This window comes from Lactuca saligna, chromosome 7 (genome assembly GCF_052625555.1).
Source record: "Lactuca saligna cultivar CGN05327 chromosome 7, ASM5262555v1, whole genome shotgun sequence".
NCBI classification, from domain to species: domain Eukaryota; kingdom Viridiplantae; phylum Streptophyta; class Magnoliopsida; order Asterales; family Asteraceae; genus Lactuca; species Lactuca saligna.
Genome location: NC_136423.1, coordinates 181,181,251 through 181,240,550, shown reverse-complemented (window position 1 = coordinate 181,240,550; position 59,300 = coordinate 181,181,251). Strand labels below are relative to the sequence as shown.

General features: G+C 32.6%; 3 protein-coding genes, 1 long non-coding RNA gene and 6 other non-coding genes across 10 annotated transcripts; 1 reads left to right on the top strand and 9 right to left on the bottom strand.

The window, feature by feature from the left end:
* The first annotated feature begins 14,186 nt into the window (after positions 1-14,186).
* PSBR (photosystem II subunit R) lies at positions 14,187-15,390 on the top strand. The gene is made up of 5 exons (XM_078965597.1): positions 14,187-14,400; positions 14,488-14,546; positions 14,683-14,738; positions 14,952-15,004; positions 15,182-15,390. The coding sequence occupies exons 1-5, from the start codon at positions 14,244-14,246 to the stop codon at positions 15,274-15,276; spliced, it is 420 nt and encodes a 139-aa protein (XP_078821723.1). The 5' UTR covers positions 14,187-14,243; the 3' UTR covers positions 15,277-15,390.
* Positions 15,391-17,178: 1,788 nt separating this feature from the next.
* Positions 17,179-20,479, bottom strand: RECA1 (recA DNA recombination family protein). Its single transcript, XM_078965690.1, has 13 exons — positions 20,148-20,479; positions 19,366-19,457; positions 19,137-19,212; positions 18,996-19,058; positions 18,787-18,916; positions 18,615-18,700; positions 18,402-18,527; positions 18,208-18,312; positions 18,080-18,136; positions 17,944-18,006; positions 17,797-17,873; positions 17,621-17,693; positions 17,179-17,367 (listed from the first exon to the last, which is right to left on the bottom strand). The coding sequence occupies exons 1-13, from the start codon at positions 20,376-20,378 to the stop codon at positions 17,260-17,262; spliced, it is 1,287 nt and encodes a 428-aa protein (XP_078821816.1). The 5' UTR covers positions 20,379-20,479; the 3' UTR covers positions 17,179-17,259.
* A 3,890-nt stretch (positions 20,480-24,369) lies between these two features.
* LOC145006538 (uncharacterized) lies at positions 24,370-26,416 on the bottom strand. Its single transcript, XR_013662937.1, has 2 exons — positions 26,110-26,416; positions 24,370-25,548 (listed from the first exon to the last, which is right to left on the bottom strand). It is a non-coding gene; the product is annotated as an uncharacterized LOC145006538 (long non-coding RNA).
* LOC145007822 (small nucleolar RNA Z195/SNORD33/SNORD32 family) lies at positions 25,769-25,853 on the bottom strand. Its single transcript, XR_013663185.1, has one exon. It is a non-coding gene; the product is annotated as a small nucleolar RNA Z195/SNORD33/SNORD32 family (small nucleolar RNA).
* LOC145007839 (small nucleolar RNA U31b) lies at positions 25,952-26,041 on the bottom strand. Its single transcript, XR_013663200.1, has one exon. It is a non-coding gene; the product is annotated as a small nucleolar RNA U31b (small nucleolar RNA).
* A 4,993-nt stretch (positions 26,417-31,409) lies between the features above and the next one.
* LOC145007825 (small nucleolar RNA Z196/R39/R59 family) lies at positions 31,410-31,495 on the bottom strand. The gene has a single exon (XR_013663188.1). It is a non-coding gene; the product is annotated as a small nucleolar RNA Z196/R39/R59 family (small nucleolar RNA).
* Positions 31,496-31,579: 84 nt separating this feature from the next.
* On the bottom strand, positions 31,580-31,664 carry LOC145007819 (small nucleolar RNA Z195/SNORD33/SNORD32 family). The gene has a single exon (XR_013663183.1). It is a non-coding gene; the product is annotated as a small nucleolar RNA Z195/SNORD33/SNORD32 family (small nucleolar RNA).
* A 97-nt stretch (positions 31,665-31,761) lies between these two features.
* LOC145007840 (small nucleolar RNA U31b) lies at positions 31,762-31,851 on the bottom strand. Its single transcript, XR_013663201.1, has one exon. It is a non-coding gene; the product is annotated as a small nucleolar RNA U31b (small nucleolar RNA).
* A 116-nt stretch (positions 31,852-31,967) lies between these two features.
* LOC145007843 (small nucleolar RNA U31b) lies at positions 31,968-32,057 on the bottom strand. Its single transcript, XR_013663204.1, has one exon. It is a non-coding gene; the product is annotated as a small nucleolar RNA U31b (small nucleolar RNA).
* A 20,490-nt stretch (positions 32,058-52,547) lies between these two features.
* On the bottom strand, positions 52,548-56,650 carry LOC145007519 (uncharacterized). The gene is made up of 4 exons (XM_078966437.1): positions 56,254-56,650; positions 55,809-56,163; positions 54,672-55,546; positions 52,548-54,199 (listed from the first exon to the last, which is right to left on the bottom strand). Exons 1-4 carry the CDS (start codon positions 56,648-56,650, stop codon positions 52,548-52,550), a joined length of 3,279 nt encoding a protein of 1,092 aa, XP_078822563.1.
* Positions 56,651-59,300: the final 2,650 nt, after the last annotated feature.

The window sequence follows — 59,300 nt, the reverse complement described above, 5'->3', positions numbered from 1 at the left end:
ACGCAATAAAAATACAAGTATGGTTTGAGTGTATTAAGTATATTGTTGTTTATACGTGTGAGTGCGTTGCTACTTTCTCATAACGTATAATTATGAAGTATTTTATACGAGATACGTGTTATGTGTATATTTTGTTGTTATGTGTGTGAATGTATATTCACTTTCTTCTATCTTACAGATCTGATTATTTCTATATGAAATACGTGTTATGTGTGTGTGCCTCATCTGTTATATGGAAAATGTATTGATCAAGCATGCTATACAGGTTTTGAAAATATGTATAAAAATGTATGTTTTTATCTACTAATATGTTGGGTAGAACATGGGTAGATAGTTGGTGTGTAATAAACAGATGAGAGGCCTCGTTGTTATTTTGATCCAGTCATCTAGCGGAATTTAGATGACGACCACGGACTTTTCTAGACAGTCTAGTGGAACGCTAGCAGGCTCATAACCTGTAGGTGTTAATGAACTTGGGTGTTCATTCGCTGTGTTCCATCCCCCTCATTGTTGCCTTATTTGACTTATATTGCTGAGGAACCCCCGCAGCATGTGTTGTCACCCCGATGAAAATATTCTTAGATTAGGTCCCTTGTGTTAGTTATTTTAGGGACATAAAGTGAGAATAACGGGAATGGGTAACTGGGTTATTGTTGGTTGATAATAATTAATTTAATTATTTATTGTGGGTTGAAAACCCTATATGCTCACCAGGCTCCCAAGCCTGACCCACTCAGTTTTATTTGTATTACAGGAAGTGGCGCAAGGGTGTAAGATGGATGAACCATCAAGTTGTTTTGTTTACAAGTCTGTATATGTATATATTTGTTGAATGACTTGTAATGTTATCATTTATGCTTATTGGTCTATATCGGAACATGACACCCCAAGTTTTTGATTATATAATGAAAAATACATTTCTTTTATGAAATGCTTTGGTAAACATTGTTTTATCATGTTTTGTTTTGGGGAACAAATTCCACAACTTTCAAATCAAAAGGATTTACTCTGAATTTATTTTAAAAGCATAAATGAAAATCGGTCTTTTCTGGCCGAGATTTTGGGGGTGTCACAGCACGCCCTTGAGCCTTCGGAGGCTCTGCCCTAACTGGCCTCCCATCAGTAAGCCTCAATGGAGCCGGCGCTGGAGCCTGCGCCGGCCTCGCTGCAAGCTGCGGACAGTTGGTCTTCACGTGACCAACTTGATGACAATGGTAGCAGATCCTCATATCCTGAACTGGGGCCGTCTGACGACAAACCCTCACAAAATTCCCCTCCTGGCCGCATTTGCGGCATCCGCTACCCAACCTACAAGCACCCGAATGCCCCTTTCCGCACTTGCCACAAGTGTGGCCCTGTTCTCCCCCTGGCCTGGAATCAACGGTCTTAGTCCGCTTTGGCGCCGACTGCGACTGTACCGGGGCCCGGCCCTGCTCTCTCAACTGTAACTTAATCTCTAGCTCCTACCGCCTAGCGGCCTCCTGTAGCTCCAGAAGTGTATCACAACGTTGGGTCGCCACAAACTGACGAATATCCGTTTTGAGCATGCTCAGATAACGGGTTATCAGAGCCTGCTCAGAAGCAAACTCCGGGCAAAACATCGCCCTCTCAGTAAACATACGAGTGATCTCCGTCACCGTCTCCCGATCCTGCTTCAGCTCCAAGAAATCCTAACCTAACCGTTCCCGCTCGACTCGAGGAATGTAGCGAGCGCGAAACAAATCCCGAAACTGCTCCCATGACACAGCAACCCTCTGCTCGTCTGAATACGGCCCAGTCACCAATCTCCACCAGTCCTTTTCCCCAGACCTTAGCAAGTTTAGGGCACATCTGACCCTCTAGTCATTAGGACATGCACATGTGAAGAAACACCCTCCATGTCAGACAGCCACCTCATGGCTTTGATGGGGTCCTGAGCCCCATCGAAAGTAAGAGGCTTCGTTTTGTCAAAGTCCCGATAGTGAAAAGCCCGACCGGCTCCAAACCCTACCATGGATACAGCTGTTGAAGCTATTGCGGCATCCGCCTCATTGATGGTTGCGTAACGATCATCGAAATACTCCACCATACCGATCCTAATAGACCCGAACATTTCCGGCAATTCGGCCCGGAACAACGCAACAACCTCATCGTGCAAGATATCTTGGATCCTCTCATCCATCTCATCTGGCCTCATCTGGCTGATAGTCTCGGGCGCTGTCGGTGCCCCCTATCCGCCCTCTCCCTTTCCCTCTCCTGATCTCGAACCGGTTCTAGTTACAAAGCGTCTGGTCATCACCATTCTGAAACATAACACAGGGTATCAGATAATTCATACAAATAACTGGGAACCAACTCCCGACAAAACCGTATGGGTTGTGACTTCCTTGCTACGCGTATTGGTCCTGTGCTTTCAGTAGTACGGGCCCATACTACCTTCCACACCTACCCATATTTGTCCAAAGTATCATCACAACACCCAAACAATACACATAATCATAGCGAGCACTCAAGCCTCACTCTCAAAGGAAGGCTAAATGCCTCGAAGTCAGCGGACTCATCCCAAACAACCTATCCACCCATGAAACTTCCACCAACCCTGCAGCATTTGCGTGTGCTAGCCATACATAATGTTGGACCCTATAGACTTTCGAATATCCAATCCTACCCTAAGCTCCCAATCAGACAAGAACAGAACATAAGACCAAATCAAACATTCTCAGGCTATAAGATCTTAATTACGTATGACCGTGATACACACACAAGTAACTACAATAATTATGTCAATTTAATGTAAGGAAAACCCTAGGCTAGCAGGCATCATGAAGTCATGCAATTTTATCATGCAATTCCTGAAGATCCCTAGCCTAGTACTAGCATGCTATTTTAACTTTATCACATAATCAAATACTGGATGGTATTTTGGGGTCTATCCGCAAGCTCCAGCTGATCGTACACCATGCCTCCTCCATTACTTATTTTGAAAACCATTTTAGAAATCATTTTGAAAACCTTTCCTTGATTTGAGACTGGATTCACACGAATGTTCCTCCAATTCACTCAAACCAAAGCTCTGATACCAACTTGATACATTCCAAAAATTCAAACCAATTTAAAATTTTTAAAACATTTCAAACCATTAAAAATCATTACAACTTTGTTCTCAAAATGTATAATATCAGAGTTTTCCCAGAGACATAGGTAAAGCAGGAGGAGCTGTACGATCACGCCTTTGCCTTCCTGCAGTCATCAAAAGTACCTGAAACAAAATCAACAACTGTATGCCCGAAGCTTAGTGAGTTTCCCTAAAATACCAACGCCATACAGATATAACCATATGGTATAAACATATAAGAAAACAACAAACAACATGCATAATGAGCCATTAGTCTGACTGGACCGACTCCCGGTCCTCAGCCTATCTGGACCACTCTTCGAGCCATCGGCACATCTGGACCCCTCCCCCCCCCTCGGGGTCTTCAGCCTATCCGGACCGCTTGCTGGGCCTTCGGCCTAACTAGATTTGCCCGGCCCAGGCCTGCACTCTACCCGGTCCGCCCGGGGTGTCTTGGCACTATAGCACACAACATGACCTTCCTCAACCATTCCCCCAACGCTAACTTCACTACCTATAGATACCATAAAATCCTCTTTCATAAATCTCCAAATTATCAGAATACCCTTAGACGTCAACTGGTCAACTCATGGTCAAAATCAAAGTCCACAGTCAAAGTCAACAGTCCATGTTGACTCGACTCATCGAGTGCAGTTCACCTACTCGTCGAGTCCTTCCTGAACTCGAGAAGTCGTGAAATGATTGAAATCCTTGATTGGATTCTCGAGTTCTCTTTTAACTCGTCGAGTTCATACGTGTCCAAGAATTGGGAGAAACCCCAACCGACTCGCCGAGTCTTCTAACGACTCATCGAGTTCAAGGCAAACTTCAACAAACTCGTCGAGTCGTTCATCCAACTCGTCGAGTTCATGGCCATCCTCATCGGGCTCGCCGAGTTGTTCATTCAACTCGCCGAGTCCTCGCAGACCTTCATTCATGCAGACGCTTTTTAAGCCATGGCAAGGCTCCAGATTATAGATCCAAGCGTCTATGGCATGATTATCACGTAAAGTTGCAAACTTTACGCACATGCAAGGTTCTAAAGGCCCTAAATGACCAATCTATGCCTCCAATGGAGCTTTACACCTTGGGAAAGTCTCATTCTTGCACAAGCTGGAAACTTTATGTACTAAGAAGCCAAAGGAGCTCAGTTCTGAAGTTACAACTTCAGATCTGAGATTGCAAAGAAGAATAGCTTCCAATCATACTATGAAAACCCTAGAATTTGACCATTGAGGGGATATAGAATGAATTAGGTTAAGGTAATGGTTTATACCTTCCAGAAGATGCTAAATACAATAGATTTCAGGTCCTTCAAGCTCCTTTCTTCTGAATGCTTGATCTCCAAGCTCTTTTCTCCAAGAAAATCCTCCTCCAAGCTTAAAAATGCACAAAATGAGTACACACACACGATTAAGGCTTTAGAGGGACAAGAAGCAGTGAAGGGGAGGCTGGGGAAGGCCAATGATCCTTTAAATAGGGTGAAATACCCCGAAATTTAGGGTTTCATCTGCCAACTCCTACTCGACGAGTCCCTTTATGGACTCAGCGAGTAGACCACTAAATGCACGATCCCACCTCGCTACTACTCGACGAGTAGAGCAACCAACTCGTCGAGTAGGGCAACCAACTCGTCGAGTGGATCTTTCAACCAAATAAGATTTCATTTAATTCCATACCTGAGAATCGGGGCGTTACAATTATATAAAAGTAATATATTTATAATATATTAAAAATACATTCAAAATTATCCAACGGAGTCTAAACGATAGTTGTAGAGCGTATTCTCACCTTCACGTCGATATAAAGAATGTCAAAAACGGAGTTCGTATGCGAAAGTTATGAATTTATGAAGTTCGAGGCGCGAAACCCCAAAACTGTCAGCCACCACGACGTGGTAAAAGTGCCATGATGTGGCAGGAGCTATGGAGTCTGTTAGACCCACTTGCAATGACGCATGGAGTGACGACCCAACCACCATGACGTGGTAAACCGTACCACGACGTGGCAAAGGCAAATTTTTCCCTATAAATAGATTTAAAGGGCCAACCGAGTTTGGTTACTCAAATTCTCTCCTCTCACGCATGTTACCTCGATTTGCGTGCAAAGAAGTACCCTCAAAGCCCCGGTATCATCCTGAGACCCGAAGAAAGTCCCGAAGCTCGAAGATCCCATGAAGAAAAGAGTTTTGAGCCAAAGCTTTGCCCGTAAGAAGCCCGGTGAGTGAAGTGAACCCAGCTTCACCGAAGAATACTACTCTTAGAGCCGTAGTGTTGTCCGATCATCTTCTGATCAAGTGAGTGTGTAGTTACTTTCTTCTAACGCACAATTATGAAGTATTTTATGCAAAATATGTGTTATGTGTATACTTTTTTGTTGATCTAGTTATTAAGCGGAGTATGGATAACGACCACAGACTCATTCTAGACAGTCTTGTGGAACGCTAGCAGGTTCATAAACTGTAGGTGTTGTGAATGATGTGTTCACCGGTGTACTCTATCCCCCTCATGGTTGCCTTTAGGACATCTACTGTTGAGGAAACCCCTTTGCAGTAATGTTTGTCCCGATGAAAATCCTAGATTAGGTCCCTTGAGATAGATGTTGTGTTAGGGACCTAAAGTGAGGATAACGAGAATGGGTAATCGGGTTATTGTTGGTTGGTGAAATTAAATATAATTATTTATTACGGGTTGAAAACCCTATATACTCACCATGCTCCCAAGCCTGACCCACTCAGTTTATTTGTATTACAGGTAGTGGCACGAGGGCATAAGATGGATGACTTGTCAAGTTATTTTTGGATTATAGACCTGTTGTTTTATATAATTATTGTAAGGTCTGTAATGTAATGTTTATGCTTTTGGTCTGTTTATCAGAACATGACATCCCGAGTTTCGTTATACAATGAAAATACATTTCTTCAAGAAATGCTTTGGTAAATCTTATTTTTATCATATTTCGTTTTGGGAACAAATTCCGCAACTCTTTTAATCAAAGGATTACTCTGAAATTGTTTTAAAAGCATAAATTAAATTGGTCTTTTCTGGCCGTGATTTTGGAGATGTCACATTTATTATGCTATGGCATCTAGTATGTTATTTATTTAACTGTTTTGATATACAATGATAAAAATGCACATTTTAAGAGAGAATGACAGCAAACAGAAGAAAGGGTCATCATGCCATATATCATTTATGCTTATAGTAACACGGTAGAAGGGCAAGCACATGGACCTTAGTGTCATGTGATGTAGTGAGGCGATAATCTGCTATAGTCTTCAAAATTCTTTCAGTTTCTGTGTGTTATGCTTCTTAATTCCATTCCTGAACAGAATGTTGGCTGAATGTTGCTTGTCTTTGATTACAGGAATAGAAATGTTGTCACATTCAGCTGTTTTCCTTTTCAAGTACTCTATTCTGGGTGGCTATAACAAAGCAAATAAGCATGAAAAAGTATACAAAATGTCAAAATCAACCAATGAATCATCGGTCTTTAAAATAGAAATCTGATGATTCTAACTAAGCTTCAAATCATGAAGCCAAATTCTCTTTTCAATTTAGTAGCCAACCTTATCAAACAATAATGATAAGTTAACAAACGTCATAATCACCTACATTCCGTCAGTTCCATGGAAATTAGAGTTGCTGATTTTCAATGACACGAAAACCTAAGATGTTTGAGAAACAAATGGATTGAAATTCGCATAACATGAAAAAAAACAGGCGTACCTGAACCAATTGAATATTGTCTGTCGGCTCCATTCATCATCCAATTCCCTCTTTTTCGAGTGGGAACCAACTGAGTAACCATGATAAAAACATGTAGCCATACCCAACATCAACACCAACAAATGAAGAAAAATAAACATTACTAACATAATCTAAAGCTAACACACTCAAAAATCCGACTATGATTGTAAGTATGACAGGGAAATAATATCATAATCACCATTAGATGGTAGATAATTCAAATGTAAATCTAATTTCATCCAAAAGTGGGCCCTAAATTCGAAAAAAAAAAGTTGACTGTTTAATATATAATTAAGCATGTATCATCAAAATGGAAATAAAAAATTGAGCCCTGAAATCAAAAAATTGAGCCATGAATAAAATCGAATTCCATACAAATTGAGCCCTCAAATCGTAAAAATTACATAGTCTGAAGATGTGCTTACATGATTCAAAGTATTGTTATCTTCTCCGTATACATGACCTTTGTAAAATTTGAATTCAAGGGCGGAATGAAAACTTAATCAGCAAAAGCAACGTATAGCCCATCACAACGCCTTCGTTAGTCCTGGAAAACAACTCAAATCCATGACTTTGTGGTATCAATGGCATGAACCGACAAATTAAGAAACATAAGGGAAATCCTTACCTGCGTTTAAGCATAAATGAAGCAAAAGCAGAAACAATACATAAACCCTAGAAAAAGAACGAAACACAAACCTGAAGCGGAAATCAACCATCCAATTTGCAAAGTAGAACTCGAGAAATTATGTGTCAAAAAGATAGCAGCACAACGAATCACTTTATCAAGGTTTAGAAATAAGAGCACTGAAGAAGAAGTCGAGAGAAAGTCTGTTTCTACGTTTGGTACAAAATTGGTGGTTCCTGCTTCATTGGACTAAGGTGGAAATCGAGAAATTGTTTGTCAAAAAGATAGCAGCACAATGAATCACTTTATCAAGGTTTAGAAATAAGAGCACTGGAGAAGAAGTCGAGAGGAAGTTTGTTTCTACGTTTGGTACAAAATTGGTGGTTCTTGCTTCAGTGGACTAAAATCCGACTACAACGGTCCTCTACCTAAACCGCCATGGAAGGAGTAGTATGTGTCGATCTCATCGGTCGATTAGAAGGTAATCGGAGGCATCAATCTAGAATCATAAGCCCATAAGTTGCAACGATTGTGAGAGAGACAGTGGAATGGTCTACCACCCGATAGAAACCGATTGAAAGAAGGTTTAAAAGCGAGGAACTCTTAAACGGTGGAAAAGGTGTAGATATCTTATTGGAAGTCGGGGAGGTGAAAGAGGGACTTAACACATGTTCTTGACACTAATCCATTCCTCCCACTTTGAATATGAAAAAGCAGATCACACAGGGAGCAAACTGCAATTCTTAAAAAGAGGAGGGCAATCTTCATTTCCTTCAAAACTTTAATATATATATATATATATAATAAATTACCAAAGTGACACACAAACAAAAATAAAGGGACCGGAAATATAATTTAAGGACCAAAACCGACCAAACAATAAATAATATATACCTCAATTTTAATATATATATATATATATATATATATATATATATATATATATATATATATATATATATATATATATATATATATATATATTCCTCAAAATCAAATTCTAAGACTTTTCGTTTACCCAACAATAAATAATAGACATTTATTATCAAATCAATGTTATTATTGAGGCACAAAAAAAGTGGTTATAGAAAACAATAATAATAATAATATAATGACAACTTCTCCTTCCTCCCCTTTTCACTAAATCAAACAATAAACTCGTGTTTTAATTTTAAATTTTAAATGATGGGAAAGCTTTAAATCTTTAAATTATGGGCGGCTAGTTGCTGCAAAGGACCATTATATTATAATTTTGACCTTCCATTTTTTATTCTCTAAAGTTGAAACATGATATATGCAAAGGTGATGAAAATGACGGGTTGATCGGATTATGTAGCGGATCAAAAATAGGTGAAGGTTAAATGAGTAATTTTAGCTCGAGTTAAATCATATTAACCTAAATCAAGTTAATCTCCAAACGCTAATTCTTTTTTACAAAATTGCAAGAATGGTTCCTGTGGTATATCAAAACTAGTAAGTTTGGTCCAAAATGTGTTTTGCTCGCAAAGATGGTCTAATAGTTTCGTTTTGTTTCGAGTTTGGTCAAATTTGATTTGAACTTTTTTGTAAAGATGATTTTAACCTTTATTATTTTATTTTTCATTTTTGTTTTTTATTACCAACAATTAAAAAAAATTAAAAATAAAACAAAAACAAAAATCTCTCTCTCTCTCTCTCTCTCTCTCTCTCTCTCTCTCTCTCTCTCTCTCTCTCTCTCTCTCTCTCTCTCTCTCTCTCTCTCAGAGAAAAACCTAAAAGTAGATAAACACACATTTAGATTCACATTAATGTTTTATAAACTCACATACAATCGATTCACAATCACATTCATCTCCACTCTTGTTATGAATCTGCTTTATCCTCATGATCTTACCAACTCCCTGATTGTAAATCCTAACCCCAAATCGATAATATGTTATTCTAAACACCAAGGTCTTTAAATCCCTAATTATCATATGGAAGAACACTTGTTTTTTCAAGTTCATCACCTCATAGATGCTGGCCACTCATGGAAGAACACCTTTATTGCTCCATCTAGTCATCATCTTCTTCAACCACCTCCATAAACTTCAATAATCGACATCCGTTGTTGTTTTTTAGTACACCAGCAAAAAAATCAGAAAAGAAAAAGAAAAGAAGCCATGTTCTTGTTTCACTGAACATCGATCAAGGAGAAGGATATGCATATCGGTCAGAGTTAAAATTGAGCAAACTTTCAGCTCAGCCCTAGCCGCTGCCTCTCAAATCCACCAGAAAATCTATTCAGCAAAAAATCGATTCAAGACACAGATACATACATGTTCTAGAGGTGAAGCAGGTGATGGTTTCGGGATGAGATGGTGATGGTTTGGGTGTTTCAATGTTGATGATTATGTCAGGAAGAGGGATAATGAACACATATTCTTAAGGTGAAGCAGGTCAAATCTGTTCTGCCAAACTCCTCAACCCATCACGCAACGATCAAAAACGCGATCCACAACGGAGCTCTGAACTCGATTCGTTTATCCTCTGTCTCCGTTGTGGGTAAAATCGGAGGCGTTAGGGTAGGATCGAGAATCGCGTGGATGAATTCACGTCAAGTTTTGAATCATAAGAAACATACTGCCAAACCCTCCACAATCTGATGACATAAATTGATGAAATTTTAGAACTTTTGTTCTTACCTCTTGAATCCACGATCTGGAAGATCGTGGATGTGGGATTTGGAATGGGGATCGTCATTAAGAGAGAGAGAGAGAGAGTGTGTGTGTGTGTGTGTGTGAGTGAGTGACTGACATATTTTCTTTTTGTTTTATTTATTGACAAGAAAACAAAAATGAAAAATAAAATAATAAGGGGTAAAATCGTCTTTACAAAAAAGTTCAAACCAAATTGGACCAAACTCGCAACAAAACGAAACTATTGGATCATCCTTACGAGCCAAACCCATTTTGGACCAAACTTGCTAGTTTTGACATACCACAGGGACCATTCTTGCAATTTTGTCTTCTTTTTTGACAATTAAAGAAAAAATATAAACAAAAATACATTATTAATCTAATTTACTTATAAAATGTCTAAAATGTTTAGAAAATAAATAGGGGAAGAGAGGTTCGAACTATCAAACACAGGATGGCAAAAGCAAAGCAAGCATTTTCCAACGGCTATATGTCAGTTTGAGTAAAAACGCAACACATTACGCATCAATTTATTCTTTCTTATATAATTTGTAAAATTATATAAATGGTCTTGTGTATTGTGTAATAATAAAATTATATAAATAATCTTTGTATTCGTGAAATTCAAATATTATGCAAATGGTCCATGTATAATAAAGAAATTATAGAAATAATTTTGCGAAACACATTAAAACAAAATTATAGAAATAATCTTACATAGTATAGTAAGAAAATTCACGTGATATAAAGAGCTAAAGTCATATACACGTGTCCTTGAAGGAATCAGCTAAACGGGCAACCTAAATATCAATCAAAGGTCAGATGTCAGACAATATCTTAAATCTATCAAAGTTTGACCAAAAGTCAAACATGTCAAAAGTCAAATGGTCAATGTGTCGCGACTCAACTCCTGGTCGTGTCGCAGACACTAGGCGAAAAAATAGTCGCGATTGAAGCTTCACATTGTGACCCTTGCTTGGTCATGTCGTGCTTTTCAAATCGGAACCAACTTCTTGTTAAGCACTTAATCTCTTATGACCAATGCTCATATTCTCAAATTTAAATTAAACAATGATCTTAATGGATAAAGTTTTCCATTTTATCCATATCCATGACTCAGTCACTCAGAAGCTGAAACCCTAACTCATAAAGATCCCTAAATGACATGATTCTTTTGCATGGCTCTAAAACATGTACTCAAGTGACCCTAAAAATGCTCAGAAATCATCCTAAATCAAGCATAATGTTCTAGAGTTCTCCCAACTCCATGAATATCAAGACATGGGACCAAAAGTGACCAAAACTCATCTACAAGCCTAGATTTATGGAAGAAATACATAAACAAAGAGACTTTCTGACTTACAATGGTCTAAAAACAATAAAGAGGTTGGGTCTTTTCAGAAATAAACTCTACAATGCACCAATTTGTAACATCTTGATATTGAGGTATTCCTATTTTTAACCCTAAGTATGAGAATTAATTGCATTTTAGCCCTGGATATGATAATTGTGGAAAATTGGACCAAAATGGCATTTTTGTAATTTTGGGATGTCACGACATACATTGGGCGTACGCGTACGTGCCAAAATCCCAAACCCTAATATTTAGGATATGACCCTATTTAAGCATCCTTAAGTCCCAATTCCTCTTTCTTTCATTAGCCTCCAGCCCTAACTTCGACCTTTGCAAACCCTAATTCATTTTGAGCATTTTTGAGCCATTTGTGTGTGTGTGTGTATGTGTGTTGTTGTTGTTGTTCATTAAGGAAGAAGAGGGAAGAAAGAACAACTTAAAAGCTTCGAACGACCTTGGATTTGGACGTTTTGCACCCTCCCACATCTCTAGAAGGTATAAAGTTCATACCTTGAGGCTTATTTGATTAGATTTAGCTTGTATGATGTTATTATGAGCTTTTGTCCCCAATCATTGATGTTTTTTAGTATGGCATGCTCTAGAACCAATAGATTGTCCTTCCAGATGTTATGAAGTGTCTAAGGTCATAAAAATGCAATCTTGATTGTAGTTTCCCTCCATGCATGAGTTTTAGTATCTTAATGAGTTAAGGGGTTAGGGTTTTTTTTGTTGGGAACTTAATAGCCATGCAAAACCATAAAGTTGGAAACTTTATGGTTATGGACGTTAGTTTAGGACTAGATCTGAATTTGGACAAAAGAGCTTAAGGATTAAGCTCTTAATAAGAAGGAAAAGAGGTCAGTTTTGTATGCTGGGCGTACCAGATAATACGTTGTGCGTACGTAGTCAACATCATGTGTTTTGGTCAAGGCCTTAGTACGTCTCGCGTACAAGTTGAGTACACCCAGGGTACTCAGCTGAGTTGACTCAAGTTTACTTTTTGACTTTTTGGCATTTACCATGATTTGACCAAGTTTGACCTGGGGGTATTTTGTGTATTTTGAGTTGTATTTGAGATTGGTCACTATTTGATGAATAGGTGATGGGTAGAGTTGATATTCAGAGCAGGGACCTATTTACCTATTTGTTCGGATTGAAAGGTGAGTATTCCTCACTGTACTTATGGGTTGAAGGCACCAAGGCCGACCCATTGGAATTGGTATCATGTTTTACTGTGTGATGTTATGTTGAGATATGTATTCATTGGTTATGTGGTTAGACCAGTAGATCTGTGAGACTACATGTGTTTGTTGATTATTGTTTGATATTGTATTGTCGACATGTTATGGTTGGTTGGGTTGAGGTGGACTAGCTGCAACTAAAAGCCAATACACCCAGGGCGGCCCAGATAGACTGAAAGCTTGTGAGGCGGTCCAGTCATACCAAAGGCCCGAAGAGCGGTCAAGTCATGTTGAAGGCTTATGTAGGCATGTTGTTGTTTGTATGGTTGTGTCTGGTCCACTCAAGCCAACTTCGTGATTGTGCACATTCCTTCGGATTTTTATGTTATTGGATTCTAGGATGCTTTGATTTATGAGTTATACTTTTAAAACAATGTTTTGTAAACAATTTTGGTGTTTGGGTTGTTTTTGAAAAACAAAAATTTTACTTTGATTTTTGGATGTTACACAAATGCTCATTTCTGCACCAAAACTACTCAAAAGTATAGAACACAGTAGGTACACGAAAATGGTATCGTTTTCACTTTTAGAGGCAAAGGCTATAAAATGAGAGCAAACCTTAAATGTTACCTTCTTTTAATAGGGTCCAAAACCCAAGACCTATGTTTTGGGATATGGCAGCCACATGTCACTACCCACACCTGGTTGCATTGCTACTTATCAACATGGCTTGCATTGTGAAAACCAAAGCACGCTGTCCCGACTGAAGTTTTTAAACGTCTCCACGACCATCTAGAGAACGTTGGAATGATAAAGAATAATCGAGGAGTCTCCAGAGAAATCAAGAATATCTTACGAGACCCTGGAAGACGTTAGAATATTATAGAAGTCCCTAGTATAAGATGGAACGATCCAGATTCATTGGGAAGGCGTTAGACGAAGCTAGAATGATTTGGAAGACTTTTGAACGATCTAGAACATTTTAGATTATGCAAGAGTGACTTAGATGATGTTGGAATGTTCTAAAAATCTGTAATAGTAAGACATATTTAAATCTTACAAGCTTCGAATTTGAAAAAAAAAAATCGAATCTTGGCATGTGTGTTTCTGAAAGATTTTCTCGTGGGTTCTAAAATATAAAATTAGAAAAATTACATAATTAGGGATCCTCTTTAATTTAGGTTAAAAGCTTATACGACTCACACCTCGACTATATAAAAAACAGATAAATAAAATAGAATAAAAACCGGTTTTGTAACTTGTAAGGGACATGAACTCTATCGGGTTGACCCATGACTTTATGAGGTTCATGAACCACTGAACTTGAAGTCCGGAACCAATGGCTTTCTTCCACGTGTCCACAGATTACGGGATGTTCATCATCACTCTAGTAGCCATAAAAACACTACTGTGTTTATTTATTTATTTGACGATAATGGTGCACAATCATATCCAAAACCAGACCATATATGAGTGACACGTGTCAAAATGGATATCACCGATTGTTTTTGCTTGATTAAATTCATAGACTGCCTTCATCAGCTCCCATTCAGGAGTAAGAAGAATTCAAGAAAACAAAAATGGCAGCCGCAGCCATCTCCACCTCTCTTAACCTCAAACCTTCTTCCATCACCGGCCTCCAGAAGCCGGCGGCGAAAGGCCTTCCTTCACTTACCAGAACCTCCTTCAAGATTCAAGCCAGCGGTGGCAAGAAGATCAAAACCAACACGCCTTACGGTTACTCTCTCTCTCTCTCTCTCTCTCTCTCTCATACATATATATACAAATGAAGTGATGTTGTAAACGACGTGGTTTTGTTCACAGGAACTGGAGGAGGTATGGCACTGAGAGATGGTGTAGATGCATCCGGAAGGAAGCCAACTGTAAGTTGTTCGCTTCCTTGTGGCCTCATAAGACATAAAACAATTAAACTAAAGAATACCGAAAATACCCTTTAATAGAGAAAAACGACTCCCATATATCATATAGATCAGCTAATGAAGTGTTATTTGTATTCAGGGAAAGGGTGTTTACCAGTTTGTTGATAAGTACGGTGCTAATGTTGATGGATACAGGTATAAATCAATAATAGATAATTAATTATAATTATGAGAATGCATATATATATATATACCTAGAGATCGTGTAATTAAATTTACAATTAAAATGAAAAGCTATATGTTCTTAATTAATCCATTGGGATATATAAATACGAAAATAAGTTGCTATTTTATGACCTAATTATTGTGGTAATCTAATTTCCAAGTATTCTTTATAATAATATGCAGTCCCATCTATAATGAAGACGAATGGGCACCAAGTGGTGATGTCTATGCTGGGGGTAAGTCTTTGTTCTGTACATCTTTCATATCAAGAGGTACAAGCTCTTGAAGCGTTCCTGCTTTAAGCTCTTGTACCTTAATTGCATGGCATCCTTTTTAATTAGTTTGTGGGTATAAATTATAATCTTGTTTTTGAGGCTGAAATTGAAGAAATGTTGGGATATATATGAATGTAGGGACGACAGGGTTGTTGATATGGGCTGTTACCTTGGCTGGAATTCTAGGAGGAGGTGCTCTTCTAGTCTACAGCACAAGTGCTTTGGCACAGTAGAATCAATCTATATATGCTTCTGTATGTTTAATATTTCTTGTATTTTTCGTCCATTATATGGAATTGTTTAAGTAAATGTGTACAATATAATACATCAAATCTTGTTCTTGTTTACTTATTCCTATGTTTATGCATGCTTACCAAAATAAGTTGCTATTGTATGATTTTGCCACTTTAATCTTTATTTTGCGCTAGAAAAGTGTAGACCCAAAAAATCTAGGTTTGTTTGATTTGATCGAATGAGACTACAACTACAAAGATATAGGATTAGAATTAGAATGGGCATTTAACATGGAATAAGCATATAATGGAATGGATAGTTATTCGATGATCATGTTTTCATGTTTTGTGAAATAAAGTATCATATAATTTGAGTTACCAATGTTACTTGTTTTGTCAGAATTATCATGAAAGTATTTTTTTTGTATTTGTACACCCATATTTATTTATTTAATTCACTATTTATACAATTATGATATGTTATTGTAGGTTTAGTCGGCTTTAATACTTATATATATTCTAATATGGTAGCTAAATTTTTATTTGGATCGTCATTACATATATTTTATTATTAAAAGTTAATATATATATATATATATATATATATATATATATATATATATATATATATATATATATATATATATATAATTTTGTGCTTTCATATCCTTTTACATTCCTACGGTCCAGCGTCATGAGCACCGGGCTAAGGGACGGTTGAGTAACTCAAGCGAACCGCCCTACCTTACTACAACATATAAACACAATTTTAATTTTATTTTACATCATTTTATTTGATGGTTAGCCTAAACAAAAAATATTATACTTTTGCTTTTTTTTTTTCTTTTTTTTTTTTATCTTTTCGTGTTTGCAAACAAAAATTGAGATTATAAATCCAAAAACTTCAACTACTGGAAAATCATAATCACACATCAAATATATGAATGAATGATATTTGCAAATCAAATCGTAGATGTTTTTTCATCCAAACACAAAATCGATTGAAGAATTCAAACAGTGATGACAGTTTAGAATTTTCTTATTTGATGACTTTAAATTCAGGCCATAGCTCTAGACTTGGAAATTCGCGTTTTCGTGTCGTTAGACATGTCAGACACTTATAAAACGTGTTTTGGACAACAAACATGAACACGGCGCATAATTAATCTGTCATATAACACGACACGAATAGACACGTTTTTAACCATGTTATACAAAAACATGAATTTATAGACATGTTATCTAATACCATTTTTAGCAAGAAAAACATTCATTTAATTCATTTATATGCTTGTCATGTGTCGCGTGTCTATACGTGTTGCATGTCACACAAATTCAATTCATGTTTTATACGTGTTTAAACAGATACATTCGTGTTTAACACAAAACACAGGGTCATGTTCTAAAACCCAAGGTCATTGTCAGCATGAAATACAAATTTCTAAAACCCACGGTCTTGTTCATCTATCAAATTGTCAAATCTAGCTCCTAAGATTCATTTTTAGCCCAAGGTGAAATTTCACTTTTTCTTTTAAATATTTCTATTATATATAATTTTTTTTGTTTACCAATGCTATTATATACATTATATGATTATAATAACAAAGTTTTAATTTACAAAAATAAAAAAGATTAAACAAAATAAAAAGAGAGCAAATACAGTTTACCCGGTCTTCTATAAGAAGAGAAGAAATGATATTACAATGAAGGTTTAAATTTACAAAATCAAAAGTCAATTATTGATAGGGAAATCACAAATTTGTCAGAAACTAATATGTCATTACGGACACATTCAAAGCACACAAACTAGAAAGTTACATATAAATGTCAACTCAAAATTTAATTTATACCCACCATGTTTTCTCTCTTAATATATTAAATGATATTGGGCATAAACCAAGGTTTAAAACATGTACGATTTTTTAATGAAAAAAAAAAAAAGGATTACAAAATGTTTTACAATTTTTATGTGTTAAGCATATTTCATTGTAGCTCTTCAAGTAATTCATCTTCTTCATGAAGTGGTGTTGAGTTTCGGGCATATGAAGTAACTGCTTGCCCATTTCCATCCATCATTGCTGACCTCACAAGCTGCATCACATAAATACTATTAATATTCCCTTTTGGATGGAATGGAATCAGGAAAGAATGGAATGGAATAAGCGATGACATTCCAATATTCCATAATCACATATTCATGTTTCGTTGGTCTTTGGAAATAATCAAATAAGATGAATATTTTGTATCATATGTAAATACAACATATAGTTTTATTAACTTTGTAACCTTTACACTATTTAAATTAATGAATTCTTTATTTACAAGAATTATTAATAATAAATACCTTTTCAATCTCATCACAAAGAGGAATGTTTTCCCTCAAATACTGCAATGCCCGATCTCTTCCTTGTCCCAACCTTCATGATAATCAAACACGAATATAATTATATATATATATATATATATATATATATATATATATATATATATATATATATGTAAAGAGTTTAGAAGACAAACCTTTGATCTTGAAAGCTATACCAAGAGCCCTTTTTCAACACAATGTCCATCATTTCAGCACAATCTAATACGCATCCCTGTATATATAAATAAATTTAATAAAATTATGCAAAAAAAAAAAAAAAAAAAGATGAAGATGAAACTAACCAATTTGCTTGCTCCCTCTCCAAATATAATTTCAAACTCTGCTTGCTTGTATGGCCTAGAAACCTACACAACATATTTTAAAAAATGAAAATTTTGTTTTTAAAATACAAAAAGCAGAAAAAAAGATATTATTTACCTTACTCTTCTGAACTCTTACTCGAACCTTAAGCCCAATGTCCTCATCACCTTTGACCTGTGAAAAAGTCAACTCATGAAAAAAAATCAAAATGGTATTTAAAAAAATTTATATATGTGGTTACTTACAGACTTTATCTTCCCTATAGGCCGTATTTCAAGTCGAACAGATGCAAAAAACTTCAAGGCAATACCTCCACTTGTAACTTCTGGATTTCCATAATACACTCCAATCTGATTTATTTATTTTTTCAATTCTATAATTAAAAAAAAAATAATAAAAACTTGATTATTTAATGAAAGAAAGATTAAAGTGGAGAGACCTTGTATCTTATTTGATTAAGAAAGATAAGTGTGCATCCAGCTTTTGATGCATTCCCTGACATCTTACGCAATGCTTGACTCATAAGCCGTGCTTGTAAACCCATTTGTTGCATTCCAATTTCGCCCTTCATAAATCATAACATAAATAAGATAAAAGCAAGGTTAAAAATGTAAATATGTATAAGTAAAAAAGTATGGAGATAGATGGTTACTTCAATTTCAGCACGTGGAGTAAGAGCTGAGACAGAGTCAATGCAAATGAGATCAACTGCACCAGATCTACACATGCGATCTGCAACTGGAGGAAGAAAATTAAAAAGTTTTTATTAATTAATAAATAAAAAAATAAAATAGAGAAATTAGGGTTTATTTAGGGTTTAGTACTTTCTAGTGCCATTTCTCCATTGTCTGGTTGGCAAACAATAAGATTTTCCACATCAACTCCTAATGCTTTGGAATATGATGGATCAAAAGCATGTTCTGCATCTACAAGCATTGCATTCCCTCCTAGCTTCTGAATCATTCATAAAAATTCTTAAAAAAAATGATTCCTTTTTTTTTTTTTTTTTTTTTAATTTACAAGTAAAAAAAACCTGCACTTCTGCAATGGCGTGTAGTGCTAAGGTGGTCTTTCCACTGCTTTCAGGCCCATAAATCTAAAACCCAAAACAAAGAATGTTAATATTAATATATGATCAGATTCTAAAAGAAATTTAGAAAACAAAAATGAATACCTCTACAATTCTCCCTTTAGGTAGGCCACCACCTAATGCAAGGTCTAAAGGAAGACAGCCACTTGGGAATGTTTCACTGTAAAAGCCATAAACTCATTTCCATAAACAATTCTGATTTATAATATACAAGATTAAGATTGCAATGTGTTCTCGTGTTTTCGGTTCAAAAGCTTTTAGACTGTGGTTTTTTGGAGGGCATTTATGTCTTTTGTCCTAAATAAGAACATACACAAGAGCTCCACCAAGGCTTCCAAGTCTCGTCACGCTTCCTTTCCCGAATGAGTTGTTGATATCATTCATTGCAGCTTCCAATGCTTTTTGCTGCAAATGTAACACGCTGAATTTCTTATCATGCATCATATTACAATGTTTTTCCTACATATATCACTACTTGATGGAATCAAATTCTACTCGTGTGTTTGTGATTTCAGACATAGGGAATAATGGGCTTTTAGTTAAATTAGGTCACCACCATACAATTCTTACCTGAGTTCAGCTAAAAAAGTATCAGATAACTAGAAAAGTATCAGATAGTTAACTCATATGTTGTGGGTAAGCTAAGAAAGAGGCGAAAATTCACAACCAAAGTAATCAAACAAGTTTATTATGCATCGCTCATGGAACTTATATATAGAGTGTTCTGTGTCCTAACCATTTTAGTGCACTATTAAGCTATAGATTATGTTTTGTGGAAATTCTTGGAGGAAATTGAAATGAATCATGATCCTAATCCTACTCAAAGTAAAAGTGATCGCTATAAGCTTAAGTACACACTAAAATTATCATCAATCCATCATAACGGAGTGAGGATTAGAAGATCAAATATTCCACTCTAAAGCTTCATCAACTCCGTTCTACTTGTTATACAACTTATTTTTATCAAATCTTCTAATCTTACAAGAACTTAGAATATTATACAGAACTAATATCTTCAAAATAAATGTCAATTTTGGGTCTAGCAAAATGCATAGCGATGTTAAACATCAAGCAAAAAAAGATTAAAGAACATACCCTGTCCAGAAAGCTAGAATCAGGGTCAGATGAAAGAGCACCATTGACTCGAGAATCAAGATTGGAAATAACCCTTGTTTTTTTGGCGGCAAACAGAGATATTGAGCGGGTAAAATTAAGGGTTTTGGATTGAAAGGAAGAAAGAGGTGAAGGTGAAACGATGGATTGCTGATACGGCTGTAGTTGGGAACCAAAGCAATGGGGTTTTGAACAGAAGAACACCATATCCATGGTGCTTTTAGAGTTTAGACTGAACAGAATTTATGGGGAGAAATATAAATTATAATTTGAATTTGGGAAAGCAAAGATAGGAGAAAAATGGTAAACGTAGGTAAAACAGAAACATTAGCAATAGGAGTAGCAGGGACGCTATAAAAGTTGGGCCTTATGGAAGTTGGGCCAACAATAGTGGCCTCCTTTAATGGCTAATCAGTACAATGCCTCGTCCTAGAAACAAAATTGCATAATAAAAATATATTAATAAGGCCTTGTTTGGTAGCCTCTTAATTGGAAAATTAAGAGGCAACCACTTAATTTTTAAGATGTAGACCGTTTGGTAACATCTGAATATATGCTTCTTAATTTTTCAGATGTCTCTTAATTTTTCAAATGTGAAATCGTGTTTGAAATAAAAGAAAGAACGCGCGTTTCTCTTTTGCCCTCTCTTATAATTCGCTTCTTTCCTCTCTTCTCTTTCTTTAACAGACGCCGACGACGCCTCCTTTCTTCCCATTGCATCTTCAATAGTTCAATTGCACGATTGCACCCCTCTGTTATTTTCTCCGACACCAGCCGACCACCGCTTCTGCCGGTACAGCTAGCATCGCCGGCAACAAACCCCTCCTACGAGCCCACTGCGGCGTCGGCTCCCTTTAAACACCAACACCTCTAGGGCCGCCGTTCAATAGCAAGACAACATGTATGTGCTTCGTTCTCCTCCAATCGATGGTTTCTGTATTTTTTTTTTCTCTTGGTTTTCTCCGATCGTCTTCTCATATGATCTAGTGATAGCCCCTTACTCCAATCATTGATTTCTATATTCCGATTTATGTGAAGTTTTCTCTGATTTATGTTATTATCTGGAGTATATGATTTTTAAAGCATATTCTTGATATTCTTAATAGAGAAGAAGAACCTGATGGTTTGTTATTAGATTTTTGTGGATTTTTTATGTGTTTATTTCCAACCCTAAATCACAGCAGTTGGCTATGATGTTTTGGTTACAAAATTTCATCCGACATGAAATGTTCTTAAAGTTTGATTGATGAATTGGTGTATAGTTGTGTTCATATATACAGTTAATGTAAATTGTTATGTTTCTTTGTCCTCAAAAGCATTTCTGGTATATAATTGTGTTATGGAGATTTGATTAATAGTTTAATGTAGACTTTGACGCACAAAAAGAGCCTAATTTTATTCCCTTTGGTTTGTCTATGGCAGACAATGTTGAAGCCAGAAGAGAAAGTGTGCAAGACAGGGTTTTATGTGCTACATCTATGGAACTATTCAAATGGAAAATGTGGTCATTTGATGATTATTCTTGAATTTGTTTAAATGATCAAGTTTTGGTTGTTATTATGGTCTTTAGATTGGATTTGCAAGTAATTGATTGTGGCCATTAGATGGTTATTCTTGAATTTGTTTAACCGGTCAACTTTCAATTGTGATTATGGTCTTTAGGTTAGCAACATTTTTCCATTTTCATGTTCAAGAACATATTGTGTTTGCATATACTATTTCGTTATTCTTTATACAAAATTGCAAGTGTTTTCTTTTGTATGATGTTTTTATATTTTTTTAGTTATTCAGAAAGTTGGTTTAATTGTTTTATAAACAAAAACAACACATAAGGGTAAAATGGTCAATTTTATAATTCAGTATAAGAATTCAGAGGTTCTAACCAAATAGCATGTTTAAATTCAGATCTTAAAAATTCAGACCCTCTTAGAAATTCAGACCTCTTAAAATTTCAGATCTTAACAATTCAGAGCTTGCCAAACAGCCCCTAAATTTGATAAGATGTACAAACTTTAAATAGTAATCTTCATAAATGTTCTTTATCGCTTTTAGAAATATTTAGTGTCTAATTTTTTTAGGTCTTAATGTCATATAGAAGGTCTTTATGGTGCTAATTTGTATAGTTGTTGGTCTTTCGTTCATATATAAAGAATTATGTCATTTTTAATTTATTTTACATTTGTTGTAAATAAAAAAAAACAATAACACTCCCACCTCATCTTGGCGTCTTCTTCCAAAACCCTAAATGAATCAAAATCACATTTCTAACAATCATCAGTGTCGGATCCAATATCCAGAAGGAAGAAATAGTCATCGTCAAGGCGGGAATCATCGGCCTCTCCACCGCTGTTTAGATACACAGGCTCGAGCGATGAAATAAATTCACCCCCTCTTCATTCTTCCCCACCCCGTAGACTATAAATAAATTCAATAGTTTTTAACTTGTGATTTCTTTGAAAATGTTATTCATATAAGAATATTATTTTTATAGGAAAAATATCGAGAATGTGAACAATAATAAACTGTAACAATAAGTTTTTAAGAAAAAGCAAACAATGTTGTAATGTTTGTTTTCGTTATTATCTTACCGTCAAACTAGATGTCTTCCACATTAATTATGTAAAAACATTAGATATTATGGGCATTGATTGGAGTTAATAACAAAAAATTGTTGCATAATCTCAGCCGAAAGATGGTGATCATTTTAAGTTAATCACAAATAAACATCACTGTGATAAATTATTTACATAATTGATTGAAACAAATGCTCGGTCATAACATTATGGGGTCTCATATTCGAATTGAATTAAAATACCTATGAGTGTAAAAACGTTTCTTGTAGCTTTATAAGGCTGGAGGGAGTGGTGCCACGAAACCACACTCCCTCCATCCACACATAAGCGTCATGTTATTTTTTACCACGCAAGTATGGTTTCTTGCCACAAAAGATAGTGGTGCCATTTTTTTATTTTTGTTTTTTTGTTTTTTTAGCTATTTTAATTAAAACTTTTTTTTAATAAAAAACATAATTTTAATCTCTTTTTTAATACAAAACTGCTCCAGGATTAGATTTTTATTACTATTATTTACTTTTTATTTTTTCCGTTTAAATAAATTCCATAAAACCTAGTTTTAATCTTTTAATAAAATGTTTAACTACCATTTTGCTAAAAAAACTATTTATTAATATTCAAGATAATAACAATTTATGCACATTAATTTTTAAATCACATATAACTGAGTTATGCATTCAGATGTAGTTTTAAATTTATTGTTTTATATTTTAACAATTATTTCAAAAAGGAAAAAGAAAAAAAATTAATGCAACGTTCAAATTCTTCAACAGCCAATCATGTGTCGCGGTCCTCTAGAGTCGTGGTGCGGCCAAAACCGCAGTCTGGGGGCGGTGTGCTCGGTTGAGATCACCATGGTTCTAATTTCAAACACACTGGCGTGCATTTTCATCGCATTCCAACTCTTTCATGTCAAAAGGAATCCCGAATTGCTCCCAGAAACTTCCATTATCATGTTAAGCGTTATCACCTTGGCTCATATGATCCCCCTTTTACTTAATTTTCGAAGCGATTTTTATAAAAAAATCGAAAGCAAAACGTGTTTCTTGGAACCGATCAATGGATAGAAGTAAACGAGGTTCTTGTTCGTGTCATCACAATGGTTGCTTTCCTTCTACAATCCCATTTGCTCCAACTCACTTGGTGTTCAAGAAATGGCAATGAGAATAACAATAACAAAAATAAAAACCTCTGGGAATTTGATTGAAAGGTTTATGTGTATTTCGGTGGGATGATTTGTGTTCTTGTGATTTACGTGCAACAACAATTTGGGGGAAGATCGGTTTTGCCAAAGAGAATTAGAGAAAGTTTTATGTATCAGAAAGTAGTTGTTAATACTCAAGTAGGATGAGTTTTTTTGGGCATGTTGGCTTGTAATGTTGTTGGTTTTGTTTTGTATGTAAACTCAGGTTGTTGTAAAAGAAACAGTTTAGATTTATTTCTACATTTCATATAAAAAACTTCATTTTTTTGTTTTTTTTAATTAACTGTAGCCATTTTTGCATCCTTATTTCGTATTGTTAAACATTTTTTTTGATGTTTTGTACATAATTGAAGGTTGTTAGCCTTAATGGTTAGAATTTTGCAGTTCAATATGTACATATTTGTGTAGGTGTTGCTCATTGGTCAAATTGCAGTGAATAGCGATGTACTTTCTGCCATTGTACTTTTTTTCACCAATAATAGCAACATACTTACATTTTTTACACCAATATGTATAATGAATGTACCTAATTTGTTACAGATTTGGTAACAAAATACAAGTACATTGCTATTGCTGGTTTGCATGGCTTAAAATCCGGGCATCCATGACAAAAAAGCAAGAGGGGCCAAAACAAACATTCCAATCAACCTATCATAAAGCCGAGCCAATGAAACAACCGTTTCCCAAACAATCGAATTTTCCAAAAACGGCCTCAAAACTTGTGCAATCGATATAATCCCCCAACCAGTCGGTATAAACGCCAAAACACTCGAAAACATGTTCAAAATCGTCAATTTAGTAAACTCCAAAAGCATCAAAACTACAACCAGAATCACAAACTAACAAGAAGCCGGTATTTTAAAAGCTCTTTCGCACCAAACTTATCCTGCGCATACGTGATCACAATATAAACCGCAACCGCAGTGATCATAAAAACCCACGAAATCAAATAAACAACAATACTCGTACTATTGTTGGCGATTTTTAAATGGTAAACAACACCATATTGAAAAAAGAAGAATCTTAAATCAAGAACTGTTTCCAATAATTTCCCCCGTAAACCGGTTGTTTTCAAGTGATCCTGTTCTTCATACCACCATGTCTCCCAACTAATATCCGTTTTCGCTAACTGACCCGCCCGAATACCAAATCCAACTATATGATGGGATTGATTGGTTATACAGTAGTCAAATTAATTTTATCATTATTTATACACCAATTTATTCATGCTAATAGGAATTCCCAATAGGAAATGTCAAGTAGGTTATAATTACAATATAGGTGCGATTAAAATCCCCCAAATATTAAATATTCTCCACATTTATTTTTTTACTATTTATCTTCCTAATTAAAAGTATAAATATTCAAAATTTTATTGAAAGCTAACTTACAAAAAGTGCTCTAATGCCAAAATTTGCCACAGTATGCACTTTGGCGTTACGTTATATTTGCGAGTTCTATTTTTAATGTCTAGAAATTATTATTCTGATAAAACTGTGTTGAAGATGTGAACAGCAATAAAAAGTAACAGTCACCTTTTAAGATAAGGCAAACTGTGTCGCAATGTCTGTTTTCGTTATTATTTGCCCGTCAAACGAGATGTCGTCTACATTGATTAGGTAAAGACATTAGATACCATGGGCATTGATTTCATAAAGAGTTTGTAATAAATATACAATAACAAAAAAACTGTTGCATGATCTCAGCCGAAAGATGGTGATCAATTTAAGTTAATCACAGATAAACATCAGTGAACAAGTATGAATGAATGATTTGACAAAAAAATATATATATATTTATTGGGAATTTGATGAGTGGTTGCAAAAGAGAGATCAGATGGTGATGCATGTATATTATATATCATCATTTGATATTACAGACAAAATGGGTAAATAAATTATCACATCAATCAATTATCAAACCACAGCATCTCCAAGTTCAATTATAACCAAAAAATTATAAACTTTGTATAACGTTTTGAAATCTATTATGTATAACTTGAAGAAAATGAATCAGATTATGAGTATGTCTATCACCATTGAGCAATGTAATGATACAATGCTCATAAGACTGGGGCGACAATAACTCTCATCATATTCAGCCAAAAACGCTTTGAATTTGGAAATTATAATTGCAATAGATTAAAAAAACAGAGAAGAGAGCTCACGAATCTTTATAAATTGCAACAATAAAGGCAGATCGAGGTGTGGCAAAGCATATATGGTTAAAGCCTTTCTTTCAGCTGATGTTAACAGCTGCAACCACGATGAGGATAAATTGAGGAAGCGACGGCTTTCAACAGCTAATCGAGTAAGGTTAATGTTATCCCGTCGATTTAGGGTTTTGAGGATCCCGGTTCTAATTATGGGCTAACAACTCAGAATAGTTATGAAGCCGAAAACACAAAATTCTAAGAAAATAAAATAAACATGTGTTGGATGCGCAGCCCAAATTCGAAAAACCAAAAAAAAAAAAAAAAAAAAAAAGAATTTGTGGTTGCTTGGATTCGAGAATAATTATACCCTTCAACATTTTTTCTAACTGCTTTAATGCATATATAACAAAAATAATTATACCCTTCAACAAAAAAATGATGAATGGTTTCATCATTTTAGTGAATCATGCTACAAAACAACTTCAAATTTTTTTTTTTATAACAAAAATAACTAAACATGAACTAACGTAACTTGTAACTTGTAAGTAATAAACTAAATATCAATACTTGTATACCTTCCCTCACCCGCTCATATTTTGAAATCACAACAAATACATGTTGTTCATCTAACTTGCTTGTTGATGGCTATTCTAGTACAACGGAAACTTACCATCAACAATGGTCCTAATTTACCTACTAAAGAAAGTCTTTTCAAACGATGACGTGTACGAGAATAGTTGTTACATGACATTTCAAATGGTGGTCAATGTTGTGAGCTTATTCGTACGATTGACCAAGCTTTTAAGAAGTTATGTGTTATCTTACTACGTGATGGTGGTCTTTGACCTACTCAACGCATTTCCGTTGAAGAGCATGTTGCAAGATTTTTGCACATTGTAGGTAATGTTTAAGAAATAGATTTGTCTCTTGGATGTATCGGCACTCTAGATTCACAACAAGTAGGTGCTTCCATAAAGTTTTGTGCTCAGTTATAGCATTAGAAATTATAGTATTAGAAAGTCTTTATATTCAACAACCACAAGGTGATGTCCCTAAAGAAATTCGGAGAAAAGAAGATTATTTCCTTATTTCAAGAACTGTGTAAGGGCAATTGATAGTACACATATTCATGTCAAAGTGCCTAATAAAGATGTCATTAGATATCGTGGCTGCAAAGGATACCCAACGATAAATTCTTAACTGTTTGTTGATTTGATTTATAGTTTACGTATATTTTAACCGGTTAGGAGGGTACTGCATCAGACTCAAGGATATCGAAGAATACGCTCAATAGAGATGATAAACTAGTAATTCCAAATTGTAATTTCTAATAGCAACTTTTCACTTTTGTGTTTAAATTGTTATTCAAAAATTATTTACAATTTATTTGTAGGTGGCTATTATTTAGTAGATGCAGGTTTGCCTCACTCAACTACATTAATGGCGTCATATAAATGTGTTAGATATCATTTAAAAGAATATTTTGCTCGGGCCCTACAAAATGCTAGAGATTTGTTCAATCTTCGACACGCATTATTATGTAATGCTATAGAAAGGGCATTTGGTGTTCTAAAAAGAAGGTTCTCTATCATTAGAAATACATATGAGCCTTTTTTCTTGTAAAACACAATCATACATTTTTTTGGCGTGTTGTATTTTACATAACTTTTTGATAGTTGAAGATTGTGACAACGATCTTGAAGATGAGGTATTACAAGAAGTGTTAAGTGTACCAATAGAGGAAGTGAGACATAATTCAAGTGGTGCGTGTGAGGGTAACAGCATGACAGAACAACTGAGGAACTCAATTGCAAATCAAATGTGGACTAATTACTTATTGAGTCCAAACAATGAAATAAATATGTCAATGTAGTTTAAGAGTATTTCGTTATAGTACTTTCATATGCAAGTTGGTTTTTTTAATGTAATATTTTATAACTTGTACACTTGTGACTATGTTCGTTTTATAATAATGTATCTTTCTTTTTATGTTATGTAGAAACCGATAATGAACAAGCAAAAACCTTTTGTAAATGTCGGTAAAAAGTCACTCGTTAACTGGATAGAACAAATGGATGTTGCATTTGTTGAGCAGCTCAATAAGAAACTTAACATGAATTTAACTAAAAGTAATATAAAAAATCGTTTGAAAAGTTTGAAATCTTGTTTTTCACAAAGGTATGACACGTTACATGGGATTTCCTTGACTGGGTTCGGTTGGAATGCTGAAACCCAACTACTTGAAGCAGATGATCTAGTTTGGGATCACTTAATTAAGGTTAGTGTTCGTCTTACGTTGTATTTAGTTTTGTGTAATCTTATGTTATTATTAAGATTTTTAATGTATTTTGGGTTTTTAAACAGTCAAAGCCTGAAGCAGTTATACTGAATACAAAAAAGTGGCCAAATTCGAGCAAATGTTGGTATTATTTGCAAGAGACAAACCTTCAGGAGAAAAAGCTGAAACAACAAAGGAGAGAAAGGTCAGGTTTAGCAAGACTACAAATATCAAAATAAAAAGTATTTTAGAGGTTGATGATTTATTGGCAAATAAAGATGTTATACCGGAGAACCAACATATAGATGATGATGATGATGACATTCAAGTGCTATCACTCATAGGCCTAAACAAAATTCTAAGTGTAAAAAAAAAAAAAAAAAAAAAAAAAAAAAAAAAAAAACTCGTTGTAGATGAAGTAGAAAAGGAAGCTCAACCTTAGCCTCAACCAGAAACATTTGAAACAAATATCATGAATGTTGTTGGTGATACTACAAAATTTTTGAAAAAACTTACCATCATGAGCTCATAGGTGATGAAATTTATTAAGAATTGCAATTGATGGGTTTGGAACACCATAAAATACCAGGTGTTCTCATGTATTTGGCTCGTAACCAAGCAAATGTGAGGATGTTGTTTACTTGTCCAATGAACATACAGAAGAATCTACTAAAAACAATGATAGGCGGAGGCAAGTGATGATAAGGCGAATAGGTGTTTATTTCTTGTTTCTTTGTTTGGCTTATTCTTCATGAATTGAATTATGGTTTTTGGAATCGTAATCTGATTAACCTGTATTGATTTGGACAATTTTTAAAGTTTAGTTTCTTTTCAATAAATGTTATTAAAAGATAGCCACAAATATCTTCATTTTAATATTATTTATGTTTTTCTACCCGTTGATAATTGAATATTATATGTTCATCATATTGGATGGAATAATTTTTCTATATGTTTCATAGGATATTGATATTATATAACTGTTTGAATTAGAAAAAAAAAATTGCAAAAATAATCTTTGCGGTATGGATTTTTTTAGGGTTTTAATCCAAACTCCGACTTTTTTTTATTAGTGTTCCTTTTGGACTATTTTGTAAGTGAAAATTGATTAAATTGCCCTCTTGATATATTTTTTATATTTTTTTTATTTAATTTAATGTTTTATTAATAATAAAACATTAATTGATTAAATTGCCCTCTCTCTCTCAAGTAGACCCAAAAAGAGGCTCAACAAAAATCGGATGTACCCTCTACCATTTCCCATCAATCACGACACCATGAAACTCTCTTGGGTCAATGATCTGCCTTCGATCCTTCCCTTCGATTTGTAGTTGACGGCGACAAAGTCAAGGAAGGCCAAGAGGATCAATCGAAAAACGAACAACCCCACCTGTTGTTTTCCATCCTTCCTTCTCCGTTCATGATCAGACGATTTCTGCCTTCGCTCTTATTTACAACCAGTCAAGACCGCAGAGCCAGGGACGAAGATGATGACCAGATTACCCCCAAGAGTCTTGGATGAGGAGAACTGGTCTCTGATTTCGATTCTAGATGTCGTCTCCTGGTGTTACTGTTTTTAGTTGATTGTCGGAGCAAGAGAGGGAAAAAAAGGGTTGTTGGTTGACAAACTGGCCAATGGTGGTGATTCACATTGGATACCGATGGTTCTATGACAGAGTAGTAGTGGAATAGTAGTGGTGTTTCAAAATCAAGAGTATGCCTATTGACTGAAATAAATAAAGTGTTTTTTTTTTTTTCTATCAAGAGAGAGAGAGAACGAGGTTTTTATTATTGTTTAATTATTAAAATAAATATTAAATTTTAAATAACAAAGAAAAATAAAAAATTAAATATTCCAAATATATTACAATCATTTTAATTTTTTGAACGACTATTTTCACATACTAATTGAAAAAAACTATTTTCACATACTAACTAATCGAAAAAAGCTACATATTAAAAAAAAAAAAAAAAAGGAAACACTAAAAAATTAAAACCACCATTTTTGCATTTTTGTCTAAAAAAATATAAAAATCAAATTATAATTAAATAATTTGGAATTTTTGTAAATTGAAAGGATAAAATTTGTAAATATAAAACAAAACATTTCGAAATTGTGTAGTGAAAGCGATCTTTGCAATTATAATGAAACTTTAATTGACGTAATAGACAATAATTAGAGGTATAATCATGCCAATAGGATCCCCTCCTTCAGCTTAAATCAACTAATGTTTCATTGGAGTTTCGAAATGAAGTCTTGTCAATCGATTTCCAATTCAATCACTAACCCCTCCTTCAGACTAAATCTACTAAATCCTTCATATGATTTAGATTTTTATGCGTTGTCAAGTTGATCTTCGATTTGCCATCACATTCCACTTCTTATTTTTCTTAATTTTATTTGGGTGAGTTTAAGTTCTTTTAATCAGATTCTAATTTTTCTCATAAGTTACTGTCGTCCAATACCTCTTATTATGTCTTTTGTCATTAATACTACCAAAGTAATTACCACACCAATAACTTCTTCAACTTAAAATTATAATTATTCTAAATAATTTCTTCTACTTAAAATTATAATTGTTCACTATTTTTTGAAATTTAATTTACAAAAAGTGCTCTAACATATGGATATGGATTTCACATTCAACAGGTCTCCTAGAAATTATTATGAGAAAATTTTGTTTGTATTTGTGTTTTCTAAGATATATTGTATATAGTTTCGACACAAAATAGTTAATATGAAAGCATCAATTTAATGACTAATTGATTATTACACATTTACAAACAAATCCAATTGGATGTTATAGAAAATTTTAATAATAATAATTTCATTGACAAAAATCGAAAATGTGAACAGCAAAATAAAGTAACAGTGAGCTTAAGATAAAGCAAACTGTGTCGCAATGTCTGTTTTCGTTATTATTTGCCCGTTAAACGAGATGTCTTCTACATTGATTTGGTAAAGACATTAGATACCATGGGCATTGATTTAATAAATTTTATCAAATAAAAATAAAATAACCAAAAACTGTTGCATAATCTCAGTCGAAAGATGGTGATCAATTTAAGTTAATCACAGATAAACATCAGTGTAAAAAATTATTTACATCATTGATTGCAACAGCTTCGTTTTTGAAACAAGTATGAATGAATGATTTGACAAAAAAATAATATTTATTGGGAATTTGATGACTGGTTGAAAAAGAGAGATCAGATGGTGATGCATGTATATTATATATCATCATTTGATATTACAGACAAAATGGGTAAATAAATCATCACATCAATCAATTACCAGACCACAGCATCTCCGAATTCAGTTATAACCAAAAAATTATAAATTTTGTAAAACACTTGAAATCAATGATGTATAACTTGAGGAAAATGAATCAGATTATGAATATGTCTATCACCATTGAGCAATGTAATAATACAATGCTCATTAGACTGGGGCGACAATAACTCTCATCATATTCAAAACAAAAAAACTTGAGATTAAATCGAAAAAATCTATTCAAAGACCTAATTGGTAGTGAAAATTATTTTATGTTCCGATTCTGAAAATCGAAGATTCAAAAGAAGCACAATTTGAAAATCAGATTATGAATATGTCTATCAGCATCGAGCGACGTACTTGTACGAAGCTCGTAAGACTGGGGCGACAATAACTCTCATCATATTGAGCCAAAAACGCTTTGATTTGAAAAGTGTTACTGTAATAGATAAAAACAGATAGGGAAGCTCACAAATCGTTCTAAATTGCAACAAACAAGGGCAGATCGAGGGGTGGCAAAGAATATATTGTTACAGCGACCCTCTCAGATGATGTGAGCTTGGATGAAAGAACAGCTGCAACCACGATGATGATGGATTGAGGAAGCGACGGCATTTTATAGCGAATCGAGTAAGGTTAATGTTATCCGGTCGATTTAGGGTTTTAAGGATCACCGGTTCTAATTATGGGCTAACGAGTCAGAATAGTTATGAAGCCCAAAAAACATAATTCTAAGAAAATAAAATAAACATGTGTTGGACGCGCAGCCCAAATTCGAAAACCCAAAAAACAAAAAAGAGAAAATAATTTGTGGTTACTTGGATTCGACTTACGGATCATCTCTGTAACCCTCAGCAGTAGAAGAGGTGTATCAAATGACTGCAGACTGTAATAAAAAACGTGTTTATTTTTTTAACATCTGCATATTGTTGCATATATTAAAAAATTAAAATAAACTAATTTTATAAATCAAAAACAGTTTTTTAATATGGAAAATTTAATAATGTATAACATTTCGATAATAATTAATGATAATTAAGTAAAAAATAAGGATATTTCAACAAAAAAAATAAAGATATCTAGTAAAAAATAATGATATTTCATAAAAAATTATCATTATTCAATATAAAAAACGAAAAAAAAAATTCAACAAAAAAAAAAACGAAAAAATGTGAAATAAAATTTCAACAATATATTATAAAAAATTCAGCAAGAAAAAAGAAGAAGAGGCTGGAAAAGGTTGGAAGATGCAGTACAAATGTTGCGCCAAACAGAGCACAGGTATAGATTTTTGACTCTGAAGACTTCTAAAAACAAACAATTGTGATATGAAAAGTGTTGCGTCGCGTAACAATAAGAGGTCTGAAGAGGTTTTTTCCAAAAAACAAACAACACCTAAATCTACATGACGACAATTAGGGATCCAATCGGAGATAGATATTATTGGGGATTGCATTCCACATCTTTTAACCCGATCTCTAACCTTTATATGCATTCTTGCCCCGCCCCATCAAATCCCTTATGAGTATGGCTAAAAAATCATCGTAGGATACGAAAAAACCTGTTATGTACCTGTTTTGTAAAAGAAGTCCTTACCTTTTTATGTGTTATCGCCCCGCCCCATCAAATCCATTACGAGTTTGGCTAAAAAATCATTGTAGGATACATAAAAAACCTTTTAGGTACATGTTTTGTAAAAGAAGTCCGAATGGTTTTGTAAATCTACAAAATATTTATAAAAAAAAAAAAAACATAAATAATAATCATACACTTAAAATGTTCAAATGTTCACACATTATTCTTAGGGACAACAAGGTAAAAGAAATCACCATAAAAAGGGTGGGTTGGGAATTCCTAGTGACTTATGAAAATATACTAGTGTGAACATTTTAGTAAGAGAAATCCTAAAAGGATAATCTAGGAAGATTAGTGGTGTGTTTATTCGAACGCGAGTATATGTGTCTATAATAGTTAGTGGTGGTTGTGTGTAGTGGCATGAAAACTTTGAGATAATTTTTAGGACGAGTACGAATATGTATGGTGGATAGTATGGATCCGTACTACCGGAAGCACATAATCTGTATGGGGATCAAGAAGAGTCAAAAAGTGGTTACTAAGGAGTTGGAAAAGGTAGATATGGTGGTTTGGCACCATGATTTGTGAAGTATGTTTATGTGTCTTTCAATTTTATTGATTGACATAACTAAAAAAATATTTATGTTTAATAGTCATTATAAAATGATATTTGTTAATGACATGATCTTATAGGCTCACATCTTATAGCAGGTTAGTACTAATTGATTATTTATTAAAGTAATCAAATTATTAATAAAATTAATACTTGTGTTTAATTGGAGAAGTATTATTTTATGAAAATAATATTTTAACAACTATATTTATAGGAAATGATAATAAGAAAAAATAAAAGTTGTTACATTCATAAGGTATGAATATATATGTTATATTCAAATCAAATCGACACTTTAAATAAACATTTAGTTAGATATGTAATTACTAGTTAGTAAGGTAGAGTTATTTTTACATAAACATGTATAAAAGACATATTTATACATATATACCTACTAAATACGTATTTATACATCATTTCTATATATAAATATGTAAAAAAAATATCTCCGTATATATAAAAAAATGTTATTTTTATATATAAATGTATTTTTAAAACGTATAAATACGTTTTTAAAATATAACTACATAAATACATATATACAAACTTATTTATACATTAAAAAGTGTTTTTATACATATATACATACATATAAGTATGTTTTTAAAAATGGTTATATATACATATACATATACATATATATATATATATATATATATATATATATATATATATATATGTGTGTGTGTGTGTGTGTGTGTGTTTAATTCAAACAAATGCGTATATATACATATAAAATCGTTATACATATATATAAATATGTTTTTGAAAATGTTAAAATACATAAAAATAAACATATATATATATATATATATATATATATATATATATATATATATATATATATATATATATGTGTGTGTGTGTGTGTACATACTTTTAAAATGAGTATATATATATATATATATATATATATATATATATATATATAGAGAGAGAGAGAGAGAGAGAGAGGTAAAGTGAATATACATTACAACCCCATCTAAACTTAAATACTAAACTTAATGAAAGTACGCTGTTTTATTATATGAAAATTGTGATTAGAGGATTCATGATTAACAGTTGAAGATGTAGATTCATGATGTACATAATACTTTTGATAACGAAGCAAGAATATTGGTTATATTCTTCATTCGTGATGATGGAAAACAATATTGTTCACTAGGGTGACTAATAAACGATAATGGAAGAAAGAAAACTAGGATGATAAAACGATAATGGAGAGAATAAATGTTATTGGGGACAATATATAATTACCAAGTGAAAACCAAATCCAGTATAATTACTAAGTTAAACGATATATTTTAGAGGTTTAGTATCTAAGCTTAGGTGGGGTTGTAATGTATATACCTTGTTCCATATATATATATATATATATATATATATATATATATATATATATATATATATATATATATATAATAATAATAATAATATCCAATTTTGGACTATTGGTGCACCACAAAAAACTTTTTTGACAAAAATCACATAATTTTGCCAACCATATGGATCATTTTTGCAATTTTGTCTAAGATTAATAATTCAAAATTATTTAATTTATTTTATTTAAAAAAGAGTAAGATTACATTTTTGATTCTTGACTATAACTTATTTTTGTACCAAAACTGAAAAAATTAGCTACACTTAAGGTTATAAAAATGTAATTTTACTCTTTTTCAAATAAAAATATATATTAAATAATTTCGACTTATTAATCATACATTGTACCTGCAATACGAGTATTCTTAAGGTTCAACTTAGAATCAAAGATTTCAAAACTTTTGCTCTTTTGGTACTCTGTGTTGCTCTCATTTTGTCGCTACTTTTCTCTCACTTTCTCTCAGCCGCTCTGTTGCTCTCAAGAATGTACACTCCAACTCTCATGTTTTGGGGTACCGAATCTCCTCTGCATGCTTTATTTAAGTCTTCCTTTTCATTTATATCGTTAGGGTTCATTTTTTCGATTCCCATTTCATTTATGCTATTAGGGTTTTTTTGTTCAACGAAAATTTGTGTCTTCTTTTGTCTCTGGTAACATGCAAAAACATCATCCACCAAGGAAAACCAAATTTATGTTGAATATGCACAAGATGAATAAGTTAAAATATGATAAAAAAACATCATTTCGTACATGTAACTCGCACAATAAAAAATATATCATATCATTTAGGGTGTTAAAAATGTCAAACCAACAAAAAATTTAAGACATAATTCTATCTCAATTAAAAATGTCAAAACTAATTTTTTTCTCATTTTTATCCGGTTAACCAAAAACCGACATTTCTCGAATTATGGAAGATTCGAAAGTTTTGGTCAAACGAAAATTGTACATCTTGTACTGGGTTTTCGGGTTTTCGAGATGAATGTGTGCAAGAGCAAACTTTTTATTTTTATCAACGGCGGCATGCAAATGAAACTGTTTATTTATTTCCTTTTTGGTTTTGCTATTTTTTTTTCAAAGAACACCAACTTTAACTTTCTTTAGAAGTGGCTTCCTTATTTTCATTTTCTTTAGAATAAGAAATGTAACAGTAATGTCTTTGGTAAATGTTACGTTAAATGGTTGATTGTCTATAACCTCAACATTTGTGTGTATATAAAGCTAGCAAAACACAAGACTAAGGTTGATAGGTCAGACAACTATGGTCAATCAATCATGTTGTTATGATTTAGATGTTGTTGTTAAAGTTAAAGTTAAAGTTAAAGTCAAAGTCATTACTGTGACACTTCTTACTCTATAGAAAATAAAAATAAAGAAACCACTTCCAAAACAAAGTTAATGTTGGTGTTCTTTGAAAACAATTCTTGCCAAAATCAAAAAGGAAATAAATAAGCATTTTCGTTTGCAAGCCACCGTTGATATATATATATATATATATATATATATATATATATATATATATATATATATATATATATATATATATATATATATATATATATATATATATATATATATATATATATATATTGTTCTTGCACACCTTCATCTAGAGAACCCATTACAAGATGTAGAATTTCCATTTGACCAAAATTTTGAATCTTCCACAAGTTAAGATATGTCAATATTTCGTTATCCGGATACAAATGTAAAAAAATGTTAGTTTTGACATGTATGAAACAACAATTATCCACATGAAAACGTAAACATAAAAAGCATGGGAACAAAAGAAACGATGAATGTCATCAATGCTAATGAAAGTGATTTTTTTTTTTGTTATTAGAGAAAAGAAGTCACAATTTTCCATTGAAAAAAAACCCTAATGACATATAACATAAAAAAAATAAAAATAAAAAAAAAAAGAACCCAAACGACATTAATGAAAAGGAAGATTGAAATATGCAGAGGAGATTCGTTACCCCAAAACGTGAGTGTTGGAGTGTCCATTCCTGAGAGCAACAAAGCGACAAAGAGAAAGTGATAGAGAGAGTAGCAAAATAAGAGCGGTAGAGAAAACCGAGAGAGCATATCTTTGATTCCGATCTGAACCCTAGGAGTACTCGTCTTACGGGTAAAATGTAAGATTAAAAATTCAAAATTATTTTATTTAAAAAAAATAAGATTACATTTTTGATTCTTCGACTGTAGCTTATTTTTTTTACCAAAACTATAAAAATTAGCTATAGTCAAGAATAAAAAAATATAATTTATCTTTTTCTAATAAAATATATTAAATAATTTCGACTTATTAATCATACGTTGTGCCTACAAAACGAATACTCTTAAGGTTCAGTTCAAAATCAAAGATTTCAAAACTTTTGCTCTTTCAGTACTCTCTATCGCTCTTATTTTAACACTATTTTTTCTCTCACTTTCTCTCAACTGCTCTGTTGCTTCCAAGAATGTACACTCCAACACTCACTCATGTTTTGGGGTAATGAATCTCCTCTACATGCTTTATTTCAGTCTTTTCATTTATTATTAAAATTTTCTTAAAATGAATAAAGAAATTTTCAACAACACTGAAGAAAATAATTCAGAAGAAAAACAAATCTTAACTTATGTTGAAGATGAAGATGGCTTTCATGCAAATCTTTTAATAAAACAAGACCTTCTCTCTCGAGTTAAGAAAATAGATTTAAAAATAAAGAAAGAAAACATTTTCAAAAATGTTCCTTCTAAACTTAGTATTTTAAATCCTCTTAAAAGGAAAAATGAAATCTTCTACTTTGTTAGTACTAAAGAAATGTCAGTAGACATAAAAGATACAATAGGAGCTGTCTTTCTACCCCTTTTAACTAAGGAACAAATAAACAATAACTTAAAAAGTATTCCAGTTGAGATTAGATCAAAAATTAGAATGGTCCATATCGGAGCTGTAAAAATTTTGCTAAAATCCCAATTCCAAGCAGGAATAAATTCTCCCATAAAAATGGCCTTAATTGACAACAGAATTACTGACAGACAGGACTGCATCTTAGGTGCTGCAAAGGGAAACCTTGCTTACCAAAAGTTTATGTTTTCAGTCTATCCAAAGTTTGCTCTAGATTTAAAATTTGCAAATATAGATAAAACCTTATCTTTTATACATCACTTTGAAAGAAGTGACCTTATGAGTCCAGGTGATAAACCATTCACCATAACATATCTTATAGGATATGCCCTGACCAACAGTCACCATAGCATAGACTATAAGAAAGACGAGTACATCGAACTTGATGATGTCTTTTCAGAAATAGGCCATGTCAAAGATAAACAATTCTGCGACATAAATCCTCAAGAAAACTCTTGGGTTTTAAATATAGCTAGAAATAAAAAAGCTCTCGGAGAAACTCTTAGACCAAGAATTTCTATGGATTCACTCCACATAGGAGAAAGCTCGGAAAGAAAAGATAATAATTTAATAAGAAACATGTCTTTAAAAATTGATAGTCTACGCCAGAATATCAAACAAATCACTGACATTATAAATGAATAATAAAATTGATTTTCCTCATTTCTATAAAAAAGGTAAAACAGTCAAAATTAAAACTCTTGACGATAATACTGAAAAGAAAGAATACGTTTTCTCTACTTCAGTAAAAGCCGGTATTCAAACAATTGTAAATCATTGCAATAATCTCAATCAGATCATTGCAAGATGCCTTTTAAAAACTTCAAAAATAAGCCATTATCTTGGTATTTCAAAAGATATTTCTGAAGATATTTCAAAAAATAAAATACCTTTTAACCAATTTAAAAACGATTTAGCCTTTATGGTTAAAAACAATCTTGATAAAAAAGATTTGGAAAATTCTTGGAAGTTATTGAAAGACAAAATAAATTAACTATCAAGTTAACCCAGTCTATTGACAAACATTCTATTCTTTTAGAAAACTCTTTAAAAAACAACCAATTTGTTGAAGAAGTCGCCAAAAAGGCAAATATTGAGGGCACTCTTAAGGAAATCAACCTTAAGATCACTAATATACATGATCAGTTAATAGGTCATCCTATTAGTTGTTTTCAGATTCGATAGATCAACCACCTCGATACCCGAGCTCAATAGATCAATCAACCTCCTTAATGAAAAAATAGATGGTCTGATTATAAACTTGGACTTAATAGTCAATAAATACGTAACCATTGCCCAGTTGGAAGTAGCATCTGCGAAAATTATTGCAGACATTATTAAGGAGTTATCTGAAAAGATTGACTCTTGCCCTTGTAATAAAGACATTCTTGAGCACATCAAAAATATCTCCATCATAGAACAAAAATCCAAGCCAGGAAAATATTCAGGTCTTAAGAAATACTCACCTCCTAATCCTAGTGTTGGAAACCCTGACTTAGGAAGCTCAAAAAATTCCCAGAAAATTGACATTTTCAGGAAAGAGTAGAAATGAAAGAAACAATCTCTGAGAAACTCGAGAAATATTTCTTTAACCTTCAATTTGAAGATTATGATAAAGCTGACCAAAAACTTATTCGACTTTTATCATTAGAAACTGAAGAATGTGAAGAATTGTATCAAAAAGAACCCAAACTTTTTGATCAATATTTTAGAATGACTAAAATAAATGAACCTGACACTGAATCAGAAGAAGAAGATAACTTTAAAACAAATACAAAGACTGTTAAGTTCGAATATTCAGATATGGAAGATGATGAAGCAGAATCTTCTTATACAGCTACAAGAAGAGGCAATAAAAAGAAATATGAGTTCAAAATGCCTGTCCACAATGGTATTCCAAATAGTGGTCAAGGATCCAATACGATCAATGTACTCAATATTGATTGTATCCAAGATCTAAAACTCAGAGAAAGAGTTGTAGAAAAATGGGTTACTGAGATTTCACTAATCTTACAGACAAACCCAGATGAATTTGAAAAAGCAAAAAATGTTCTACTACTTTTAGAACACAAAACTGATGGAATTGTGCAAAAATTCATAAGAAACAATAATTGGAATGAAGAAATGCATGGTTCAGATCTTTTTGATAATATCATAAATGTCATATACACTACTTTCTTAGGTCTTGATTATATTTCTAATAAAGACTTCACCCTTAATAAGAAAGTTGACATAGCAAGAGTTTCAATCACAAAACTCCAATTACATGATATTAGTCTTCTCGACAAATACACATGTATGTATGAATCATATCTATATGATATTCCACAAAGAAGTGAATATGCGCAATGGATATCTGCTTACCTCATGAAGATTCCAATTATTGGAGAAACCTGTACAGACAGATGGAAAAAAGAAGTTACTGGAGAAATCCAGCAAACCAGTCTTTCTTATGCAACAAAAATTGCAAAAGAAGAAATTGATAGAATCTGTCAAGACAGATATAAACAACAAAAACTTAAAACAATAAGCAAAGATTGTTGTAGCATTCTCTCTGATTTCAAAAACTTTGATATTGGAAAGAAAAATTATAATAAGAAAAAGTATAAAAACAAAAAGAAATTCAAATCTTTTTGGAAAAAGAAAAGAAGAAAATTTTCACCAGGAAAATACTTCAAAAAACCTTCAAAAGAAACACCTAAGAAGACTACTTCCTGTCCGCAAGGAAAGAAAAAATGTAGGTGTTGGATCTGCAATGAAGAAGGACACTACGCCAATGAATGTCCAAATAGAAAAAAATACCCTGACAAAGTCAAGGTTTTAAAAACCGCTAACAATGGGGGCTATGAAGCTCTTGAAGAAAAGTATGATGGTACACAATATGTTTTTATATATCATGTTGAGACAGAATCTTCATCAGACACTGATGAATACGAATCAACAACGGATGACTCAGACTAGTCCCATACAGACCCCACTTTTCAGGGAGGAGGAGATTAACCATTTTTGCGCAAACCTCCAGAAGATTGATGATTCCCTTATCATGAATCTTACTAATCCAAACTCTATTTATGTTTCTGCCTTCCTTAACTTTAAAGGATATAAAAAATTTAGAGTACATTGTTTTGTAGACACAGGTGCATCTTTATGTCTTGCAAGCAAATTCATCATTCCGGATGAACTTTGGGAAAACGCTCCCAAAGAAATTAGTGCCACTATTGCAAATGGTGAAACCATAAAAATTAATAAAGTTTGTAGAAACATTAATCTCGAACTCTCAGGAGAACATTTCAACGTTCCCACTATTTCAACGTTCCCACTATTTACCAACAAAATTCAGGAATTGATATCATAATTGGTAACAACTTCTGTCAAGTTTATGGACCATTCATACAATGGATAGATAGAATCGCCTTTCATCTTAATAATGATATGGTAATTATAAAAAAGGTTACAGAGGCCTATAGCAAAGGAAAACCAGGTTTTCTTGAAACCCAAGAAAAAGGTTCTAAAGAAAAACAAATTCCAGGTACTAATATAACCCATGAAGGGATTAATAAAGAAAAGATTATTTCTATTCAAACTACCAGGTTCAAGCAGATTGAGGATCTTCTTGAAAAAGTTTGTTCTGAAAATCCTTTTTTTTTTTTTTTTTTTTTTGAAACGACAAATCTAATTATAGAATGGATGAAACCAAAGGATGGATGAAAGCTTCAATTAAGCTTATTAATCCCAAGACGGTTATTATAGAAAAACCTATGGTTTACTCTTTACAAGATAGAGAAGAATTTTCCAAACAAATCAAGGAATTACTTGATATGAGACTAATTATAGAATCAAAATCCCCTCATATGTCTCCTGCCTTTCTTGTCAATAAAGAAGCAGAGAAAAGAAGAGGAAAGAAGCGCATGGTTGTCAACTACAAAGCAATCAATGATGCAACTATTGGAGACTCGCATAATCTTCCCAATATGCACGAACTCTTGACTCTTCTACGAGGAAAAAACATTTATTCAAGTTTCGACTGCAAGTCAGGCTTCTAGCAAGTTCTACTTGATGAAGAATCGCAGCTTCTCACTGCCTTCACATGTCCTGATGGACTCTTTCAATGGAAAGTACTACCCTTTGGGCTTAAACAAGCTCCTAGTATTTTTCAAAGACACATGCAGAACGCTCTTCGAGGCCTTGAAGGTTTCTGCACTGTATACGTTGATGACATCATGATCTTCAGCAAAAATGAACAAGAACACTATGTTCATGTCACACAGGTTCTCAGAACTATTTTAAAATATGGAATAATACTTTCAAAAAAGAAAGCTCATCTTTTCAAAACAAAAATCAATTTTTTGGGTTTAGAAATAAATGAGGGTACTCATTGTCCTCAAAAGCATATTCTTGAACATTTACATGACTTTCCAAATGTTTTAGAAGACAAAAAGCAACTACAAAGATTTCTTGGTGTTTTGACTTATGCTGAAACATATATTGAAAAACTTGCAGCCATGAGAAAACCTTTACAGGCAAAATTAAAAAAAGATGTCATTTGGAATTGGTCAAGTGCTGATACAGACTACATAAAAAAGATAAAGAAAGTTTTAATCAATTTTCCAAAACTTTATCTTCCAAACATTGAAGACAGTTTAATTATTGAAACTGATGCTTCTGATGAATTTTGGGGAGGTGTTTTAAAAGCTAAAAACCCCAAAAACGAAGAACAAATTTGCAGGTACACCTCTGGCAGTTTCAAAGCAGCTGAGAAAAACTACCATAGCAATGAAAAAGAATTACTCGTTGTAAAAAGAGTTATTACAAAATTCTCTGTATATTTAACACTAGTAAATTTCCTGGTTCGTACAGATAATAAAATTTTTACTTATTTCCTCCGAACGAAGATTGCAGGAGATAACAAATTAGGCCGGCTAATACGATGGCAAGAGTGGTTCTCACGATATACATTCACTGTTGAACATCTCGCAGGAAATAAAAACGTACTGGCAGACTGCCTCACTCGTGACTTCAGGTATGCCTTACATCATCCATGATCTCACTCGCTCCTCTCGAGCCCTATAAAAGGATATGATCCTCATGACATATTTCCTCACAAAAACTTCACCTACAAAAAAGAAAGGGGGAGATTAGAGAGAAAAGTAAACAAAAATTGAGTTTACAAAAATGGAAGACCTCAACATTTTGAGGATGAAGAAACAAATGCTCCTCATAGAGCTATCTGCAATTGAGCAGAAAATCAACTTGTATGAACAAGTAACAACGGTCACCAATGTACCGGAAAGCGAAAGCTAAAAAACAAAGGCTATTCCAATGCAAACGGCACCTGGTAAAGAATCAACAAATCCGTTGAAAGCTGATGCTTTGCTAAAAAACATAATAAAGGAGACAACTACTCCTCTTCCTAATGGAAAAACTAGCTTATTGGTTGATCCCAATCCTTGTACTGAAGGAATCAGTAAAATGACAACTTTATCACCCACTAACAAATCTGTGCAGGAGTTTACACCAGATTACAAAAAAGCTCTTAACAAAGAAGCTGAAAGATTTTATGTAATCTATAAAGGACCCCATGCCGGTGTTCATACTGACTGGGGAATTACAGAAACCTTCTGTAAAGTTGATAAAGTTACTTGCAAAAAATTCAGAAATGAAACATTTGCAAGATTAAGCCTTGCCACTTATCAAGACGATACAAGCAAGACTAACCAACCACTTCTTCGACCAAAAATTCAAAAAGTCAAAGAAGCCCACAGAGACCAAAGGTTTGACGTTCCAATCGACGTTCAACAAATGGTTAACTATCCTGAAATCTCTTTTGAAGATTTCAGAACAATCTGGAAGAAAGCAAGAGTTGCATGCCCAGAAGACCTTGTTCATGAAAAGTTTTTCACTACGGACAAGAAAACAAAAAGTATGTTCAACTTTCTCGAAGGAGCAGATGCAAAATTAGTCTACCAAGCCTTTCAAGCTGGACTAATCGACAATATCTACCCAAGTTGCAACCTTCAAGAACTCAAATTCTTCCCAAGCAGCATGGTAGAATCCATTAAGAACTTTCGAAAGAAAGTACTTAAAGCAAAAGATAATCCGTTAGGGTTCATTTTTTCGATTTCCATTTATTTATGCTATTAGGGGTTTTTTTTCATCAGAAATTTGCGTCTTCTTTTGTCTCTGGTAACACACATCAACATGCAAAAACATCATCCACCACGGAAACCAGGTTTCTGTTTAATATCATAAGAATATAAGTTAAAATCTAACTAGAAAAAAACATTATTTCGGACTTGTAACTCGCACAATAGAAAATACATCACATCATTTAGGGTGTTAAAAGATGAATAAACCAAAGTAAAACTAAACTATCAAACCAACACAAAATTTAAGACATAATTCTATCTCAACTAAAAATGTTCAAAACTAACATTTTTTCACATTTGTATCAGGTTAACCAGACACCGACATTTCTCGACTTATGAAAGATCCGGAAGCTTTGGTCAAATGAAAATTATACATCAGTTATCGGGATGAAAGCGTGCAAGAACAAACTTGTTATTTTTATCAACAGTGGCTTGGAAATGAAACTGCTTATTTATTTCTTTTTTGGTTTTGCTATTTTTTTTTTAAAGAACACCAACTTTAACTTTCTTTAGAAGTGGTTTTCTTATTATCATTTTCTTTAGAGTAAGAAATGTAACGGAAATGTCTTTGGTAACTTTTACGTCAAAGGGTTGATGTTTATAACCTCACATTTTCTTTCAAAAAAGTGTTTCTATATGTTAAAAAGTATATACCAACTATGTTTTAAACATGTATAAATATTTATAAGACTTTTTAAACCGAATCCCATTTTGGCACTATTTGGCATTTTTCTCATTTAGGCATCATATTTTGTCTAAATGTTATTTCTTAAATATAAAGATTTCGTTTCTACTCTTAGGTTTTTTACATGTTTATAAAGCCAATGCCCGTGCTTAGATCTCGAAACATCTACTATTTTAGTCAATTATGCAATACTAGTTTATAACTCGTAATAGAACCACGATTATAAAATTAATTAAACTTTAATATTAAAAAAATCAAAATTATTAATCGATTATAATCTGTATTAATTTAATTTTATTTTTTAATCTAATGTTATTATTTTAGTATAATTAAAATAAAAAAATTTAAAATTTGAAATTTAAATAGGTTAACATATGATATAATATTTAACATATAATATTAATGATGAATTCTAATAATATGATATTTGATAATATGAAAATAAACTTATTTATTTATTAGAATTAAAATATGATAGGATGATTTGAACCCTTTAAATTCTTAAAAACAAAAATTATTTTGCGTTCTACTTTTCCTATTTTGTTGTCAAATTTACCCAACATCTCATAAATATTGTTACAATTTCATTACGCACTTATATGCTAAATACCTTTTTTCTTGCCCATAACTTGTACTTATTTTTTCTATTGCACTTCATAGATTAAGTTTTGGTTCATTTAAAAAAAAATCATATTTTCCACCTCTAAAACAACTGATTTACAGCAATTTTATAAGTTTTAAGCTTTTGTAACCAAACTATGAACATATTTAGCTTATAAAAGGGTCATCTTCAGACAAAATGATTTGTTGATAAGGTTGCAGAAAAACAATTTGTTTAAAAATATTTGAATAGTTTTTGTGATAGAAAAAAATCAATAAGTTGTTTTTAAAAATATGTTTTTCTTGGCTTAAAAGTATTTTAAGGTAATGTTTTACTTTTACGACTCAAAAAATGTCCAAAAAAATTACATATTCTAACTTTTAAAATTTCCTTTTTGAATAATTAAGAAAAAGGTTTTTTTTTTTTAAATTTCCTTTTTGAAAGATCAAGAAAAAGTTGTTTTAAAAGATATTTCCTTTTTGTCAAACATTTTTTTTACTTTTTTTTTATTTACTCAACTAGATTAAAACCCGCGTTAAACGCGGGAACATATTTAAAAACATTGAATTGTAAACTTATATTACATCATAGGAAGCATGACAATTAAAAGTAGTTTACCATAGCTATTTTAAATTTATTAACATACATTATAATAGCTATTTTAATTTCATAACAATTAAAACAATAAATAAAAAAAAAGTAATAAATCATAGAATAATATAAAATCTTAAAATAGTTCATTACAATAAAAACAACTATGTTCGAATGCAAATTAAAATATATATAATCAGTAATATCGACCTGGCATAGTCACTGTATCAAAATCAAAACGGATTGAAAAAACTTGTTGAGAATGATGTGCCGGAACCTCATACTCAATTGTATTTCCTCTAAAGAAATATAGGGTATTGTTTCTATAATTCCACCATTCATGTGCACTTTCATTGTAAGTACTATCATTTACTTTAACCCACCGATTGTGAATGAAAATCCAAATAGCCCACGAAGTATCTCCACTTATAGAGAGATATCCTAATTTTCCCTGAAAGTTGATTAGTCTCGATGCATATGGTTTTAATTCATTAATAGTAGAAGGTGAAAATATGAGTATATGTTCTTCTGAATAAATATCAAATCGCAGTATGCTATCATTAGATAATAAGAAGTATAAGGCACCGCCACTTGTAACAGCCTCATCAGAGACAGGATAAACAGATGATGGTAACTGGATATTTTGAAACTCCCTCCATTGCCACGTAGTAGATGAAAACAATTCTATGTTGTAGTAATCATAGTCCACTTTTTCCGTAAGCATATCACTAAAAATAAAATAGCATATAAGTAAATCATAAAGTAAATTATTAACATAAAATGTACTACATATAAACTCTTACGATGGCTTTGTGTATGACAATCGAATGACCTTGAAATGTAACGGGTTCGAACTGATAACTACCAAAGCAAAGTTTGTTGCAGTGTATTCAGAGGTCGGAAACGGTATCCATTTGGCATCTGAAGTCGTTGGTTTTATAACAAATAAAATCTTCGAAACGTATTCATCTGGATCATAGCATTCATAAAGAAGGAGTCCACACAATGATGATGCTAAAATAGTACAAGTATGTGGTAGCCAATCAATGTCATGATTGTTGGTACCAAAAGACGGAAGAAACTGACGCTCTATATTTCTCCATGGTTTTTTTTGTTGAACGATAATTCCACAAAGCACATTATTTCTACGGTTGTAGTTATGAAGAACATAGCTGTTGTATGTTAGATTTCTATAATATGTATTTGTACAACGTACGGTAGCAAATGTTTGTAATGATGTTCGTGAAAGAATTTCAATAATTAGTTCAGAGGTCAATAACGATAACTGCAAAAGAAAGAAAGTATAATATAATAATATTAGCAAAACTTAAAATTTGTTATTTGATGACATGATTTTAATTGATAATAAGTATACTGTTTGTAGCATTGAGGGTAAAGAATTTTACCAGATCCGTTTTAATTTTTTTTTTCCAATACATCAATGATTGTATTGTTAGACGTGATCCTTGAGATAGCATAACCTTCTGTTTTGTTATTCAAATTGTCATATGTAATTTGAATTTTGAACACCATCTTTTTTTCCAGTAGTATATTTAGTGCAGATGGATAAATTTCATTATTACCAACCTAAAAAAAAAAGAATGGTTATAAAAATACATATACAAAATAATAATTTTGTTTTAAGTAAATGAAGTTAATATGTATAACCTTATGGAACTCATGAACCAACTCTTGTGCGTTTTTTCTTATAAGCTTCTTTACGTCAGAATCATATATAATGAGTGACGCTGAACCGGTAATATCTTCAACTTTAATGGTGATTTTAAAACTGAAAGCATTGATGTAAACATATTTAGTAATATAAATTTATATAATTTAACAGAACAATATAATAATATTTATAAAATAAGTTTCAAAACCTGGGAACAACAGAAATGACTTTGTTTATGCAGCTTGAAGTGTTACAATAAAAAACTTCTTTATCTTGAGACTGATCTTCATGCATTAAAATTTGTCTCACGACTTTCTGGTGATATCTAATACAAGTAAAACAGTACCATTCCCCTTCAACACATAGTTGCTTAATCGTACCGACAACAATTAAAGTTTTTTCCTAAAAAATGTTAATGAAAGTTTAAATTTTAGTTTAAAATAATAATAATCAAGGAATAAGATATAAATAATAGAAAAACAATTTCTAAAAAATTATATATTGTAAATGAAAGTGATTTATATATACCTGCTGTACTTGTTTGAGATCAACAATACTTTTGAAATCAAAATTATGAAGGAAATCTTCATTTTCGGAGTAGATGCTCGATGACGAAAAGTTGCTACAATTAGCAATTGTGGTTTGAGCAATTTATCTGGAGAAATAACAACTATTGTTTGAAATTATATATATATATATATATATATATATATATATATATATATATATATATATATATATATATATATATATATATATATATATATATAACCGGAATCTAAGATTGCAAAATTACAAAGTTTAATAACACTTTGAAAGACGTCAATTTAAAAAAAAATAGAATTCAAAAGACATTGATTCAAATTTTAAAAACAAACTACATATATAAATATTTATAGTTAATATGATATTAATGAATTAAACTTAAAAACGAAAATAAGTTGTTTTTCATATTAATACATTGTGAACCGTAGATATTAATACCTGGTCTTGAAGATCTAATTTTGAAGAGAAAAGAAGACGTCGAGAATAACAGAAGAAATTGGCGAAGATGACTGCAACAATAGAAGATGGAGGTTCGGATAGTAGTATGAACGGATGAACGGGTGCAGTGAGGAACTCAAAGAGTCGACATGAAGAACAGGTACAAGGTTAAGAAGATGGTGAAATCGGATATCAACCGAGAGGGATTACTGAGGTATGTTTTAAACAATAAAAATAATGAGTTTTTCTCCCTAATTTCATAGATATTTATAACGGATTAGTGATATATTGTTTCCTTATTTTCATAGTTTTTGTGAGATTTCTTCCCAAATTAAAAAAAAATATATCGTACCTAATTTTGTGCCTGATATCAGCATCGTATCTTCATGTCTATGAAGAAAAAATGTCGATTCATACTATTTTCATTTATTTATCTCTATTACATCATTTTAATTTCCCAAGTCAGCTGAAACCCATTCCGATTCCGGTTCTCAAGACGGTTCCGACATTGTCAATGCTGTATCTTACCCACCAAATTACAGGTATGGAAACTGCGTTGAAAGTGATGATGAAGTTGAAGATTCAGATCAAGACGATGAAGAAGAAGAGGAAATTATTTGTCAAGAAGTGTGGTGTTAGTCGATTCCGGTTCCATCAGCAGAATCAAGAGCGGAATTAAACTTCCACCGACAAAAGGAGAATTCTTCTTTGAATTCGGCCCCACCTGCAGTCGATTCAAGCCTTTCGAATTGGTTGGTTCACACGCCAAATAACAAGGGAATCGGAAGCTATAACTCCGGAATTGAAGTGATTTCCTCTGGAAAAAATTCGAGCATTGAAGATAGACCGATTTTGGGTGCTTTGACAGTAGAGGAGCTCAAAAAGTTTTCAGCATCATCTTGTACACCAACACCAAAGAAATCACCAAGTAGAAGCCCTGATGATATGCCTATTATTGGTAGTGTTGGAAGTTATTGGAGCTCAACTCCATCATATAAAGGCATACCAAATAGCAACAACAAGTATAGAGAGGTATATATCTATAATAATGTCTGTGATTTATTTGTTGTGTACTTGTGTTTGGGTTAGCACTCAGCACTTACTGATGTTGGTAATTTGGTATGCAGGATAAGAAAGTTAATTGGCACAATACCCCATTTGAAACAAGATTGGAGAGAGCTTTATTTTGAAGAAAGTGAATTGGCTGAATATAAAAAACAAATTATTATCGAAGTATTTGATTTTGGTTTCCAGGAAGCGGGTCCGAAGGTGTGAAAATTCAGCTCCATTTTTCAGAACTTTTGAAAAATAATACAGCTGTTTATGTGGTAAGTTAAGTTATTTGAGTTTGAGTTTAAGGGGTTGAAGGGCATTTTCGTCTTTATGGTATAAGTTGGTTCAGATAACGCTCGAAAGTTATGAATTAGCAGGCTATTTTAAAAAAATTTTGTATTGATTAATGGTAGTATGGAAAAGAACATCTATGGGAAAGTCAATCAGATTGAAGGGTATTTATGTCAACAATGTAAAAATAAGAAAAGTTTTTTATTTATGGGAGTTGGTAACTCTTTGATTCGATTTTCATTTGAAGTGGAGTTTTTTTTTTTTTTTTTTTTTTTTTTTTTTTTTTTTGTAGATTTCATTGGTTTTTTCTGGGAGTTGGTATCTACACTTACATAGTCAATTTGACATATTTGCCCCTCCGGTTGTATTTTCCATATCTGACCAGCACAGTAAAATTGACATATTTTCCACCTATTGGACATAATTGCCCCTATATAGTGAAATTGACATATTTTCCACCTATTGGAGGTTTTATCCTAAAAAAAATTATTTTGTTACTTTTGGTTGTTCTAAGTCTTTGGAACAAATAACATTGTAATTTAGTGAGTCTAATATATATTTTATTTTTTTCATTAAAACATATGGTTTTTTTTTTTACCCTTATCTATAATTATGCTGAATTTACAGCTTCACTTATTCAAATTAATGTTGACTATGGTGATGGCCAGGTCATCAGTCAAACGACTGATTATTATTATTATTATTAATATATTATATTTAACACTTTGCAAATTGATTTATAGCTTGATCTGAATATGGAAAGACTGAACATGGCTATAGATGACTTGCTTATTAAGCTTGCAAAAACCTTCAGAAAGCCAAAACTGCAGACTGTGTTTCTCTTCAACAACTATGACATGACAATTGCAGTTTTGAAGGTATAATACATTTTATTTTAATAATCACATGATTATTTATAAAAAACAAATTATTATCGATGTATTTGATTTTGGTTTCCAGGAAGCAGGTCCGAAGGTGTGAAAATTCAGCTCCATTTTGAAGAACTTTTGAAAAATAATACAACTGTTTATGTGGTAAGTTAAGTTATTTGAGTTTGAGTTTAAGGGGTTGAAGGGCATTTTCGTCTTTATGGTATAAGTTGGTTCAGATAACGCTCGAAAGTTATGAATTAGCAGGCTATTTTAAAAAAATTTTGTATTGATTAATGGTAGTATGGAAAAGAACATCTATGGGAAAGTCAATCAGATTGAAGGGTATTTATGTCAACAATGTAAAAATAAGAAAAGTTTTTTATTTCTGGGAGTTGGTATCTCTTTGATTCGATTTTCATTTGAAGTGGATTTTTTTTTTTTTTTTTTTTTGTGTAGATTTCATGGGTTTTTTCTGGGAGTTGGTATCTACACTTACATAGTCAATTTGACTTATTTGCCCCTCCGGTTGTAATTTCCATATCTGACCAGCATAGTAAAATTGACATATTTTCCACCTATTGGACATAATTGCCCCTATATAGTGAAATTGACATATTTTCCACCTATTGGAGGTTTTATCCTAAACTAAATTATTTTGTTACTTTTGGTTGTTGTAAGTCTTTGGAACAAATAACATTGTAATTTAGTGAGTCTAATATCTATTTTCTTTTTTTCATTAAAACATAAAAATAAATAGTATTTAATTTTGTAGGTAGGTGATTTTTCTAATTTATATTTTAATCCTGCCACTGGATAATTAATGTATGGACCAATATATCCCTAAACTCATTTATGATATTGAAGAGGGAGAAAGATTAAAATCAAATACTTTTTTATGGGAAAAATCTCACGGTTAATTTATGCTTAAGATTTGAATAAGTTTAAATGAATAAATGATGGAGAGTTAATCAACACATTTTGAATCAAAATCAGTTCAAGTTTAAATTTTGAATCCGAATGATGGTCAATTCAAGTTTATATTAAAGGTTAACATATAAAAATCAATTAAAGTTTACATTAACAATCAAATAAACAGTTAAGATAATGAAATCAAATTCATTGTTAACAGTTAATTTTACATTTAAGGTTAAAAGTTAACATTAACAATCAAATAAACAGTTAACATAATGAAATCAAATCCATTAATTGAACTTCTGACCAGTAAAACGATGATGTCAGCAAATAATTCAAGGGTTAGAAATTAAGGATTGAAATGTAATGAATGGCCTTGATTTATAACAGCATCGAATTTAAGGTTCTCTTTTAATAATATTTAGAGATTAGAGAAGATTGGAGATTAAGACATTTTATTTAACGGTGTAAAACATATAAAGAAAACACAATCAAGGACCCCGAGTATTTAACATGATATCATAAAAAACGAACATAATAAATTTAAGTATGATAAAGTAACAGAAAGACACGTCGTTTTATTGATTATATTGATATGTCTAAATAAATAAAAAGAAATGTATGATTATCTATAATCGTTGAAGGACCTCCTTGTACACAACATTTTTTGTTTTATTGGTTTGACGACCTTCCTCATCACATATGAGTACCTTCAAGCCTTTTTTACTTGTCACGCGAGATACAGCTACATATAACTGACCATGAGTAAAGACAGGTCTACGTAAATACAATCCAACAGTTGATAATGACTGCCCTTGACTCTTGTTAATGGTCATGGCAAAACAAACAGCTACGGGAAATTGTCTCCGCTGAAAACGGAAGGGGATTCTTTTATCAGACGGAGTTAACTTCATGCGAGGTATATAAGTAGTCTCATTGAAGAATCTACCAACTATAATACGTGCCTCAATGACATGTTTTCCAAGCCTAACTATTTGTAACCTTGTACCATTGCATAGACCTTTGGTTTGGTCAATATTACGAAGCAACATGACCGGAACACCTGTTTTTAATGTGATTTTATGGTTGGGAATTCCAGATGCCTTAAAAGCATTCAGTACATCCGGAGAGTAAACTGATTCCTCAAAACAATCTGCTGACTCTGTCTCACATAAAGAATCCGAACTCAGATAAGTTTTGCCTTCGTCTTTCATCAATCCTAACATGTAGTCATTCATAGCATCAACTTCTTCATTAGTAGGAACCAAAATAGCCTTATCTTGAAAATATGATGGGTCATCAAGATGGTTTTCAAAAGAAGGATAAATGGTCGATATAATTGAATGAATATGGTCACCTGTAGAGCGAATGATAACATCTTCTGGAAATTCAACTTCAGCTTCACCATCATTACGACCACCAATATTACCTTCACCAATTTTAAGAAGCCATTCTGCAAATGCTTTTGTCTCATCCAAATCATTAGTTGGACAACCAACCTGAAGCCTCATGTTTACCGTTAAACGTAACACTGTACATTCACTCCATAATCTTGATGAATGTAACGATGCCTGCACAATATTCGAACGATTACCTCTTTGTATTACTGGAAGAATTTGTCTAAAGTCACCTCTAAATACAATGGTCTTGCCGCCAAACGCTTTATTCCTGTCAGATGAACGGATAATGTCTCTAAGCGTCCTATCAAATGCTTCAAAACAATGACGGTGCATCATCGGAGCTTCATCCCAAATGATAAGTCTTGCTTTGTTAAGTAGTGCAGCAAGATCACTGTCTGGCGCGATAGAACAAAATGAATTCTCGGTCAAGTTAATTGGGATAATAAATCTTGAATGTGCTGTCCTACCACCAGGGAGCAATAGTGCTGCAATTCCACTTGAAGCAACGTTGATAACAATTTCACCTTTGGATCTAATAGCAGCAGACAAGGTTTTCCAAACAAATGTTTTTCCGGTTCCTCCGTAACCATAAAGGAAAAAGACACCACCTTGGTTGTTGTTAACCGCATTCATAACGGTGTGATAAACATTTTTTTGCTCGACATTTAATTTGGAATACAAATCTTGATGCTCAACTTCAATAACACCAGGATCATAGTTAAGCTCATCTTGAATTAACATATTGCATGATTCTTGAATGTATCTATGATCAGGAAACGGCATATTTGGGATTTGCTTCAAACTTAATCCACAACTCAATAATGATTTCTCGATGTATGACAAGGTAAGGTTGAAAATTGCATCCTCTTTTAACTTCAAGCCTGAAAATGCAATATACAACAAAATTAAATATGGTTATAGCTATGTAAATGGCTTATGTTAAGACATTTATAACTACTATAAATGATGTAATCGCGAGTTGGTTTTTTGTGAGTTTTACATGCATAATGTATAAATGATGGAAAACGAACAATTTTTTTGTATAAATGGAAAAAAAAATTGTTGATTATGTTTTATGACAAATTTTTTTAAAAAGGTCATTTTTAAGCAATATAGTTCCGTCCAAGGACCATTTGTATATTAACAATAATTGGGTTGTTTTGGAATCAAATTAAAATGTAGGGAAAACGAAATTTTAGGGCAATTAATACAAATGCAATTCCTGACCGTTTAAATATGACCTATTGTTAAATAGTTTTTATCGGTTTTATTTAAAGTTGAAATTAATTGATTTTCTTTTCAAGAAGAAATTTATTAGTTTGAATAAAAAAAACTATAAATTAGTTTATTTACCTCTGATGCCGATTTCTTGTTCACGAACGTGAATGACATCATCAGAAAGACATTGATACGTTTCTTCAAAAACATGAGCAGGACTTGACAAACTATCTGATGTAATCAACATAACAAAGAGAGACCGGCAGAAAGATGCTGTGGCCCAATGATGTGTTTCGTTTATTGATGAAATGTACTCTCTATCATCATCTAATAGACCAAGAGCATAGCAAGCATCTTTGTAAGACTCATGTACAATTCCGTTAATTGTCTTGATATCTTCATAGCTTGTAGGACCCTTGATTTTGTTCAGCAGAATCCGTAAGTAATAAATGTCACCAGCCTTGGGAGAAACGTGGTTTAATCGACCGAGTGCCTTGGACTTGGTTTTTCTTTTTGTCCATATCTTATCTGATTTATTCCAAACATATTTAGTTGGGAATTCAACGTATGACAACTTTCGTGCATCTTCATCATGCTTGTTACATTCCATCCAAGCTAAAAATTGAGAAGCAGCGACAGTCGGTTTAGAAACAACCTGATTAAGATGTTGGTTTGGTTTAAATACAACAGGTTGTTTGTTTTCGAGGTGAAATGACAACCTTTCGATAGGCGGTGTTCGATAATGAATATCATACGCAAAAAGCCTCCAACATGCCTCACATGCGGAAATATAACTACAGTTATAGAACTCACCAATTTCGTCATCGTCGTTATTTTGTATTTGTTGTTTTTTCTTTTTTGTTGGATCAACAATAGATGCTGTTATCCTATCCGGTCCTTTGTTAATATACTTAAAAAGATACTTTATCGATCCAACTTGGTTACACCACTCTACATTCATGTGAGCTTGATATTGTTTCATAAGGATCTTATTATATGGAACAACATTCCTGAAAAATCAAGAAAATTTTCATAAACAACATTAAATGATAATTTGAAGTTAACATAGGAAGAACATAAGAAAACATATATAATGAGTAATATGTTTTTATATATTACATTATCCGTTTAAAAATAAAATATTAGTACCATTTTAATTTAAGTTGTTTATTGATATTTATGTATTTAAACATATAATAATATATTTCATAAAAAGAAAAAAATTTTAAGGAATTAAAATTTATTAAATCATTCAAAAGGATTTGTGTATACCTGTTGTCTAAAGAAACACCTTTTTTAAGGACATTATTTCCATCGTTACGTTTCCGGTAAATAGGATAACCATCTTCATCAATATACGTATGATCGGTATATTCCCTTGGAAATCTTTTTGAACATTTGCCTTTTTTCATACACGGCATAAATGGTTGATCGTTGCCACAAGGTCCGTGTATCATGTTATCACAAACAATCTGATACAAATCGGGTTCACTATCCTTGTCTGGCAATTCAGCACATATAACACGGTCTATGTCTTCAGGATTTGGAATTTTAGAATTTTTTTCCAAAAACAGACATACATGACAATGTGGCAGGCCCCTCTTTTGAAACTCAATCGTATATACAACTGTGTGAGCAAAGAAAGCAAGCAGGGTTAAAAGATAAAATTATCAAAAAGTTATAATGTTAATGAGTAAAAAATATATAAGATTGATACCTCCAGCGACTTCACCCAAAGTTTTTTCATCCTTCAATTGACTGATTAATGAATCAAGTTTAATTTTGAAAATTCGTGTCAAAATATCTGGCCTGTCTTCTGGTTTAAGATTCTCGGCTTCAACAAATCTAATGACTTCTGGCCATTTAGGATTACATGTAAGGGTTAAAAAAAGATCTGGATAACCAAACCACTTAACCAGAGTCATCGCATCTAAGTAGTTTTGTTGCATGTAACGGCTGCCGCCAGTAAAAGAAGATGGTATAATAATACGGTTTCCAATCAAAGAAGCATCTTCAATGCCATCTTCAGCTGCCTGGGCCAAGTTGCGATAAGGTGCCACGCGTAAGGTTGGCTGGTTAAACCTAATATAACTAAGTCGTTCATTTTCAACCATTGTATACGAATCAACCAAAAACTGTTGGAATAGTTTTCTTGAACGTAATATCAATGATATTTCATCGGTTCTCTGTTGTATACGATAAGCAAAAAAACTCTCGCATGGTCAACCTTATTCGTCCATCAGATTCTGGATCTTCAACACCACGATGTAGTATATCGACTCGAAATCCATCTTCGGCATAAGGGAATAATAAAGGATATTGAAGTGCAAGATACTGAGGATGCAACTCATTAATACGTTGAAGTTGTTGACTTTGCGTTTCCAATACGATATCCCTTGAATCATACCCATCAATGTCACCTATAATGAGGGCAGCTACCTCATTTGTGGTAGGAAGATTATACTGCCTACCATCATTTTCTCTTGACCCAATCAATTTCAACCTAATACGCTCTGTTGGATTTGAACCAAAGCGATCACGTGCCATTCTAAATTGTTTAACCAGTGGATTAATGAAATCCAATAAGCCCATCAACTCGTGAATAGTCCAGAACTCAAGAGAAAACGGATTTGCCATGGACTCATTAGATGTGGTCTTTTTCTTCTTATTAGACCTATAATAATATAATCAAAAAAAGAATGGATATAAATTTTTTGTAGTAATATATATATATATATATATATATATATATATATATATATATATATATATATAATGGAGTTATATAATATAGGGTATTCACACACTCGCATGATTTGAATCTGTTTTGAACCTCATGATCTGTATCATATATGTACAATTGACAAAATCTGGGTGATTCACCATCTTGGGGAAGTAAGCTGCCTGCAATATGATAATTTTGGCCATGCATTCGATAAACATAAGGACCACCTCCTGAGTTAACGGTGTGATCAATCTTTCCAGCCATAGATGTGAATGCGAACATCATATTGTATCGACGTATATTCTGTATAAAGTTTTGACTTTTTTCCGAAAGACCGCTATATAAATCAATCAACAACTGAGGTGGGTGAATCAGATTGGGTAGTTCAACTTTTCCATTGTAACAACAAATGGAATAACATGTTTTCTTTAAATCCTTATTTCCTCGAATTGCTTCTCCCTGCCACACCTTAGCTTTACATACTGAGCAAACATATACAGCATCTCCAGAATCCAAATAATCTATAAATAAATAAACAAATTTACGAAATTATATCTGTGGTATGCTATAAATGTAATAGGGGAACGACATTTTAGTTGTCATGACAAATAATTTGTGGTGTGGATATAATACCTTTGCTTATTCCGATATATTTAGAATGATTGTTACCGGTTACATCATTCTGAGCATTTGAAGTAGAAGGAATACATATTTGTGTCTTCTTTTTTGTTGAAATCGGTCTGCCTCTTTTTTTCTTTTCTTTATAGTTAATGCTGGGACCAACTGAAAAATGTGTAACTGTATGTATGAATAAAATATATAATAAGACAACTGAATGATGAAGTTGATCATTATTAATAGATAAACGATCAAGTTGAACAATATGGGTACCTGAAGGTTCAACGAAATCTTCATTCAACTCAAATAATGGAATATCTTGTGTATTAAACCGTTTCGGTTTCGTTGTTGTTGAATGAGTTGTGTTGTGCTGAATTGTATCTTGGTTGTTAGAAAAGTTTGGAGGTAATTCGGTAAAGTTTTGAGCAACTCGACAATTAGGGGGTACGAAGAAACTATTTTCTGAAAAATGAAAATTTGGATGATAATATAGCAAAATATATAAATAAAATATATTAATTTAATACACATAAACAAATAAAAAAAATACAATAGAAAAGAGACATAACATATAAGAAAATGTACCTTTCTGAGAATTTCTTTGTATTGTCTGAGATGATGGTGTTTTGAAAGCATTCGATAAAGAGGGTGAATGAACTAAAGAGGAAAAGTATATATAAAACATAAAATTAAATAAGATAATAAAGAAAAAATGTAGTTACCGAAATTAGATATTATAGACCTATATGTATTAAAAAAGATCGTTATACAAATTAGATATTATAGACATATATGTATTAAAAATTAAATGTTAAAAGTTTATATATTGAGAAGTTAAAATTGACGTTATATGATTTAAGAAGTGTATGTAAATATAATATAAAAGAAATTAAGAATACTTTACCTTGATTTGTTAGGTGTGAAAGTGGCGTTCTTGGGGAAATAAATGTGGATTGAACATTCGGTCGTATGATGTTATGAGACAGGGTAGCCTTAGATAATTCGGAAAGGTTTCGAGCAACTCGACAATTAGGTGGTATGAAAAAATTATTTTCTGAAATGAAGATTCGTATCATAAACGGAGGAGAAATATTAAAAAAATATTAATAGTACAATAGATAAACAAATATAAAAACAAAAGTGTAATATAAAAGATGCATAACATATAAGAAAATGTACCTTTGTGGGATATTGTTTGTAATGTTGAATGTTATGCATTCACTAAAGAAAGAATGATATGTATATCAAAAACTCAAATGAAATATAAAGAGAAATGAGTTATACAAATTGAACATTATAAACACTCAAGCACTTCAAATATAAACATAATGCTTAAATATGAATCTTACCATTTGTGATGTCAGACAGTGGTGTTGTTGGGTGACACATTAGTAACAAACCTTGTAGGTTTTTTCTTTCTG

What these genes read in the sequence shown, in the direction of transcription:
- PSBR (XM_078965597.1), top strand. Translation starts at nt 14,244, where the DNA reads ATGGCAGCCGCAGCCATCTCCACCTCTCTTAACCTCAAACCTTCTTCC. An exon ending in CATCCGGAAGGAAGCCAACT is followed by an intron (nt 14,547 to 14,682) that starts GTAAGTTGTTCG and finishes ATTTGTATTCAG; the next exon opens with GGAAAGGGTGTTTACCAGTT. An exon ending in GCTAATGTTGATGGATACAG is followed by an intron (nt 14,739 to 14,951) that starts GTATAAATCAAT and finishes AATAATATGCAG; the next exon opens with TCCCATCTATAATGAAGACG.
- RECA1 (XM_078965690.1), bottom strand. Translation starts at nt 20,378, where the DNA reads ATGGATATGGTGTTCTTCTGTTCAAAACCCCATTGCTTTGGTTCCCAA. An exon ending in GAGAGGGAGCAAGCAAATTG is followed by an intron (nt 17,874 to 17,943) that starts GTTAGTTTCATC and finishes TTATATATACAG; the next exon opens with GGATGCGTATTAGATTGTGC. An exon ending in TATAGCTTTCAAGATCAAAG is followed by an intron (nt 17,694 to 17,796) that starts GTTTGTCTTCTA and finishes ATTATCATGAAG; the next exon opens with GTTGGGACAAGGAAGAGATC.
- LOC145007519 (XM_078966437.1), bottom strand. Translation starts at nt 56,650, where the DNA reads ATGGTTGAAAATGAACGACTTAGTTATATTAGGTTTAACCAGCCAACC. An exon ending in TTTGGGTGAAGTCGCTGGAG is followed by an intron (nt 56,164 to 56,253) that starts GTATCAATCTTA and finishes TTGCTCACACAG; the next exon opens with TTGTATATACGATTGAGTTT. An exon ending in GGTGTTTCTTTAGACAACAG is followed by an intron (nt 55,547 to 55,808) that starts GTATACACAAAT and finishes TTGATTTTTCAG; the next exon opens with GAATGTTGTTCCATATAATA.